This window comes from Capricornis sumatraensis, chromosome 11, assembly GCF_032405125.1.
Source record: "Capricornis sumatraensis isolate serow.1 chromosome 11, serow.2, whole genome shotgun sequence".
Taxonomy (NCBI): domain Eukaryota; kingdom Metazoa; phylum Chordata; class Mammalia; order Artiodactyla; family Bovidae; genus Capricornis; species Capricornis sumatraensis.
In genome coordinates, this window is record NC_091079.1 from 49,813,868 (window position 1) to 49,876,031 (window position 62,164).

Consider the following 62,164-nt stretch of genomic DNA (forward strand, 5'->3'; position numbering starts at 1 on the left):
AATTCTAGCCCGTGAGAAGTACTGTGTTATTCTCTAGAAGATTCCTCAGGCAGAAGACACACACTTTTGCCCTTCCCTTTGCCTCCTTCCTGGAAGTGACTTTGAGGATAGAAGGCATGTGCTGAGGATGGAGACAAGATGTGGGGTCATTGACAGGATCCTGAAGCTCCCATACAATCTGGCTCCCTCCTGCTCTTTTATGTGGAGGAAGAAACCACTGTGTGGTCAGCCATCGTTGTCTGGAGACTCTGTTACATGCTGTTTACATAAGCATTTTCTGTCTATTCCTCCCCCCATCTGCTGCATCTTCGTTCTTCCTCATGCTGCTTTCTGGAAACTTCAGCTGTCCTGCCCACTACACCTTTCAGATCCCTTCAGTCTGTTGCTCAGAGTCACTACTAAGTGTTCTTCTCTGTCTCTGACTGCTGTAGCTGTTTTATCAGCCCCTTCCCGCTGTCCTCCGCACAAAATGTTCTGCTATCTTATAGCTGGTTTCCTCTGAGAATGTCAGCTCCAAGAGGTCAGAGTTGTCCTATGGATTCACATCTATGTTCCTAGAACTTAGGACAGTGCTTGACTTTAAGTAACTACTCCATAACTATCCCATTGAGTTCACTCAGCAAATACTGAGCACCTCATATGTGCCAAGCACCTTTCTAAGCACCCAGGACATCTCAGTAAATAAAACGGATAAAAATCACTTCCCTGGGGCATTTACATTCTAGTGTGGGAGAAAGAAAAGTAAACAACTAACATTAAGTCAATCAAACAACCAATACTAAAAAAAGAAAAAGAAAAAAAAAATTAATCCAGTATGTTATGAGGGAAGAGGTGCTGTGGAAAACCAGTGCAGAGCAAAGGAGGGTGGGGTCCCATGGTGACAAGATTGGCTGTAGGGAAATGGTGCAAAAGTTTTAAATAAAGAAAGGGGTAAGAGCTGGCCTTTTGAGAAGGTACCATTTGAGCAAAGACTTAAAGGTTGTGAGGAAGAAAGCCATTCAGATATACCAGGGAAGAGCAGTTCAGGCAACTAGTACAATAAGGAAACAACTAGTGTGAAGGTCAAGTGGCTTCAAAAAATAGCATGAGTATGGTGAATGAGCCCAGAAGAGTGTGAGCAGGTAGGAGAGGGGAGTGAGAAGAAGTCAAAGAGATCTCAAATCCTGCAGGTCAATCTCAGTCTTCTGACTGCCATTTTGAGTGACATGGGGCAGGACAGAAAAAGGACAAGATATGGTTTTCATTTTAGGAGAACACTCTGACTGTTGAGAACAGATTATAAGGGACTAAGAATGAAAACAAGGAGACCAGAAAGGAGAACTGCAATAATTAGGGAAGAAATAGTTAAAACCTTGGACCAGGATATAGCAAGGGATGGGGAAAATGACCGTATACATTTTATACATTCTGTATACATTTGGTGGGGGGTAGGGGTGAGCCAATTGGATATGGGATATGGAAAATAGAAAATGACTTCTGGGATGACTCCAAGTTTTTAGTCTGGGCCGCTGGAAGAATGGTGTTGCCACTAACTGAAATAGGGAAAGCTGTGTGTGGACCAGGCTGGGAAGGAGGATTTTAGGGGCTATAAGAGATGAACACTAGACATTCAAGTGGAGGTGTCCACCAGACAGCTGTGTGTACACATTTGAAGTGTGAAAAAGTTCTGGGTTAGGAGTATAAACTATGGAGTCATCATGAATATATGAAAAAAGAGCTCTGGACAATGATGAAACATTTTTTCTTTCTGTAAGGAATTCTTACATTTTGTAACTGCAGAAATGGCTTCCAAAGAATGTGAATAAGACCACTTATCAAGGAAACAAGTCAAAACCTCTGTAATTATTTCCATTCCTTCATTTTAAAGCATTGTATCTCAAAATGTGGTCTGCAGACAGTGAAGGACAGGGAAGCCTGGCGTGCTGCAGTTCTTTGGGTCCCTAAGAGTTGGACATGACTTAGCTACTGAACAACAACAATACGCCTTGAATCAAAATAAAACTGACTTTTGTATTCAGCACACTTAATGATTCACACGCATACTCAAATCCGAAAACCACCCACTCTGTGTGTGCAACTCTGCGGCATGGAGTGTCATTTGGAAATTTCCACTTTCGTAAGTGGGCTGCACGTGATGGGCACAGCCTAGGGAGAGTCACTAGGAACCCCTGATATACAATGCATGGTATAACAGGCTGACACATGTTGTATGGGATTTATCAATCCTCAGTCAAATAAATGTCTGGGCAATATTCTGAATCATTTTCTACATCATCTCCATAGCAACCTTCAGCCTAGGCCTTAGTGATGGGTCTCTCTTGCTACCAGTTATAACAACTTTGGTTCCAATAAGCATGAGGCTTCATGACAGAAGCTGCTATTTCTCAGCCACATCTGATCCTCTGGTGTCAACAGTTAGAATCCTGTATTCCTATGATAGTTTTTAAGTTCTTTGTAATCTCAATTTTTTTCCTTTATTATTTTTCACTTGCTGATGAAGTTTAAGAACATTACATGACTATATACTATAGTCTAATATAGACTATATACTACAGTCTAATATAGGCTATATACTATAATCTAATGAACTGAAAAGTCCTTACGAAGTAATTGGTTACTCACAGAAACAAACATAGCAGATACTTGAAAGGATTAGCCATGTACCTTTGCAGAAATGCAAGTTCCAGGAGATTGTGCAAATCAATTTAACCGGTTTCTTGATTAATCATTTTTAGGCCTAGATTAAGGCCTAAATTCCTAAACTAAGGAATATATCTGAAATGTCTGGACCAGGGATGCCATAAACCCAAAGATCTCTTCAAGCAGTTTGTCACAATGTCTGGCAGCTGTGGGCTTCGCTCATGCACATTTTCTGCCTGATCGTTTTGGAGACTGAAGTTACCTTTCCTACCCTAGATCCATTTTTCTCATAGGTTCGAGATCCTGAAGCTACTCTTTCAATCTCCTATGTCAAAAAGAAAAAGAAAAAAGCCACCTGACTCATGCTATGGAGAATCTGGTATTAGAGAATCTTTAGAAAGTTTTGTGTGTGTGTGTGCTAAGTCACTTCAGGCGTGTCCAACTCTTTGTGACACTATGGACTGTAGCCCACCAGGTTCCTCTGTCCATGAGATTTCCCAGGCAAGAATACTGGAGTGGGTTGCCATGCTCTCCTCCAGGGGATCTTCCTGACCCAGCTATCAAACCTGTGTCTCTTATGTTTCCTGCGTTGGCAGGCAGATTCTTAACCCGCTAGCGCCGCCTGGGAAGCCCAGAAAGTACTTAGACCACGTTTTAAATGATAAAACCCAAATGTGTGGCGTCTGGATGGGCTTCCTTGGTGGCTCAGATGGTAAAGAATCTGCCTGCAGTGCAGAAGACCAGGGATCAATCCCTGGGTTGGGAATCCTCTGAAGAAGGAAATGGCAACCCACTTCAGTATTCTTGCCTGGAGAATCCCATGGACAGAGGAGCCTGGTGGGCTACTCCATAGGGTTGCAAAGAGCCAGATACCTCCAGTGGTATCTGGAGGGCTTAGTTTATAAAACCCTATGCATTTCTGACTCTAGTTCTGCTTCACAAAATGTTTGTGTTTTAAATTATAGTTGTCACTTTCATTTGTCTTGATTCTAGACTAATATCATACTATGTTTTTATGATTTTTTTGTACAAAACACTATTAAGTTTGATTGATAGGTACACTTAAATTCAGCACTTAAATCTAGTGTAGAGAGACTGAAAATCCAGAACTGAAATTGGAAACCATAAGGAATTACAATTATGTGCTTATGGGAGAGCCCAAGTCTAAGGTCACTGGCCTGTGAAAGAAAGTGAAAGTGGAAGTCGCTCAGTCGTGTCTGACTCTTTGCGACCCCATGGACTGTAGCCTACCATGCTCCTCTGTCCCTGGGATTCTCCAGGCAAGAATACTGGAGTGGGTTGCCATTTCCTTTTCCAGGAGATCTTCCCAACACAGGGATCAAACCCGGGTCTCCTGCATTGTACGCAGATGCTTTACCATCTGTAACATCTCCCAAATGGGCTCAGACCAGACATTTGTCACCCAAAGAGGACAGGACCCAGGAGATGCAGAGTCAGAAAATGCCGACTCTGATGACCCACTGCCACCGTCCACTGTCCTAAGTACCTAGACCCTGGTCCTGGTGGAGGAAAGCACATGGAGGCCCCAGTCAGACATTAGCTGGAGGACGGGGTTCCTTGGGGAAGTCACTCCTCTTCTCTGAATGTAAACCAGAAGGAGCAGTAGCATCAAATAAGGAAACATTCACTTTCCCTAATTAAACTCATGAGCTTATGACTCTGACAGGCAGCAAGTTTGTAAGTTATGTCATTAAAAAATTTTTTTTCCACTGCTTACTATTAAACAGGTCAACAAGGACTGCATATATATTAGGCTACCCCTTAAACTTTTATCCTCCACTATATTTAAATGGGGGCTTCCCTGGGTGCATAAAAGAATCTGCCTGCAATGTTGGAGACCTGGGTTCGATCCCTGGGTTGGGAAGATCCCCTGGAGAAGGAAATGGCAGCCCAGCCCAGTGTTCTTGCCTGAAGAATCCCTTGGGCAGAGATGCCTGGTGGGCTGCAGTTCACGGGGTCACACAGAGTCGGACGTGACTGAGCGACTAACACTTTTTAATTTAGATGGTACTGCATTCAGATCTTGTTTCCTCCTGGGAGGTGTTGGATCTTATTTCCAAAATTGTGAGGTAGAGTGTTTCCATTCTTTTTCTACACGAGATAAGCAGGAAGCACTTGGTCATGAACAATACTGAGACCAGTATGGAGCGTGTTGGGAGTGAATGCATGTGCCAGGGTACATCACAATTTCTGGGAAACCCTTTTTATACCCCATTGGTAGGGTGCCATTTTGTCTTTTCAGTTAAAGTAACAGTTCCTATGGGGCCTTCCCAATGGCTCAGTGGTAATGAATCTGCCTGCCAATGCAGGAGATGAAGGAGATACAGATTCAATCCCTGGATTGGGAAGATCCCCTGGAGTAGGAAATAGCAACCTGCTCCAGTATTCTTGCCTGGAAGAATCCCATGGACAGAGGAGCCTGGAGGGCTACCGTCCAAAGGGTCGCAAAGAGTCAGACACAACTGAGCATGCACACAGTGCCAATGCCTACAGTCCCTACACTGCAGGCCACCTGTTGCCTTTTGTCCCGTTACATTAGGCAGTCACTAAGTATCTGCTGATCATAATCAATGCAAACCAGAAAGGAAAAATAAAGCTATCCTATCACGTGTCCATTTCCAAGCCTGCAAACAGCAGGAGAAGCTGTCCTGGAAGTTTTGTAGAAGAGCTGCAGTGTGTGGTTTACCTATAAGGCTAACCTGGGAGCTGTAAACAGGGAGAAAAATATAATGCAACAAAATGTTCTCAACACTTATTTACTTAGAAGAAATTGCGATGTACAAGTTATCCATAGTGTCTGCTAAATTATCTGTTATTAAATATGTTGCCAAGGAAATAAATCCTTTTGTTGCATACTCTGAGAAAACAATTTTAAACAAGATGCCAAGAGGAAGTAAAGAAAAGGGAAAGAATATTTGGCAAAACATCCTTGTTAAAATGGCAACTGCCATGTCCCCTTTACTTTATAGCTGTTTAAAGATGATGGCGACAACAAAACTAATAGTCCCTAAATATTTCAAACTATATATTTATATGTAGAATTATGCAATATTGCCTTATTCAGCAATACTCTTTACAATAGCTATGTATGGCAATTCACAGAAATTCCTCAAAGGGATGTCTAACTGCTCTAGCTAACACTAAGAAAATAACTGACTTCCTCCATAGGAATATTTTTAATAAATCAATTAGGATGAACTAGTTGACTGTGAACCTGGCTAACAATATTCTGTGTTTACTGGAAATACAGATGCAATGCTTCAAGCCATGGGGAGAAAGATGGGCAATTAGACTCTTTCTCTGAGAACCCATAAGAAGCAGAAACAAAAGCTCACATACAGCAACATCATTACCATCTTCAGGCCAGACAAGGATGCATGCAGTCAGAGGCTGTTGGCAGGCTTCCTTCTCTGGGTCCTGCCTCCTTGATCTTCTCCCTGGCCCATGATGCCCTTCCTTTACCATCAACCATCACTCTCCAAAGTCCAGGCTTGCATCATTTCTCCCTCGAATTCAGGCAGCTATTTCCTACCTGTCTGGACTCCCTGCCTCCAGTCCCCTTCTGCTCGGCTGCCATGAGACTGAACTTTCTATCAGTCTTCAGCCTTAACTCACACCACTCCTCCATGCCTGTAGCTCCTGGAGAGCAGGAACACTGTCTTTCTCACTCTTCTGTCTCCAGTCCTGGCATAGCTCCTGGCAAACAGTAGGTCTTCAGTAATTGTTGGTCAAATAGAGAACAAAGTGTGATAAGCAAACCCCTCCACAAGCTGGCCCCCCTGATCATCACAGTCTCATTTCCCGCTAGCCCTGCAAATGTCTCAGCCATTCTGAACTGCTCTGTCTTCCCAAATGCATCATGCATGTTCACATTTCCAACCTTCGATGAAGCTGCTCTCTATTTAATATTCCTCACCCGTTTCTGTTCTGTCACCACCTAACTCACCTGGTGACATTCAGACTGATACACACTAAATGAACGAATGAACTCATGACTCTCAGAAGCACCTGGCCTCTCCTCCTGCATCTCACTGGCAGGGCTTCCCTGTCAACGCTGTTCTCTGTGTCTCACTCCTTCCTGTCAAAAGTCATATCCCACCACATCCTCACATTAACTAAAACAAGCTCTGCGAGCCTGAACCAGACTCAGTTTCCTTATTCGTTTAAAAATGTGGTCAGGAGACAGATTCTAGAGCGATATCAGCTTGCGTCCAATGTTTCTAACACTTTCATTCTTATTTCTCCCACTTTATGATGGAAGATCTGGAAATGAGAAAGTATATCATATGTTCAGGAAACAGAAGAATAATTCAACACTTAGGAAACACTGTGTGTATGGAGCAGCAGCAGGAAAGGCAACCATAAAAGGGACGTTGGGGCTGGATTATGAATATGTCCATTAGTCATACCTCATTCCATATCATTTAACAAGAAAAAATAGCTAATAGGGAAAGAGATGTGTATGTGTGAGTGCGCACACACATGCGCATGCATGTGCTTGCACACGTGTGTGAAAGACACAGACAATCCCATCTGAGACATTTAGCTCCCAAGGAAACTGAGCTGAGCAGCCAGTGGAGGGTGTGTACCTCTGGAATCTTGTTTACAACTCCAGCAGGACTCAGTCACTGCAGAGAAAACGGGCTTCTTCAGGCAAGGCTGGTGCAATGCAGAGATTGCCTGAAGAAGAACCAGAGCTAGAGACCTAAACCTCCCAAGAACTGAGAATCACGCTGCTCAAAGAGCCCCCAAATCCTGCTTCATCTTGATCCAATCCCAGCAGCTGACACGAGCAAGTAAAGACCATATCTGAATAGGTGGCTCCTACTAACGCAGATTTAATGGGGGAGAAATGACAATGCTTGGGTAGATCCATTTAAAGGGAAGAAATACACTTCAACGTCAGTTACTATTTAGTTACTATTGAAGGAAAAGAACTATGCTCCAAGAACTCTATGCCTGGCCAGAATATCATTTAATGGAAGCTGGTTAGTCCTCTCATTGGTGAGTCCCCTCCCCCGAGACTCTCCTCACTTTGCCTACACCTGAGTTGAGTAATAAACCTGTAAATTACCTGCTATCATGGCTCTGGCATAAATATCTTTAAAGGAGGAAAGAGCAAGCCCAGCAGTGAGAAGTGTCAAACCACAAAACAGGTCAAAGAAGAGCATTTTCAAACATAAAAAGATTCAGAATTTATACCACCTTTCCACATTTTCTGAGGAAATCGTGCTAAAGCATAAGAAACAATGGTGATCCATGAATCTAGTAAAATCCATAGTTATATCAAAATACATGGTGGTGTTATGTTTACATCATAAGAGACAGCCCACTTCTCAAGAGGCAGAATGGAAACCAAAAGGGTGAATAATATCTTCAAAGTCCTGAGAGAAGGTAACTATTGATTTATACTTGCATATCCAACTAAACTGTTTTTCTTTAAGTAGGACATTTTCAGATAAACAAAAACTGCAAGAGTTTGCCATCAGGAAAACTTATTGAAGGAATCTTATAAGAATATACTTCAGGAAGAGAGAAAATGATCCTAAAAGAATTTTAAGAGACAAGAAGGAAAAATGAGCAAAGATATTTGTAAATATCTAAACAAATTGTTAAATCTAGATATATTATCTGTAACTATAATAATGTTTAATCTAAGAGTTTAAAAAAGATGCAACTAAAATATTAACCAAGAAGAGTAAATAATTTGATGGGAGATGATCAAAGTTCACAACCTCCTATTATTCAGCATGGAGTGTTAAGACTGATTAACCTTAGACTTCTTGAAGTGAAATATAAATGGAAAAAAATCCAGATGCAACCTTGAAATAAAAAAAACATGTCTAACTTCTAAACAATTAGAAAAAAGGAATGAAAGAAAAAATAACTATTCAAAATAAGAAAGAGAAAATGACAAATAAAAAGCAAGGAGACCATTAAAACAAATCCAAATATACTCTAAATTCCATTGAATGTTTTTCAATATTTATTTATTTGACTGCTCCAGGTCTTATGGCATGTGGGATCTTCAGATGCAGTGAGCAAATTCCTAGTTGTGGTATGTGGGTTTACTAATTCTCCTGATCAGTAATCAAACACCAGCCCCCTGCATGTGGAGCAGGGAGTCTTAGCCCCTGGATCACCAAGGAAATCCCGCACTGAATGTTAATGAATAAAGCTTCCCAGTTAAAAGAGATTGTCAGGTGGATTTTTTCCACCTATCTACTACTCACAAGAAGCATACCTAAATAATGAAGACACAGGAAAGTTAAATTTAAAAGGAAAAAATATTTATTTCAGGAAAATACAGAGAACTGAATGAAAATCAAAATACCATAAATTTTGTGAGACATGATAAAAGTATTACTTGAAGGGAAAGGTACAGCTTTAAATACTTACCTATCTTTTAAAAAAAATCTGAAAATTAGGAACTTCCCTCGTGGCTCAGCTGGTAGAGAATCCGCCTGCAATGAAGGAAACCTGGGTTTGATCCCTGGGTTGGGAAGATCCCTTGGAGAAGGGAAAGGCTACCCACTCCAGTATTCTCTACACATGGACATCACTGGATGGTCAATACTGAAGTCAGATTGATGATATTCTTTGCAGCCAAAGATGGAGAAACTTTATACACTCACCAAAAACAAGACTGGAAGCTGACTGTGGCTCAGATTATGAACTCCTTGTTGCCAAATTAAGACTTAAATTGAAGAAAGTAGGGAAAACCACTAGACCATTCAGGTATGACCTAAATCAAATCCCTTACAACTATACAGTGGAAGTGACAAATAGATTCAAGGGATTAGATCTGATAGACAGAGGGCCTGAAGAACTATGGACTGAGCTTCATGACATTGTACAAGAGGCAGTGATCAAGACCATCCCCAAGAAAAAGAAATGCAAAAAGGCAAAATGGTTGTCTGAGGAGGACTTACAAACAGCTATGAAAAGAAGAGAAACAAAAGGCAAAGGACAAAAGGAAAGATATATACCCATTTGAATGCAGAGTTCCAAAGAATAGCAAGATGAGATAAGAAAGCCTTCCTCAGGGATCAATGCAAAGAAATAGAGGAAAACAATAGAATGGTAAAGACTAGAGATCTCTTCAAGAAAATTAGAGATACGAAGGGAATATTTCATGCAAAAATGGGCACGATAAAGGACAGAAATGGTATGGACCTAACAGAAGCAGAAGATATTAAGAAGAGGTGGCAAGAATACACAGAAGAACTGTACAAAAAAGATCTTCATGACCTGGATAATCACAATGGTGTGATCACTCACTTAGAGCCAGACACCGTGGAATGCAAAGTCAAGTGGGCATTAGGAAGCATCAGTACGAACAAAGCTAATGGAGGTGATGGAATTCCAGTTGAGCTGTCTCAAATCCTAAAAGACGATACTGTGAAAGTGCTGCACCCAATATGTCGGCAAATTTGGAAAACTCAGCAGTGGCCACAGGACTGGAAAAGGTCAGTTTTCATTCCAATCCCAAAGAAAGGCAATGCCAAAGAATGCTCAAACTACTGCACATTTGCACTCATCTCACACACTAGTAAAGTAATGCTCAAAATTCTCCAAGCCAGGCTTCAACAGTACATGAACTGTAAACTTTCAGATGTTCAAGCTGGATTTAGAAAAGGCAGAGGAACCAGAGATCAAATTGCCAACATCCACTGGATCATCAAAAAAGCAAGAGGGTTACAGAAAAATTCTACTTCTGCTTTATTGATTATGCAAAAGCCTTTGACTGTGTGGATCACAACAAACTGTGGAAAATTCTTAGAAAGAGGAGAATACCAGGCCACCTGACCTGCCTCCTGAGAAATCTGTATGCAGGTCAGGAAGCAACAGTTAGAAGTGGACATGGAACAACAGACTGGTTCCAAATAGGGAAGGGAGTACGTCAAGGCTGTATACTGTCACCCTGCTTATTTAACTTCTATGCAGAGTACATCATGAGAAATGCTGGGCTGGATGAAGCACAAGCTGGAATCAAGACTGCTGGGAGAAATATCAATAACCTCAGATATGCAGATGACACCACCCTTATGGCAGAAAGCAAAGAACTATAGAGCCTCTTGAGGAAAGTGAAACAGGAAAGTGAAAAAGTTGACTTAAAACTCAACATCCAGAAAACTAAGATCATGGCATCCAGTCCCATCACTTCATGGCAAATTGATGGGGAAACAGTGGAAAGAATGACAGATTTTATTTTTCTGGGCTCCAAAATCACTGCAGATGGTGACTGCAGACATGAAATTAAAAGACACTTGCCCCTTGGAAGAAAAGCTACGTCCAACCTAGACAGCTTATTAAAAAGCAGAGACATTATTTTGCCAACAAATGTCCATCTAGTCAAAGCTATGGTTTTTCCAGTGGTCATGTATGGAAGTGAGAGTTGAATTACACAGAAAGCTGAATGCTGAAAAATTGATGTTTTTGATCTGTGGGATTGGAGAAGACTCTTGAGAGTCCCTTGGACTGCAAGGAGATTCAACCAGTCCATCCTAAAGGAAATCAGTCCTTCATATTCATTGGAAGGACTGATGCTGAAGCTGAAACTCCAATACTTTGGCCACCTGATGCGAAGAACTGACTCATCGGAAAAGACCCTGATGCTGGGAAAAATTGAAGGCAGGAGAAGGGGACAACAGAGGATGAGATGGTTGGATGGCATCACTGACTCAATGGACATGAGTTTGAGTAGGCTCTGGGAGTTGGTGATGGACAAGGAGGCCTGTCCTGGTGTGCTGCAATCCATGTGGTCACAAAGAGTCGGACATGACTGAACGACTGAACTGAACTGAACTGAAGTTGAACTAGAGATGTTTTCTTAAAAACAGAACAACACCATCTAAGTTGAAGAAAGATGAATAAAAGAGCAAAAATTAATAGAATGAAAATAAAGATAAACTGGAGAGCATCAATCAAGTCAAAAACTAGATGTGTGCAAAAACTAAATAGAAAATCCTCTGGTAAGACTGATCAAGAGTTAAGAGAGAATATGACAAAAAATATTAGGAGTGAGGCAACAGACATAACTTTAGATAAAGAGGAGAATATTTGAGAGGCTCTTATGAAAAATTTATGCCAACAAATTGGAAACATTAAAAGAAATAGACAAATTTCTAGAAATATGTATCTTACCAAAACTGTTTTGGGGAGAAGAAAAAAGACTCCACTCATAAAAAAGAATCAGAACTTTAAAATCTCCTCACAGAGAAAACACTAAGCCTACATAATTTTATATGTGAATCCTACCAAGCTTTCAAGTAATCAGATATACCAACCTTATACAAACTCTACTAGCGATGAGAAAAAGAGGAATTCTCCCCAATGTAGCCAATAATGCCAATGAAACTGAAAATAGAAGTATCATATGACCCAGCCATTCCACTTCTGAGTATCCAAAGGAAACAAAGCCCTAACTTAAAAAGATTCTCTGTACCCCCATGCTCATTGCATCATTATTTACATTAAGCCACAATAAGGAAACAATCTAAGTGTCCATCAATGTATAAATGAATTTTTTAAATGTGCTATATATAGATATAATAGAATATTATTCAGTAAAAAAAAAGAATGAAATTTCGCCATTTGCAACTACAACAGATGGAGCTTTAAGGCATCATGCTAAGTAAAATAAGTCAGACATAGGAAGACAAATACCACATGACCCACATATTTTAAATCTTAAAAAAAAAAAAATTACCAAAAAATCCAAAACTCATAGACTCAGAGAGCATAGTAGTGAGGTGGTGGGGCAGGGGGCAGCATAAAGTGAGTGTACTAGTAATATCTACCTCCTAGGCCCACTGTGAAGATTTATAATCATTGCTTGAAACATTGTACTTGCTCCGTAAAACACTGGCTACATGTCTTTACTCATATCATTACCATCTACTGGATGGTACTATCTTTCTCCTCCCATCACTACCATCTTCCTCCTCCCATCTACTTAAACTCTACACTGGCTCAAAGGCCAACTCAAGTTATTCTTACATAAAAATTTTCACCAATTACTCCCTTCGTTATCTCCCTCCTCTACAATACATAGTTCTCAACCATGTAGGTGAGGAGTAGAGAGTCACAGAGGTTTTAGAGAATCTGATGGGGATAAAAAAAAAGTTTCTATTCATTAAGGAGCAGACATATATTCACACGTGTTTGCACCAAACACCAAGGGATTCATGTCCCCCTGAAGCTCATCCAATTAAGAATCTCTGTCTTCAAGTCTGTTTTTCCGTCACCCACACTTCTCTCTTGAGGCTGTATTAACAAAAGCACAATGCTACACGAAGCTAGAAGGGACATGGAGAGAAGCTAGTGAAGCTCGAGTCATAGACAGAGAAACTGACAGAGAAGTGAAGTGACTTACCAAGCCACCCACAACTATGAAGTAGGGTAATGGAGTCAGAACCTGTCTCCTGACACCTCACAAGGGTCCTTTGCAAAAGTGTCTTTGAATAACTTGTCTTCAACTCACAAAACTCTAAAACTGCAAAAAAATGTTAGCCCATTTTTCAGATGGGATGATGAACCCATGGGGAATTTGTCCCCAGGTAACCAGGCCAGAAATCACCAAGACACATTCTTTGAATAATGACTAAACATACCAGAAATATTATTATATTTTATTCTACAGGAATATTTTATTGTGTTTTGCAGATAACAGTGTTTGTTTTGTTTTGTTTTGTTTTTACCACTTGAAAGGTTTGTGGCAATACTGAATTACCAGATGATGGTTAGCATTTTTTAGCAATAAATTATTTTTAATTTAAGTATGCACATTGATTTTTTTTTTTTTTTTTTTTTTAGCTCAGGGGTTAGGAATCTGCCTGCCAATGCAAGAGAGGCAGGAGACATGGGTTCTATCCCAGATTCAGGAAGATCCCCTGGAGGAGGAAATGGCAACCCACTCCAGTATTCTTGCCTGGAAAATCCCACAGATAGAGGAGCCTGGCAGGCTACAGTCCATGAGGTTTCAAAGAGTTGGACAAAACTTTGAGACTGAACTCACACACATACACTGATTTTTTTAAAACATAATGCTATTGCACACTTAACACTAGAGTATTATGTAAACATCTTTTATATGCACTGGGAAACAAAAAACATCAGATGACTTGCGTTATTGCAATATTCACCTTCTTTGCACTGGGTTAGAAAGAAAACTATAGTCTCTCCGCATGGGATATGCCCCTGCTTTCCCTTCCTTGTGCTGAAATTCTCTGACTAGCTTTCTCTGAAGCAACACAAAACACAAAACTGCCCTGATTTTATTATTTGAGGGAGTTAACTTTGAAGCTTTCTCTAAAACTTTTCTATAATTGTAATAATCAAAGAATAGCATCACTTCTAGATCTTAGGCCAGAAAAGATACAAATAAAGCCAATCTACCATAGTCTTTCATTCCCAGACCTGACCTCATAATATAAATATCTTTAAAATATTTTAAAATGTATCTTCTGTCTTCTTCCCTATAAGACATTTTTCTAGAACAGATAACAAATAGTAAAACAGTGTATACTCTGGGCTCATTCTCTATCCTGCCTTAGAGTTCTCAAAATTTAATGGTAAGCAGAAGAAGAAGAAAAAAAAAAAGGAAAAGCATCATGAAAAGCCTACAAAACACAATAATCAACCTCCACATTATTAAAAACTGATTAGCACTTGTATAGTCACAGTCTCCTTGTGCGCACAGGAAGCTGTTTCACTATGTGGAGTCATACAACCAGCCTAGGAAATGAAATAAATGACTCAGGAAGAGGGGGAGGTTGGTAAACGGATACATCTGTCAAAAAATTCAATCAATAACCAAAAGAGAAAGCGCTTTATAAGAAAGTAATATTGGAGCATCAGAAGAGTATAGCTTTTCTTTTATATATATATTTTTAACTTCTCATTTTATTTTTCTTTAAAAATGGCTTTCTTTCTTTTGTTCTTATTATTTTTTTGGCCTAGCTACATAGCATGTGGGATCTTAGTTTCCTGAGCAGGGACTGAATTCAGGCTCCCTGCATTGACAGCGTGGAGTTTTAACCACTGGACCACCAAGGAGGTCCCCCAAAACATAGCTTTTTAACAAAAGAAAAGGATCATAGAGATGAATTGTAAAGGCCACCTAGTCAAAACCCTTCATTTTCCAGATGAATAAACTGAAGTCTGAGACTTAAAGCCTAATCCACAGGCTTTCTAGAGAAGGAAACCCAGGACCCACCATAGGAACGGAGATTCCACAGCTGAAATCCACACTGTCTTGGATAATGAGGCAGTTGAAATGCCTGGAAAATGTCAGGAACATTATCTATACATTCACAATAATGACTCCTAATTGGGCCTTCGGAAGAGTCCACAGACCTCAAGCAACTGGATCTTCTGTGTCACCAGGCACCCCAGGAGCTGGCCGAGACCACCACACACTCTTGGGATGCTGACAAGGACACAATCACACACCTATTTGCCACTAAGAGATCCTTTGCTTTGCTGTCTTCCTCTGGGAAGTAAAAACACTTAGAGAAAGAAAAGTGCGGGCTACAGAGCTTACCATACGTGGGGTCATAGTTTTAGTTTTCTGTTTGTTCCTTTCATTTTTCACAGACATGTTGTACAAATAGAGAAACAATTTGTTTCTGTACAAATTGTTTAGAAACAATTTTTGGCTAAGAGGGCCAAGAATTAATGTTTGTTTGGTATAGGACTAATTTCCCTGTGCATTCTTGATATTGCTCATATGGGAAATTTAGAAGAAAATTTTGATGGGCAGATCAATATATGTTCACACATGGTCTATGACTGCAAAGACAAGTTGAAGACTGGGTGGCAATGCAGTTGCTTTTATTAGGGGAAAGAAATTCAGGACTTAGTTACCTGATGTGGAGTAAATCCACTCTCAAGTTATTTACAAAAATTATTCAGATTTCATTAACTGAAAAAAAAATATTTCTTACTCATTGCAATTTTACTTTGTAAATTAAAGTATAACAGAGAGTGATAGTTTAATCAATGGATCTAAATTTTCTGTTATTGAATATAAAGTGCAAATATCTATAAAATTCTGGAATTTCAGTTTTCCTTTTTATCTCACTCTTTCATTCTATATCGAACTCTAAATCTCAAACCAATTTTATTCCCTTGGATTTAATGATGCAGTCATGAATGAAAACTATCGGCCAGCGGTGCTTACTTATCTTACAGGTGATAATAAGATTTTGGCAAATGCAATTTTACAGAGAACAAAACAACTTAAGTTAGTTCTAAAACGCTACCGTCATTTTTACTATCCTGAAATCCACAGTTCCTTCTAGGCAATAGCATAATGTTCAGTCTGCTTCTACGCTAACCACACAAAACCTTAATTATATATCTTCTTCCCTTTTAAACAAAATGATAGATTTTTTGTGTGGGTTTCTGATTAAACCGAACTACATGAATACACAGATTTTTATCTATGATTAAGAAAATTTCAAAATTAAATTTTCCCCTCAAGTACTTCTAAATTAAATTATAAATCCATTTAAAAAAAAGAAAAGAAAATGAACCTTGTGGATATAATGTGTTTTAAGAGTCTTTTCCTGCTATTGTATCAAATTACTGGAACACTGAATTTCCTCGGCAAAAATACTCAAAATAACTCTGCTCACAGCAGGACTAGAGAATGGTTGGATCATTCCCCATGATTTCTGCTACCAAAAGGGGCAACCGAGAAATGTTTAGAAAGGAAATCTGAGTTAATCAAAAGAATGAAGAAATTGCTTACAAAAATGTTTTACTGACCATCTAGTTATGTTTTAAGTGAACAAGAAAGGTACTACCTTCCCATCTTTAACCCTCCTGCCCATGGCTGCCGGGAGGGGAATCTCCCTAATAGGTTCACTTTTCTTATTGTTTCTCAACGTTGCTACAAAAATAAAACCATTGCTTTTTCTGTCCTGTCCCTCATCTTTGCCTTTCTTGAGAGAAGTAAGTAAGGCTCTGCTGCTGCTGCTGCTAAGTCGCTTCAGTTGTGTCTGACTCTGTGCGACCCCATAGACCGCAGCCCACCAGGCTCCCCCATCCCTGGGATTTTCCAAGCAAGAACACTGGAGTGGGTTGCCATTTCCTTCTCCAATGCATGAAAGTGGAAAGTGAAGTCGCTCAGTCGGGTCCGACTCTTAGCGACCCCATGGACTGCAGCCCCCCAGGCTCCTCCGTCCATGGGATTTTCCAGGCAAGAATATTGGAGTGGGGTGCCATTGCCTTCTAGAAAACAGCTAAGATGGAAACTAGGATAGGGAAGAAGTATCTGGAAAGCAAGTAAAAGGAGCAGTATCATGCCATGTGAGTAAAAAGAGTAGTTTGGGGTCAGATCATTGACATCCAAGACCAAGAACAAGATAGAGGAGTTTTTGAGGAGAAGAGTGATTTGGCTAAATCTGTGAAAGATAAATCCTCCAGATGAGCTCTAAGAGAGCACAGAGGCAGGAAACTGCTAGGATGCTCCTCCTGCTGGTCTCTGGGTACTAGTCAAGTCCTGGCAGGAAACAGGTCGCAGTTGGGCCGGGAAATTTCAGATTAACAAAGGGAATATTACAACAATGTGGACATGGCTTAAGGAAATTCACAAAGAATAGGACCACAATGGTAAAAGCCTTAACCACTCCTAAGCCTGCAAAGCAATTAGAGGAGCTGGGAGAGGTGCCTGCATGTGGACAGATGCCTGATTGGAGCTATGGCCTTTCAGTTAGTAATCAGCCGACCCACACCAGTCTGCAGAGGGCTAGGGACAAGCAGGGTAGCGTGGCTGAGCAGTCTAAGGTACTGGGTTAAGGCTCCAGTCTCTTTGGGGGCGTGGGTTCAAATTCCATTGCTGCCAGCTTGTCTGGGAAATTCCATGGACAGAGGAGCCTGTCAGGCTACATAGTCCACGGGCTCTCAAAGATTCGGACAGGACTGAGCATGCAAGGGAGAAACACACCTTCATCCTTCTCTCTTCACTTCTGATCTGTCACTGCCTCCTGCTGGTTATGTGCAAAAGCCGGAGCAGAGAGCAAAGTGGAGAAAGTATCTGGAGAAATAGAAGAGCTCCAGTCTAGGGTAAGGTCGTGAGGATGAGAAAGGAATAACACAGAGACAAAGTTTAATAGGCTGACTGGATTCATTCATTCATCTGCTTCTACTTTTTGGCCGTGGTGGGTCCTCATCGCTGTGCTTGGGCTTCTCCCACTGCAGAGAGTGAGGGCAGCTCTTCTTGCCAGTCCTCGAGCTTCTCACTAGAGTGGCTTCTCTCGTTGCAGAGCACGGGCTCCAGTTGCAGCTCACAGGCTCTGGAGCTTGGGCTCAGTAGCTGCGGCACACGGGCTTAGTTCCTCTACCGCACGTGGGATCTTCCCTGACCGAGGATCAAATCTGTGTCCCTTGCATTGCAAGACAGATTCTTGACCACTGGACCACCAGGGAAGCCCAACAGACTGGCTGAATTTAGAGATGGGAAGAGAAAGGCCAAGGATGATATCATAGTTTCAAGCCTTACTAGACTAGAATAGATGATTACATTACTGAGCCTGGTTTTACTCATTGTTGCATTTGCAAAGCCCAGAAGAGTGTTTTGGCCATAAAAAAACCTTCTATAAACATTTGTTGGAGGGGGAAAAAAAGGTAGTTGGATGGATGATGGAAGCACATTTTCAGGAAGATGATGGGTTATGTAGTCTTAGACATACTGAATTTAGAGTATGGTGGAAGGGCCCAGCAGGTGATCAGAGATTAGAGTCTAGAGCTCTGAGAAGGAAAGAGGAAAAGATGTGCCTCTAAGAATCATCTGCACAGATTTGGGAGAATGGCATTGAAACATGTATACTATCATGTAAGAAAAAAAAAAAAAGAATCATCTGCACAGCAGTAGCGGCTGACACAATGAGAGTGGATGAAATGGCACTGAGAGTAGGTATACAGAGAAAAGAAGAGGGGTCTGATGACCGAACTTGGGATCTAGCTGCATTATGGGACAAAGAAGCAAAGACAAAGTGGAAAACCAGTAAGAGGAAAAGACAGTATGTACAACCCTTCGCCATACTATTATAGCATAGTCACGTGTATCTGCTCATCCCTGGCAGGTGCTCTCTTTCTCAACACTGCATAGTCTTGCCCAGCGCAAACATGATCCAAATGCAAGCTGCCTCAATAAGATTAATATTTCTTAAAGCTCCAAATCCTGGTCTTACTAGTTTTGCTTACCTTGACTAGAACAGCCAACATTAATCCTTTTTTAATTTAGAAACTAGGCTTATTCTTTCACCTGTTATGTATCCAGTGCTAGGCTCAGCAAAGTGAAAGTAAAAATCAGTTTCCATTCATCAAGGAAATTAAAATTTACTTGGATTATAAAGAAACATAAAACAATTCAAGTTCAATGAAGAGTTGACCTATATGATTCAAACCAAATAGCATTTCATTCAGTGAGAATTCATACCATTCAACGTCTATCTACACCTGCTCTTTTTTTCCCTAACTCAAAAGATTGACAAAAGAGCTCAATTCTACATAGCTGTACTTCTTGTTAAAGGCTTAATCATGCCATATTGTAAATTTCTCTTAACCTTTCTTTCTTCTCCACTGTTCCATAGAGTCTCAGTAATCTTTGCATCTAGTGCCTCAAACATGGTAGTCATTCAAATGTTTGTTAAATGAATGAATCTAAGCCAAACCCAGAATAGTTATATCAGTGTCCTCAACACTCTCCTATGGCAAACCCCAAGAGCTTTAAGGTCCAAGGAGGTTGCCTAATAAGACCTATGACCTGGCCTCAGCCCCATGGGATGATTGGTATTAAGGTGTTGAGTGTCAAGGCAAACACTCAGAAAATCCCCAGCAAATCCTAAAATGCTTTTTAAAAAGAGGAAGAAAGAATATTAGAGTCAAATTCCTGAGGCATAAATTGCAGTCAAGAAATGTTTGCTGAGTGAATGAACAGAGCAGAGCTGAGAAAAGTCAATCAGCTCAAGAAGAGCTCAAACTTAGGGAGCAAGTGTGACAGGTGTGTGTCTAAAGCCCTCTTTAGCAGACACTCAAGTGAATCTATTTCCTAATTGCTATAATGTCCATTTCTATGGGTTAATTCTACAGCTAACCCCTTCTTCACTACTCCCAGTGAAGTGAAAGTCACTCAGTCATGTCCAACTCTTTGCAACTCCATGGACTATACAGTCTGTGGAATTCTTTAGGCAAGAATACTGGAGTGGGTTGCTGTTCCCCTCTCCAGGGGATCTTGCCAACCCAGGGATTGAACTAGGGTCTGGGTTCACACAACAGGCAGCTTCTTTACCATCTGAGCCTCCGGGGAAGCCATGAAAGTCAAAATGTTAGCTGCTCAGTTGAATCCAATTCTTTGAGACCCCATGGACTGTAGCCTGCTGGGCTTCTCTGTTCATAGAATTCTGGAGATCACTGAGCAACTAACCCCTTTCATTTCCATTAATCACTAAGATATTTTGTTAAAATAAAAGTTCTGAGTCATAACATCTGGGCTAAGGCCAGAGATTCTGCATTTCTAATAAGCTCCCAGATGCTGCTGTACTGCTGGTCAACAGACCACACTTTTTTGAGTATCAAGAGTCTGGAAGACATTGCAGAGAATATGTATGTAGTTTTAGAGCCAGAGTTTCGATTTCTCCTGCTCCCATACTTCCTGGCTGTATAACCTTAGACAAGTGATTTTACTTCTCTGAGCCTGCTTCTGTCACCAGTGGAATATAGTGAATAACAATAGCCAACACTTACTGAATGCTTACAATGTACCAGGAACTAATGATTCATATTCATCAACTTATGAATAGGACTTAAGTTAAACAACCTGACCAATGTGGGTACAAGAAACCCAGATCTTATTCTAGGTAGCTTGATTCAAGAACCTGGTGTTTAATCACTGTATAAGACTGCCTTTTCAGCAGAGTTCCCAGAGCCATGATGAGAATTTAACAATAACTGGTATTTAGCTCATATTTATTGAGCACTCATATCCTCAAGACTCCAGTGTAAGCTCCCTTGGGAGCATATTAACTCATTTATCTTCACGGCAGACCTGGGAGGTAATATTTGCAATCCCATCTTACAGGTTTAAGAATAGGCACAAACAAGTTACACAGCCGAAGGTCAAACACCAGAGCGGTCAAGGTCGGAATCCAGGCGGTCTAACAGCTGAGCCCCGCGCTCTTCTGCCATCAGCCAGGAGAGGAGGTGGCCCCGGGCTCCGGAGACCAGACTTGAAGTCGCCAGGATGGGGGCACAGCCGCGCCCCTTCAGGGCGGTCTAACCGCCAGACCCGCTCGCTCCCAAAGAAAACAAAGTCTCCGTCTCCACTTAGCTTTCTGTACATCCCCGGGTGAAGTGCCCACACCCGGGGGCACACCATGAACAGGTGTCAGGGCTCTGGTGAAAATGACTGGCTAAACATCTTGAGAACTGACTTTTACACACACTAAAACTAACAGTCGCTCCGCGGCCCCCAAACTTGCCCAGCTCGCACAGGACCACTCCCTCCCGCAGCTGCATCCTGGGAGCCAAGGTCCCAATCAGGCCTCGGAATTCGTAGATTCGGCTCCGCCTACCTCCGGGCTCCACCCCAAAGGCCGCCTCTAATCTCATCTGCTCTCTAACACTGCCCTCTGGCGGCCGTTCCTCGGGTAGCCCGCTCCTTGAGCCCCTTCCGGGGCGGAACTTTCTCTTCCGGGTCGAGCGTCCGGGAAGTCGCACGTGTCTGTGGTGCCGCGGCTTTAACCCTTGTAGGAGGAGACGTTACTGGAACTGTCTCCCAGAGGTAGCGAGCCGAACCGGAGCCATGGAGGGCCAGAGCGTGGAGGAGCTGCTGGCAAAGGCGGAGCGGGACGAGGCAGAGAAGCTACAGCGCATCACGGTGCAGAAGGAATTGGAGCTGGAGTTCGACCTGGGTAATTTGCTGGCCTCTGACCGGAACCCCCCGACCGGGCTGCGGCACGCGGGACCCACACAGGAGGCCGAGCTGAGGGCCCTGGCGCGGGACAACACGCAGCTGCTCATCAACCAGCTGTGGCAGCTGCCTACCGAGCGCGTGGAGGAGGCGCTGGTGGCACGGCTGCCGGAACCCAGCACTCGTCTGCCGCGCGAGAAGCCGGTGCCCAGGCCGCGGCCGCTTACTCGCTGGCAGCAGTTTGCGCGCCTCAAGGGTATCCGTCCCAAGAAGAAAACCAATCTGGTGTGGGACGAGGTGAGCGGCCAGTGGCGCCGCCGCTGGGGCTACCAGCGCGCCCGCGACGACACCAAGGAGTGGCTGATCGAGGTGCCGGGCAATGCCGACCCCATGGAGGACCAGTTCGCCAAGCGGATTCAGGCTAAGAAGGAACGGGTGGCCAAGAACGAACTGAACCGGCTGCGTAACCTGGCCCGCGCGCACAAGATGCAGCTGCCCAGCGCGGCCGGCATGCACCCTACTGGACACCAGAGTAAGGAGGAGCTGGGCCGCGCCATGCAGGTGGCCAAGGTCTCCACTGCCTCTGTGGGGCGCTTCCAGGAGCGCCTGCCCAAGGAGAAGGCTCCCAGGGGCTCTGGCAAGAAGAGGAAGTTTCAGCCTCTTTTCGGGGACTTTGCGGCCGAGAGAAAGAGCCAGTTGGAGATGCTGCGAGTGATGAACAGCAAAAAGCCTCAGTTGGACATTACGAGGGCCACCAATAAGCAGATGAGAGAGGAGGACCAGGAGGAGGCGGCTAAGCGGAGGAAAATGAGTCAGAAGGGCAAGAGAAAGGGGGGCCGACAGGGTCCCGGGGGTAAGAGGAAAGGGGGCCCGCCCACCCAAGGAGGAAAGAGGAAAGGGGGTTTGGGAGGCAAGATGAATTCCGGACCTCCCGGCCTGAGTGGCAAGAGAAAAGGGGGGCAACACCAAGGAGGAAAGAGGAGGAAGTAAATTTCATCCTTGGACCTTCTCCTAAAACAAGAACTGTACTTAATGCTAAGTTCTAGATACAGTACCCAGATGCACAAGATTTGGCCACTGCCTTCATTGAGCTTGAGGTTAAAGGGCCAGGTTTACCCTCCTCTGAAGATGATATGTAAATGTTGGACTGGACAAATTAATGTATTTCCCATAACCAAAACTCTGGCTGGAGATTAAAGGTTGTATTTAAGAACATCTGAATTAAGGAAAGAATCTGTGAAAACTAGGAATGAGTTTTACTTTTAAACAGCCTTTTTTTTTTCTTTCTTTAAACTTTGGATGGGGTTTAAGGGAGAGACTTAACAGCTGGTTTCTGCATTATTTTGATGACAAGTTTGTGTATTTATCAAAGCATGTGGGAACAGAAAGGTTACATTTTAAGTAAAACCAATGACCTGGATACCTGGTACAGATTATTTTCATTTACTTTCTAGAAAATATAGCAGTTAAATTATGATTTCAGCAAGACCACTTTTATTAGAAAAACTCATCCTGCTTTCGGTGTCAGATATAATACTGAAAGTGTGTCTCTTTCAAAAACAAAATTTGATGCTTTTCAACACTGAAAACATTAATTTACTGTAAATGATAAATTTGGGCTTCACTAAATAATGGTAATAATCCTCAATCTCAGTTTTTTTTTTTTAGTGTTTATTTATTTGGCTGTGCTGGGTCTTAGTTGCAGTATGTGGGATCTAGTTCCCAGACTAGGGATTGAACCCAGGTCCCCTGTATTGGGAGTGTGGAATCCTGGCCACTGGACCACCAGGGAAGTCCTAATCCTAATTTTATACTTAAATCTTTATCAGTATTTATATCCCAGATTTTTTTTTTTTAAGCTTCAAGTGGGATCTGTTTGGGGAAGAGAGAAAGAAACCTACAAAATCCTTACTTGCAATATTACTACTATCTTTTGATTCATTTGTCAAATTGACCTGCTGCTGCTGCTAAGTCACTTCAGTCGTGTCCGACTCTGTGCGACCCCATAGACCGCAGCCCACTAGGCTTCCTGGTCCCTGGGATTCTCCAGGCAAGAACACTGGAGTGGGTTGCCATTTCCTTCTCCAATGCGTGAAAGTGAAAGTGAAGTCGCTCAGTCGTGTCCGACTGTTAGCAACCCCATGGACTGCAGCCCACCAGGCTCCTCCCTCCATGGGATTTTCCAGGCAAGAGTACTGGAGTAGGGTGCCATTGCCTTGAGCTGATCTAATTAGCAGGTGAAACATTTACAGTTATCCTGGACGTCTCCCTAACAGATTTCAGTAACTAATCTTTGTAAAACTAAATACCTCCTGAAAAGGATTCACAGTATACAGATCTAGAATGGGGGGCTTTTCTGCTGTTGTTATTGCTCTGGGGAGCCACCCTACTCTTGCTTTTTGGTCGGACACCTGATAGGAAATTGAGAGTTTGTCTCATTTTTCCATTGTTGTCCAATTTTTATATGTTACTTCTAGGAATTGCTATGAAGACGAGATTAATTTCGATTTCATAATAGGTTACTAAAAACACAGATGTTCAACTTACTGCCTCATACCTTCTGACAAAGTTGAGCTGTGCCATCACTGATCATCGTTTCACTGGGGCCTGGAGCACTTGGTGCTGTAAACCCTCCCTTCTCATGTAACCATGGCAAGTTTTAACCGTTGATTAAAAAAAGAAAACATGGTATCCTGAACAGCTTCTTCCAAACCAAACCGTTTATAGAGCATTTAACACCTTTTAAATTCTTCTCAACTGTGGGATTTTCTGTTGTTTGCTTTGTTTGGGAATTTTTCTGGCTTTTGTTTTGTGACTTGATCTAGCAGTTACACACAAAACTAGTCTTGTTAAAAAAAGGGGGGGGTGCAAAGTTCTTATTTACCGTCAAAACAAATTTAAATGCAGTTGTGTTCGTTTATTCTGAAAATAGACTTAAAGCAAAAGAGCATTTTAAAGGAGCGGGGGTGGGGTGGGGGTCGCTGCCCTTGTTTCTCCCTCCCCCACGTCCTTGCCTTGTGAAATAGAGCGTTTTATGTAGACAGGAGAGCAGACCAAAACCCTACGGAGCAGTTCCCTGTATGGCAATTTCGAACGTGGACGATGAGACTTTGAGGCTGCGGCAGCCGTGGCTTCAACTAGTGGGAAAATGTTCCGCCGCCGAGCGCTGTGGCTGGGGTGGGCGGAGGAGAAGCGGAGGCCGGGATTGGCCGGCGGCGGAGGGGGCGTCGCCGCGGGAGGAAGACTCGGCTCAGCCATGGCCGCCGCTCGCGCCCGGGTAGTGCACTTGCTGAGGCTTCTGCAACGCGCAGCGTGAGTGCGGGGCCGGCCGGACGGGCGGGCAGGCAGGGGACCCTAGGGTGCGGCGGAGCCCCCGGGGAACGACCCGCCCGGGCCCGCGCGTTCTTCCTCGGATCATTTTCCGGGACGCGGTACCGCAGAGCGCGGCGGCCTGGACTCCGCTGTCAGTGTGCCAAGTAGCCAAGCAGCCAGACGCAGCCGCTTGTACTTCGCCTGATCTACCGTTGAAACTAAGGTCGAGAGAGGAGAGCTCCAGGTCCCAGTCGAGGCAGACAGCGGACAGCTTGGCCCAAGCTGTCCAAGACAAATGCATGTATCCAATCAGCACATACTGGGTGTATGGTAATGCACCAGAAACTATTCTAGGTGCTGGGGATACAAGGACAAGAGGCTTTAGATCAGTTTAAAGTTAGCAGAGAATTGCATGAGGGGGTAGCAGTAAAGTTAGGCATTGGTTCATTGGTAGCATTCTTGCCTTCCACGTGGGAGGCCTGGGTTCTGATTCCTGGCCAATGCAATGTCCTTATGTTGGGGCTTCCGAGGTGGCACAGTGGTAAAGAAATCTCTGCCAGTGCTGACACAAGAGAGGTGGGTTTGATCCCTGGGTGGGGAAGATCCCCTGAAGAAGGAAATGGCAACCTGCTGCAGTATTTTTGCTTGGGAAAATCCCAGGGACCAGTCCATGGAGTCACGAAGAGTCGGACATGACTTAGCCACTGAGCACGTGCACAGGGATGAAAGGGGTCTGTGCAGAATGCAGAGGACAGAGGATGCAGGAGAGGGAGGGATGTGAAGACTGAGGTGAACCGCAAAGGGACTCAGCCACACACATACATGTATACATTCTCCCCCAAACTCCCCTTCCATCCAGGTTGCCACATAACATTGAGCAGAGTTCTATGTACTTGTTATATGTTAGATCCTTGTTGGTTATCCTTTTTAAATACAGCAGTGTGTACATGTCAATCCCAAACTGGGTTGTGGTGGGGGAAGGGGGTGGTGGGATCGGGGGTGAGGGGGTTGATGATGCAGGAGAGCAAAGGAAGAACTGTTCGTAGTGATGTTTTGAGAAGCTGAGCAGAGCTGAGATTTAGTATGCAGGGAAGAGGTTGGCCTTTGCTAAGATATGGCCAGTTTATCAGTGATACCAGGAAGGAAGTCAAAATAATTATGCCAGACCCAGAAGGTGTGTAGATGAGAGCCTGGCTATAACTTTGCAGAGTTCAGGAGGCCAAGGAAATGAAGTCAGCAGGATGTGAGTGAGGAAGAGAGAAACCAGAGGGTGAGCAAGCCAGAGGGGAGAGGAGGGTGAGAATTTTAAGCATGAAACTCTTAACTATGATGACAAGGATCAAATAAGGGGAAGGCTGGGACATACGGGACAGATGGAGGTCCAAAGAAGGCAATAGGGGGTGGGATTCAGACCACAATTGAGGAGTAGAAATGATGAATTGAGGTAGCCTGAGAGCTTGGAAATTATATAACAAAAAGAGAAGCAGAGTATCCTCCCACAGTGTCGAATTTTCCTTCTCTTTGAGCCCCTCTTCTTTTCCTGGAGGGGCATAAAGCAGCGAAGGACCTAGAAGGTAATGCCAAGTGAAGGACAACCCTGGGACCCTGCATTATTCGGTTTTCTCCGAGGGAGCCTGCAGATGGCTCAGGCTCTCCGGGATACTCCAGGAGAAACCCTTACACGTGGCGCTTTCCGCCGCGCCCACCAGATGGCAATCTCTACTCACTCTGGCGACTCACACCCGACCACGCCCGTGTTCACTTAATTCAGTTTTTGAGATCTTGACCATCATTGAGTTTAACGCTTTTCCTTCCTTCCCCTTTCCCTTCTGCCCTCTCCCCTCTCAGATGTTTTCAGTCCAAGTCTGCAGTCGGCGGGGGGCGGAGCGGGGTATGCACGTGCTTACCTGCGGGACCCACCAGGAAAGGGTCCCGTGGGCAATAGAAACACAAACCCTTTTGCGAAGCTCAATCGATGGCGGTCGACAGAACAGGAAGCCAGAGAAGGGTCTGACCAAGGGCTAGGAGGCGACCAGGATGTGAAAGTCAAGAGAGGGAACCTCTAGAAAGAGTAGCACATGGGATATCTGCAGAGGAGCGGACTGAGGTGAGAGATTGGGGAGAAGAAGGTGACAGGTGTGATCTCGGTTTAGGGGGACACGGAGGGAGGGTCCGGGGAGGGGACGAAATCCTGGAGCCGAGAAAGGCCGGAGGCGCCACGTGGTGACCAGAGGGGGCCTGCCGGCCACTGAGGGCTTCCAGAGGAAGCAGCCCAGAGCCTGTTTGAACACCCTGAAGACAACGGGAAAATGCAAGGAAAGTTCGGGAGGAGAGAGGTAGGATCTGAGGTGCGAGTCGTTAACACTAGGTCAATTTGGCCAAATCTCCTAACCTAGTAAGAAGTGAGACCTCATCTTAAACTTTATTGTAGCCCAGGAGCACTCATCTCAGTTCCCCACAGCATTAACTGCTGCTTGAATAATTTGCAGAAGAATGATCCTACAATGCTGGAAAGACTGAGTTGGCTTTTTGTCCATGGTGATTTCTGGCTTTTTCTATTGTGCAGGTGTCAATAGCTGCTACTTAGAAAGCATCTTAAAACTAGAATGCAATGTGTGTTACTTTAAAACTTCCTAGCTTCAGATTTTCTGGTTGTCACTCTATTTTTTCTTTTTCTGATTCCCTAGATGCCAGTGCCCGAGTCATTCTCATACTTATTCCCAAGGTAATAATTAATACATTTTGTGTTTAGCCACAATTTCAGTGTCCACATTTGGCAATGCATTTGGACAAAGTCAAAGCATGTGAGAGGAAGATTGATGCAGATGATTGCTTTGCACTTGAAACTGGTAACATGTGGTTCTAATTATCTGGAGAAGGATCGGCAACCCACTCCAATATTCTTGCCTGAAGAATCCCATGGACAGAGGAGCCTGGTGGGCAACAGTCCATGGGGTTGCAAAAGAGCTGGACATGACTGAGCAACTGAACAACAACAATTCTAATTATGTCAGCTGAATGTATGCTACTGATTATGTGTTTGGCTCGAATATATATTTAATGCTATTTATAATGTCTTTCTTTTTGAAATAGAATTATTTGCCAAAGCTAAAAATGGTAATGTAAATAGGATATTAGGATGGTCTGAGTTCAACAAACAGAATTAATCAAGATGAAATCTTTGAAAGGTTCTAATACATTGCAAAAAAGAGTCTAAAGAACAGTGTGGTTCCCAGAAGTAAAAAAAAACCAAAAGTATTGATGTTTAAAATAACACTATTTCTTAATAATTAAAAATGACAAAAGTTTTCAGTTCCTACAGACATCTTAATCCTTACCAAGTCCATTGTCCACAGTGAACAGCAGGAGCTCACTGTAAGTTCAACATGTCCCCAGAATGTCACATGAATTATACTGACACAAAAACTGATTTTGCCTCTTAGGAGAAAAGGTCACATCCTAACAGCGGTAAGGGATGACAAAGGAGCCTAAGCAGAAACTCACCAAGAAGCTGATTGGGAGTAAAACAGATAGAATAACTAACCAAGGACTATTTCCTGCCATGAGAGTGACTCATTCTTTAGGACCAGCCAAGGGACCACCCCAGTCTTTAATAGCCATCCACCAAGCAGAAGCATGCCATGCCTTTTTAGCCCTCATGGACACATGCAGAATTTTGTCTTTAGCTGCTTTTCTGCAATTCTTAACTTAGTTTCAACAACAAATCAGTAATGTTTCCTATTTGGGGCAATAAAATTAGTAATTTAGAGAAAGATAATCTCAGTGTTTTCTAAGATCCAGTTTATGTCTTTTCCTAAATTTTAGTTACCAGAGTAATAGACAATTTCTTTAAACCCTATCAGTATCAAAGAAATTTGAAATATGATTAAAGATACCCTTGCCGTCTACCAAAGGTAGATTGTTATCCAGTTGTGGTCTCTTTTCTTCGTCTCATAAAAAAAAAATGGTAGTGAAAATTGTTCCGTAGACTTTTTTTCAATCTTATGACTGGTCAAGACTGATAACAATAAGTAGATGAAAACAAAGATAAAATCCATGAAGTAGAGACTTCTTGTTGTTCCAATAAGACAAAAAAAAATTTTTTTTGCCACAACTAAACCTGGCACCTTGCAAAGAAATATCCATTTATAAAAATTTTTATTAAATTTCCCAGAGAAAACTTAATAGTTCATAGGCATAAGCTTGAAAAATATCTTAGTGTAATAAGCACCCTCCATAGAGAGTTTTATTTAAATAATCACAGTTATTAAAGAAGTATAAGCAGGACTGTAATGAATGAATTTACTAATAGTTGTTCTCTAATAATAATCAACTCCATAGCGTCTAGAGGATTTTTTTATAGCAGATTGTTACTCATTATGTTTTCAAAAGTATATTTTAATTTCAATGGAGAAAATATTTTAAATAACTTTATTTTCACAGTCTGCATCAAGTTAGCATTACATTCTCTTAAAATGCAGAGTTTAATTTGAATTGAATAGGCAACAATGAAACTGAGAAGTGTATTTTAAGTAAGGCTTCAAAGGAAATATTTACATTCACTGCTGAAATCCCAGTTTACTATCAAATAACAATATCTTTGCTCTGTTTCTAAGGCCTACTCTGATGCTAACTTTTGCACTTCTAGCTCCTGGACTTTCACCTTCTGGGAAAACAACAGATTATGCCTTTGAGGTAGATCTAATTATTCATTCTTTTTTTCAAATATTTATTTCTGTATGTATAATATTTGGCTGCCAGATCTTCGTTGCACATGGAGGATCTTTATTGCAGCAAGTGGGATCTTTTTTTAGTCATAGCATGCAAACTCTTAGTTTTGACATGTGGGACTGAAGCCAGGCCCACTGCATTGGGAGAGCACTCTTAGACACTGGACCACCAGGGAAGTCCCTATTCATTCATTCTTTTAGGAATGACCTGGAAAAATACAACCAGAGTATTTCCCTAATGCATTACTATCTCATTTGAACTCTGTTATTAATTGATGTTCCCTAACTTTATTGTTTGATCAGCACCTATTTAGCAAAGTATTTTGTCAGGATAATGGAGTATAAATATTCTGGTAACACGAGTGATGCCTAGAATACTGTCTTCTCTACACCCATTAAAACAGGACAGATTCCCAGTTCTACAGACTCCATCTTATATGTTGTATGATGAATCTTCTTTAGTTTTGTAGCTATAACAACCCCCAAAGAGGTTCAAGTAATCTTTGAAGCAGGAATAAAGGAACAATTAATTCTGATGATTTTTTTAAATCACACTGTGATTACATAATTATATGTTAAATCTCTGTCTCCTCCTAGTTCAAGGATCATAAATTAAAATGTGATCAGAGGCCTGACAGTTAATCATTCCAGGCACAGACTGGGAGGATGGGGCTGAGTTGGCTGAGAGCACAGGCTCATCTGAAGGGTGCAATCTGCCCATAGCCCCACTTGGTTGCTGCCACACTGGATTGTAGCCAGTACTGCCTGACTGAGGTCTTCCCAGGTGGTGCTAGTGGTAAAGAATCCACTTGACAACGCAGGTGACATAAAAGACGTAGGTTCGATCCCTGGGTAGGGAAGATCCCCTGGAGGCAGGCATGTCAACCCACTCCAGTATTCTTGCCTAGAGAATCCCATGGTCAGAGAAGCCTGGTGCACAGTCTATGGGGTTGCAAAGAGTCGAACATGACTGAAGCACCTTAGCATGCATACATGCTGCCTGATTATTCAAGAGAGACAGAAATCCAGATGGTCACATTGTTTTGTTTTTTTCCTTTAATTGGATAATAAGAGTTACTATCCAAACCAAAAAAAGAAAAGAAATCTAAACATAATATGGATCAAACAAAGCATATCTTCAGGCCAAAAGTAACCTATCATCCATCAGTATAAAAGCTCTTCTCTCGGCTGTAAACTATGAAGCCATGTTTGTCTTCTTCATAGCTGTACTACCAGAGCCTAGGACATGCCTGGAACATAGCAGACACTTAGCAGTGTTGGTTGGATGAAAGGATGAATAGACAGAGGGATAGATAAATGCATGCAATGGGGGTTGGAGAGATGAATGATTGGATGAGTGGATGAAGGCATGAAAAATACACAAAGACAACATTAACATTGGAAAATAAGATACTGAAGAATCATTTAGGTGTGGAGGCAAGAAGGGGCAGGCATGTTAAGCTGAGAAAACAAATAAAGGTTATGAAATGTTTGGGAAAAAATACATAATTCTAGTGTATCTGGAAGGAATGTTTGCTTAAAACAGTGTGATGTGTGTGAGGCCAGTTGGGGTGACTTAGAAGGCCATGCTGGGGCATATATTCTTTATTATCTAGACAATGAGGAAGTGTTCCAGGGCTTTAGAAATGAAATAACCAACTTTCCAAACACCTGTCACCTAAACTTTGTATTTTTCCTTAGATGGCTGTTTCAACTATTAGATATGGAGCAGGAGTTACCAAGGAAGTGGGCATGGCAAGTATTTAGGATTTCTACAGTCTTCTACCAGAAATGTTATATATATTTTATAACAAGCACATATTAACAACTGTTGATCCTTTGTTTTAATCTCAAAGCCTGGGTCAGGCCTGGTTAGTCCTTGGATGGGAGTCCTTTATTTTGGACTTAATGTTAATTTTGTGAGACATGTCTATTACATTTCTTGTGCAATCAAACTTAACTTATAAGTTATTTTTGTTATTGTAGGACCTACAAAACATGGGTGCTAAAAATGTTTGTTTGATGACAGACAAGAACCTCTCCCACCTCCCTCCTGTACAGACAGTGATGGATTCACTAGTGAAGAATGGCATAAACTTTAAGGTTTATGATCATGTGAGAGTGGAACCAACTGATACAAGGTATTCTTTTATTGTTGTTAAATTTACTTTAAGCGGAAGCCAATACATATCAGTGCTGATTAAAATTTGCCCCAGACCTGACTGTATAGCCCTCCAGGCTCCTCTGTCCATGGGATTCTCCAGGCAAGAGTACTGGAGTGGGTTGCCATTTCCTTCTCCAGGGGATCTTCCCGACCCAGGGATCAGATCCATATCTCCTGCATTGCAGGTGCATTCTCTTCTGTCTGAGCCATCAGAGAAGCCCTATTTAATGGCATGGAAATTTATTTCTGGAAGTCCTGACATAATGGCATTCATTTTCCCTTCTCCAAGCTTCATGGAAGCCATTGAATTTGCCAAAAAGGGAGCTTTCGATGCCTTCCTGGCCGTGGGTGGCGGTTCCACCATAGACACCTGTAAAGCCGCTAATCTGTATTCATCCAGCCCTGACTCTGACTTCCTAGACTACGTCAATGTCCCCATTGGGAAGGGAAAGCCTGTGACTGTGCCTCTGAAACCTCTGATCGCAGGTAAACACTGTCTGTTTTATTTTGCAATTGACAAAAGGCTTTAGGAAAGACGTTGGTCATGGTGTTTAGGTGCTAAATTGTGTCTGACTCTTTTGTGACCCCTGTACCATACTCTTCCAGACACCTCTGTCCATGGCATTCTCCCAGGCAAGAACACTGAAGTGGGTCATCATTTCCTTCTCCAGGGGATCTTCCCAATCCAGGGATCGAACTCACATCTCCTGCATTGGCAGGCAGATTTCTTTACCATTGAGCCACCTGGGAAGCCCCGTTAGGAAAGATACAAGTCAGTAATTTTGGGGTGTATGTTTCCAAAGTTTTCTGATTTCTTCATTTTAATACAATACCTTGTTTGGAGATCAAAATAGATTCAAAATTCATTCATGTTTAAAATTCTGATCTTCATTACTGCACAGACAGAGGCAGTTTGGGTCAATGGTAGGGGTCTGCAGAGCTCAGCTATGAAGTCACTTTTTGGAGAAGGAAGGTCAGTGTTTATAGATGCTCAGACCCCTCTCTGGTCTGAGCCCTTCTCTGTTTTGTCCCACTTTGGCATCTGGGAGTTTAAGGGGAATGTTTCCTGTCATTTCTCTGGTGTTGACTCAACCCTTTCTTCCACATGATGGCTCCTCAGCTGACCTGGGGCTTTGTCTGCCCCGGGACATGTGGCCAGTATGGCCTTGTCATGCTGGACGACATCTGCTCGGTGGCAACACAGGACACAGACACGCAAACCCAAATCAGGCTCCCTTGTCTGGTCCACACAGACCTGGGGATCTTTTGGTCTTTTCTTTCCTCCATTTTATCGCTGTTAACACATCACTGTTTAAAGCCTTACAGCTCAAATGCCCTAACTGGAAAATATCAGCTTAATGTCTTGTCCTCTATCTTCCCCACTCCTCCCCCATCCCCATTGTGCTGGGACGGGAGTGAGTTGATGGCAGATGAACGGCTTTGACATGAACTAGGGATCAGTGGGGCGCAGCATAATTGATGTCTGGAGATTGGAACCCTGTGGTGAAACTGTGTCAGCATCACACAGAGGGGTGATTAGTAAAGTTTAGAAACTTGACTGAACTGCAAAACCGCAGAGCCCAGCAAAGGCAGGGTGTCACTGTGCTTGCTGCCAAGGCGGAATAAAGATGTCTTTTAGAGATGGCAAATATGAGCTTTCTTCCCAGAGATGGCAAGAGGCCTGCTTTTGAATTCCAAGCTGCAGCTGCTTAAACTCTGGCCCTGGGGGAGCCCAGGGCTCCCAGAGTGCCTCCCTGTTAATACAGAAACAGATACCACATGAACACATTAAACACACATGTGCATAATACAAATGTGGATGTGGTACATACATGTGGGGCATACATACATGTTAGCACCATATGGACATCAGACATACATGCTGACACAGATACAAGCATCATGCATACATATCAAGTACACATGCATTAGGTTTACATGCATGTTAATGTAGCCGTGTACCTCATATATACTGAGTATTCATGCATGAGTAATTAATGCCAGCACACACACATTAAAGACAGGTGCCAGAAAGCTAATGCCAGCACAGGGATCAGACCTGTTCCTCACATGTTAATGCAGACACAGTCATACACATCAAGCATGTGTGTGCTAAGTTGCTTCAGTGGTGTCTGACTCTGTGACCCTATAGACCATAGCCCACCAGGCTCCTCTGTCCATGGGATTCGCCAGGCAAGAATACTTGGGTTGCCATGGGTTGGGAGTGGGTTGCCGTGTCTTCCTCCAGGGGATCTTCCCAACCCAGGGATCAAACCCACGTCTCCTGCATTGGCAGGTGGATTCTTTACCACTACCACCACCTGGGAAGCCATCCACATTAAGCATACACACATGTTAACACAGATACATGCATCAAGCGAGTAGACAAGAGCAACAAAGCTTTCTTCTCTAACTTTGCTCCTTATCTCCTGAGGCTGAATTAAGTATCTCCACTGACCTTTATTTAGATCCTCTATTAAAATTAATTTTTTTGTTGTTCAAGTTCCAACTACCTCAGGCACAGGGAGCGAAACTACTGGAGTTGCCATTTTTGACTACGAACACTTGAAAGTAAAAACTGGTAAGAACTTCCTCTATAAATGTTTTTTAATTCTCTTAGCTTTCAATTCCACTCCTTTTTCTTTAATCCTAATATTTAAAATTCAAAGAGTTACAGAATTAAAGAAAGAGTATGCACATAGACACATGTTCTTTCTTTTCCCATATACATATAAGAGTATGAAGCAGTCTAATAATCTTGTTTTTGAGAATTACCTACGAAAGCAGATTGAAATGCCATGAACCAGGGCCATTTTTCTGCCCAAGTTAGTGACTGTATATCAATGACAAATGGTTATTTCCTTTCCCAGCTTTTTTACATTCTAACTCATTTTCTTTGAGATGTGATTTTTTAATAATAAAATGTAAAATTTTAAGAATCTGGTTTGATGAGTTTTGACAAATATATACACACATGTACCCACCACCCTAATCAAAATATAGATATTCCCACTGCTCCAGAAAGTTCCCTCGTGCTTCTTCCCAGTTAATGTCTCCAGCCCCATTCCTAAGTACCCACTCTTCTGCCATCTACCTTCTTTGTCATCTGTATCCCATCATCTTCTCCAACTCTCAGCTAATCTGGGAGAAATGTCCCTCTCCTTGAGATGGTTCAGCGTCCTTCTTCCAGGGCTTTGTAGCAGAAAAAATTAGCAATGAACCGCACATTTATGGTAACTTCTCTTTTTAAATTATAGTAAGCAACACTTAAATTCTCCCTTACTTTTTTTTAAAGACTTCCCCATCATGTTATCTAATGTGGTCCTTACAACATCTCTGGGAGGGATGGAGGCCCTGTGTCACCAGAGTCTGAGCTTACAGAGAACTCTCAGAGAGAGAACTCAGAGAGGTACAGACATGTACCAGTGACACGCAGTAAGTCACAGAGCCAGGACCCAAACAAGCAGTGTGGTGGTAAGCCAGTTCTTTGGAGTTTTATGAATAAATAAGCCCTGAGTTGTAGTGTTTGAGTGGTATAAATACTCCACTATAGCTACAACCTGGAGCTGGGACCAGATGGCCTAGTGGCTTTTGTAACCTGCAGGGAGCTTCAGCTGCCCTGAAATTCCCAGGTTTCTGACTCCAGATCTTTTTCCGCTGCTCCTTGCTGCCTCCCTAAATGAGAATGAATCTTATCTCATATTTTGATTTTTTTTTTTAGGATAATTTCTTACCCTAAAGTTATCTGATTTTTTAAAAAATCATGTCCATACCTATGGCCTGTGTTGCAAATCCCTGTCTTAGGCATTGCTTCGCGAGCCATCAAACCCACACTGGGCCTGATTGATCCTCTGCACACCCTTCACATGCCTGGGCGGGTGGTCGCCAACAGTGGCTTCGATGTGCTCTGGTAGGTACCCAGGGCCCCTGAAGGGGCTCTTTCGGGGACTTGGGTCAATGCACAGCACTTGACTGCTGAAAGCACTTGCTAAGCTCTCACTGATTGTGCTCCACAACCACCCTGGCTTTGGCTGTCATCATCCCCTTGCCTGGATGACAAGGCTGAAGCTGTAAAGAGGAGGTGAGGTCCTGGGTGAGTCACAAAGCTGCTGGACCGGACCAGCCACAGCTGCAACCACGGGATCAGAGAGACAAGTACGCAGCATCTCAGGCCCACAGCACCGCCTCTGCTGCACCAACCCAGGGTGCCCGGGCTGCAGCCAGAGGAAAAGAGCAGGGACAGGAGTGTCCACTTCCTGAGCTGGACAGGCTCACTGTCAGCACTTACATGTCATCACTTCCCCACAGCTCTGTGCCAGGCGGAAAAGAAAACTGAACTGGAGACATTTAGCAACTTGCCCAGAGCCACAGCCCGTGTTCTCCTGGCTTTAGCTGCCATGTGCCAATGGCTCCCACATCCATGTTTCTGCTCAAGTTCTGGGCACTCTGTTCCAGTGGCATCACAGGGACCCACGGGCACTTCACATTCAGCTGGCCCCAAAAGACTACCATCCATTTACACATGTACATTTTTTTCCCCATTTTAACATCTGTGAAATCAGGGCATATCTGTATATCTGTGGCATGCAGTATGGTTTTCTTCTTCAGTGGTACTTTTTAAAAATGGTGCATCTTATAATGCATGGCATCTGGGAGCTGATGAAATCTGACCATTCTCTCACCACCACCCCCTTACCCTTCACAGCGCCTCCTCCTGGGTTCCTTACCCTAGTGAGCAGCAGGACATAGTATGAGCTTATCCCTTGTCTCATGCCTACACCTAGCCACAGAGCTCACTCTCATCTGCTTGAATCTCTCCCATCTGCTCCCTGCTCTCAAGCCTCATGGTCCCACCTCAGTTCAAGCCTGGACCCAGGGCAGCAGCATCATCATCAGTTTTCCTGCTCACATCCCATACTCCTTCCATCTGTCCTCCATACTGGCCTCAAGAAGCTTCCAGAATGCAATATGACCACTGCACACATACACACACACGCCCCTCTACCTTATCAGTCTCTCATTGCATTTCCACACCTCCTGTCTAAAGCCAAGTTTCTTTGGCCCTGGACTGTCCTCAGTGCTCAGCTCTTTATCTGCTTGGAGAAGTCTTTCTTCATTTCCACTGGGGCATCCTGCCCTTGATGGAGCCTTTGCTGCCTGCCCCGCCTCCTCAAGAACCACTCTGTGCTTTGCTCCTCCCCCCTGGGGGGCTGTGCGTTGCTTTGGAGATGCCCCTCTCTGCGTGCTGTCTCTCACTGCACTGTGAGCCTGGTGAGGACAGGACCATCTTACGGACTTCTGCATCCCTGTCCCTTAGCAAAGGGGCTGTCACGTCATAGGTACTCAGTTAACACCTGCTGAGTAAAATTCACATGAGCAGGGGGCAGCAGAGTTAGGGTTCATGTCCAGGTCTATCCCAGTCCATGGACTGCTTTCTCACTGCATTACACTGCCTGCCAAGAAATGGGAGAAAACTTGTGTCCAACTCCATCCTGGTCGATGTTGTCAGTGTTTTGGAGAGTTGTCCTCTAATAACTTGGAAATAAGGAAAATGAGATTACCCTCCCTAGCTGGGAACTGCATAGTAAATATATTAATATAACAGACCAAAGCAGTCACGTGTATGTGAATGACCCACAGACCCAGAGACTTTGCTGTCAATCAGAGGGGAGGGGAGTGAACTCAGAACAAAAGACAGTGATGGCAGCGGCCCTTCCAAGGACTGACCACCGGAGAGCACATGTGGTCGAAGGAGAAGTCTGCCCCTGAGGCCCAGTGGCCTGTGCTGAAGATGGACACACCCATATATTCAACCTTAGAAGCAGTGACCCTGGTTAGGGCTCCATGGGCCTTGTGATCATAAGTTATCATCCACAGCTTTGACAACAGGGAGAATAGATGCCATCTAGAAGACTCAGATGTCTGCCCTCCTCAGAGGTTCTATTTTCTCTTTTCTTTTTCTTTCAAAATACATTTTATTAGTGGCATATGGAATTTAAAGTGAAGCAGTTTCTTTCCAGAGATAAAGTAAGCCCTGACAGGTTATTTAAAAAAATGAGCAGATATGTCATAGCAAAAATACCGTCTCCAGTGTAAAGAGGTTAATAGGAATACTCTGCACCAAGGAAATGACTTTCTTTACCATGCTGACCACAGTGGACACCCAGTTCAGCTGGGGGAACCCACAGCACTGGACAGTCATGGACAGAGGTTCTATTTCTTGTTGGAAATCAGTAATCAGACTTCTAAGTTTTACACAGTTTCCCTGGTAGCTCAGGTGGTGAAGAGTCTGCCTGCAGGCAGGAGACCTGGGTTTGATCCCTGGGTCGGGAAGATCCCCTGGAGAAGGAAATGGCAACCCACTCCAGTATTCATGTCTGGAAAATCCCATGGATGGAGGAGCCTGGCACACTACAGTCCATGGGGTCGCAAAGAGCTGGACATGACTGAGCGACTAACACTTCTGTGAGCTCAGTTCAGTGAATCTACCTCAGAAAGACAGATCCAGTCTTGGGCCCAGAATCCAGATACACAATGGGCAGAGGTTCAACTCTCCACCTTGGCAGGCTTGTTACCACCCCTCTGCCCCATGGATACCTCCTTACTGCTTTGCCCACATTTCCTATTTAGAACCACAAACCCATAGCTTTTGTCTACCAACTAATTCTTTTTGAAGTTCTAATACTTTGTTTCAAAAGATGTTATCTGCCTGTCACATGTAGAGGAGAGTAAAGTCTCCATTCTAAGACTGAGAAGTGTAACTCACACACATAGGAGTTCCTGTTATACTGTGTTCCCAATGAGTCACTCATCTGGATGATTATGTTTATTCCCATCTTTTGCACTTGATTAGCTAGAATTCATGGTGGGCCAGTAGGTAAAGAAAACTGATACTTTGTTCTTAAAATAGCCAACCCTGAATTTAGGGCCTATAGGAAAAAAAAGTAGATTTTTTTTTTCAGGCCAAGCATTAACAATAACGGTGAATGATAAACTTTACAAAGTGCTGGTACGATATGCTAAGTAATTTACATGCGTCAATTTTCACATCAGCACCATGAGGAAAGACATACTATGAGCTATCCTCATCTTAGAATCACAAGGAGGATGGTGACTCTCCTGGCCCCAGGCCCGCACTGGGAAAGCCTGGCGCCAGAATTCGCACCTGGGAGCTGACCCACTGCTCTACAGTCTTATAGGAGGCTAGTATAACTATTATGACGCTCTTTGGATGGATAATACAGTATCTGATCAAGGCAGGATATAAAATGGTAAATATACTTTAGAAGGAAGTCATTTTTCAGATTTAATGGTTTTCTTAACACAAATGTTTAAAAATTCAACATTATAAAGATGTATTGGTACTAGAAAGGAACCATATGTAATCCTAACACATTCTGGTCAAAAACACAGTAGTGCTGTTAATGTCAACTTCACTGCATTGTTGTGCAGCCACCCAGTCATGTCTAAGTCTTTGTTACCACCATGGACTGCAGCATGCCAGACTTCCTGTCTTTCACCGTCTCCTGGAGTTTGCTCAGACCCATGTCCATTGAGCTGATGATGTCATCCAACCGTCTCATCCTCTGTCACTGTGTTAATTTCTAAAATAAGTGATGACTGTCATGGACAAGAGACAGATTTGTGAGAGGCCTTGTGATTATCAGCACTACAAAGGCATATCCACGGGGGAGTGAGAACCAAGCATTCTGAGGCAGTTTGTGATCTGAATGGAGGGAAGGAAAAAGAGGATGCTTTCAACTGTGTATTTTGACTATTCCTTGCTAGCCACGCCCTGGAGTCCTACACTGCCCTCCCGTATCACATGCGAAGCCCCTGCCCTTCAAGCCCCATCACTCGGCCAGCCTACCAGGGCAGCAACCCCATCAGCGACATCTGGGCAGTCCATGCACTGCGGATTGTTGCCAAGTATCTGAAGAGGTATGTTGTCCAGAGGGGACAGAAACAGGGAAAAAAAAACCAGTTTCCACCTTCATGAAATGTGGCTTGGTAGATCCTGAAATGTCCTGAACAAGCCTGTTCACCCAAAAAAAGCAGTCACTGTGCATACAGAAGCACCAGAGACCAGCAACCTCTGGAGGGAGCCCCAAGGGGACAGATGAAAACCAGATCCCTCGATCTAGAAAGGCAAAGCCCAGGACTGGGGACAACATGGGAGCCTAATTTATAAAGGACACAGCTAGAAGGTTTTTTAGGGGCTTCCCAGGTGGCACTAGTGGTAAAGAACTCGCCTGCCAATGCAGGAGACATAAGACATGCTGGTTTGATCCCTGGGTTGGGAAGTTCCCCTGAAGGAGGGCATGGCAACCCACTCCATTATTCTTGCCTAGAGAATCCCATGGACAAAGGAGCCTGGCGGGCTACAGTCTATGGGGTCAGAGTCGGACACGACCGAAGGAACTTAGCACAGCACATGCAGTAGGTTTGTTCAGCAAAACCTCAAAACCAAAGCTGGGGGAGGTTCTTTGAGATTTGGTCATCAAGGGCAGAAATGAAAACCATGAGACAGATGTTGGTCCTGCCCCGTCAGGCCTTGTCCAGAGGCACACAAGGTCTACCCATAAGCAAATGCACATGAACCTCAATTTAAGAAATAAATGTCAGGTCTTCCCTGGTGGTCCAATGGTTAAGACTCGGCCCTTCCTCTGCAGGGGGTGCAGGTTTGATCCCTAGCCAGGGGACTAAGATTCCACAGGTCGTGTGGCACACCAAAAAGAAAAGAGAAAGAAATGTGTACAGTTGTCTGTCCTGGGAGACAGAAAACTCTTCCTGAAAAGATTCCCACAAGATTTTGAAAGACTTATGCATGAAACTGGAGAAGGCAATGGCACCCCACTCCAGTACTCTTGCCTGGAAAATCCCATGGACAGGGGAGCCTGGTGGGCGGCGGTCCATGGGGTTGCTAAGAGTCGGACACGACTGAGCAAATTCACTTTCACTTTTCACTTTCATGCATTGGAGAAGGAAATGGCAACCCACTCCAGTGTTCTTGCCTGGAGAATCCCAGGGACGGGGAAGCCTGGTGGGCTGCCATCTATGGGGTCTCACAGAGTCGGACACGACTGAAGCGACTTAGGAGCAGCAGCAGCAGCATGCATGAAACAGCCCTAATAGGCTCATGAGAGAGCAAAGATACATTTAGAGATGAAAAGTGATCCCTAAGACATTGAGACTTATGCAAAGTCAAACTCATCTTTGTATTTATACACAACGGAGGGAAAGAATAGGGCAGGTTTGGTCTAGATGTGACTACAGGGCCTCCTCTGGCTGGAGGGGTGGGGTCTAGGACCACATTTTGCAACAGAGCTGGGGGAGGATCACGAACTATCTTGGACTCTCGGGGGCATCAGGGAGCATCTGTCTGCATAGAAGCGGATACAGATGATGGCCGGCCAGCGTGTGTGGCAGGCACATGGGCTCAGCAGAGCAGCAGTGGAAGGTGAGGGTGCACAATGGAGAGAGGAGAGGCCACAAGGAGTGGACTCCACCATCCACTACTTCATCTTGCTATTTGGGAATAAGGAACTGACCCTGGATTTTGGAAAGAGACAGTTGCCTGACTATTCCAGATAAAAGAAGGAGAAAGGCTGTGGCATTTTTATTTCAGAGCAGGAACCCTTATTCCAGGCAGAATCACAGAAAAGCAAGTGGGAAGTGGTTCCTTTGGCTGTCCCAGGCATTCCGCCCTGAGGCAGGGCTTCCGAGTCCTGGAGCAGGAAGGCTCAACTACATCTGAAAGCGGCCTTTGAGAATTTGCCTTTCTCATATGGCACTGGGGAGGGATGGAGTGAGCGAAGGCTCGCCCTACAATAACATGCCACTTCCACAGTAAAAAGTGTAAAAATAACATGCGGTTTGCAGATACCAGAAGAGGTCTCCAGTGGGTCCAATTTGGGTGGAGCCACAGAAAGCACGATGTCTGGGCAGCTTGTCTGGCCTGTAGGTACCCCCAGGCAACAGGGACTCACTTCATCTAACCAGCCTCGACCCATGCATCCTGAGCATGTGTTTACCTAGGTCCACTCGCAACCACGGTCAAGGTCATTGACAAGTGAAGAAGAATGAGTCTCGGGGCACTTTTCTAGAGCAGCTTATGCAGTTTAAAGGTCAGTGCCTTCTTCCCCTGGTACTTTTATCACATGAGCAGCCTGACGGCATAATATATGCCTTTGCTCCAGTCACTGATGAGAAAATACATTTCCCTTCGGTTTTCATCTAGAAGACAAGGTGTCATTTGAATAACTTGCCTAATTTTTCTTCCTATTGAGTAGTGTTTTTTTTTTCCTCCCCCAGATCTTTCCCTAAGGCAGCTCTTTATTTCAGTAGGAAATGCCAATGTTGATATGTTATTGTTGTGTATTTATATCATCCACAGGGCTGTCAGAAATCCTGATGATCTTGAAGCAAGGTCTAATATGCACTTGGCAAGTGCTTTTGCTGGCATTGGCTTTGGAAATGCTGGTGTTCATCTATGGTGAGCAAATCTGAAATTTTATTTCTTCACCTAAGCTATTGCCCTTAAATTTTATTTCAATGTCTATCAATCATTTAGGATGTGTTGTAAGATTTTAAACATGCTATAGAAAAAAGAAATTTAACTTAGGGTCCTGTAATATTTTCTTAGCTCAAATGCAGTTTATTGAGTCATAGATTTTTTTTTTCCTTTTGGTAACAGCCTTATTGACATATTATTCATACCCTATAAAATTTGCCCTTTAAAAATGTATAATTCCGTGGGCTTTAGTATATTCACAAGTCGTGCTACCATTACAATAATCAATTTAGAACATTTTATCACCTTTGAAAGAAATCTCATATATCTTAACTGTCACCCACCAATTCTCCTATACCCTCAGTCTTAAACAACTACTAATCTACTTTGTCTCTATAGACTTGCCTTTTCCAGCTATTTCATAGAATGGAAGCAAATGATATGTGGTCTTTTCTGTCTTGCTTCTTAAATTCAGCATCATGTTTCCATGGTTCATCCCATACACGTTATCAGTACTTCTTTCCTTTTTCTCGCCAAGTAAGGTTCCATTGCATGGATATACCGCATTTTATTTACTCATCAGATGATGGATATTTGGGTTGTTTCCACTTTTTTGGTTATTATGAATAGTGCTGTTATGAAAAATCATGTATAAGTGTTCCTGTGGACATACGTTTTCACGTCTATGGAGTATATATCTAGGAGTGAAATTGCTGGGTCACATGGTAACTCTGTGTTTAAATTCTGAGGTATTGCCAGGCTGTCTTCCAAAAAGGCTGTACTATTTTGCATTCCTACCAGCAGTGGATGGAGTTTCTGATTTCTCTACATCCTTGGCACCTGTCATGGATTTTTCAAACACCAAATGCAGGATTTTCTTCTCCTGATCTCTCTCAAAAAGAAAGGGATTAGAATATTTGTTGATAGCCCAGAATTAATCTGTTTGATCAGAAATGTATTGGTATGTTGCTTTAAAACTGAAAATCGGTGAACATGGAAAATTAAGAGCTGGCCCTTGCCCTGTATGGGAGGGGAGTTTGGAAGAGAATGGATACATGTATATGTATTGCTGCATCCCTTTGCTGTTCACCTGAAACGATCACAACATTGTTCATTGGCAATATCCCAATACAAAATTAAAAGTTTTTTTAAAAGAATTGGCCTTTGCTAGGGAAGTGCAATGAAATGGTCACCCTCAAACTCTGCTGCTGAGAGGAGCACAGATTGGCACCAACTTTCTAAGAAGCAAATGAGCAAAATCTACCCAGAGCTTGGAAAATGTCTCTACCCTTTGCCCCATGAATTCTACTTTTAGGAATGTAGCTGAAAGAAATACTCATGATATGATCAGAGACTTTCCTTATGAGGATATTCATCTAAAAAGTTATTTATAATTGAATATTTTAAGAGTAACCTAAATTCCCAACAGTTTGAGAATGGTTAACTAAATTTCAGTATTCAAAGAATAAACCATCAAAAGTAATGTTTTAAAAGAGTAAAAATTATATGGGAAAGTATTTTTAAAGAATAATAAGTAACTATGTGCATGCATGCTAAGTTGCTTCAGTCATGTTTGACTCTTTGTGACCCCATGGACTATAGCCCGCCAGGCTCCTCTATCCATGGGGATTCTCCAGGCAAGAATACTGGAGTGGGTTGCCATGCCCTCCTCCAGGGGATCTTCTCAACCCAGAGATCGAACCTGTGTCTCTTACATCTCCTACATTGGCAGGCAGGTTCTTTACCTCCAGCACCACCTGGGAAGCCCTAAGTCAACAGCAGTGTTTAAAACTGAATGCACAATACAATCATAAATTAAAGATACATGTAAGAAGACTAGAAGGGGATATCCTATAATGGTTATCTTGAAGAAATAGGATTATGGATCATTTTTATTTTTTACAACAAATATATATAATGGTTAAGAGAAATCAAACTAAAGTATTGGATACTGTTAGAAAGGTACTTTGAAAACTACATGAATCCTTTCATATAGTGGAAGAACACCAAGCCATAATTTCCTGAATACTATGGAGCCTGAAAACGGTAAAGCACGTTCCTCTCCAACAACTCAGAGAGCTTATACCTTCTGATCTGCTTTATGAGTGATGACAGGCATGGGGCACCTTTTTTTTTGGATAACCATACAATTCACCAAAACACTTCATCTTTCTATGAAATATAAATTTTTTACTGACTTAAAACAAAGTCATCCAATAAAACCCACATTAACAGACTTACAGACCCTTTTACTATAAAGATATTAACTTCTCACAGTGTTTATCTTCTGGGTTATCTTATAAACTATTGTATTGTCCTATTTGTTCACTAAGAATTTGAGAGAGTATAGAGATTTCCCATTAAAACAAACAGAAAAAATCCCCACAAATGAAAACCATGGTGCCTTTTCTCGAGAGCCTTACAGACTGAAATAATCATGTATGACTCAGTTCCCATTAGTACATAGCATTTAAAAGAACGTATTAATCACTGGCAAGACGGATCACTGGCGGAACAAGTTTGCACGTCTAGCACAGTACATCTTGGTTCATAAAACTCCCACCAATATATTCAGTTTGTGAAGGAGCACATTGCCAAGGCTGTGCCGAGCAAGATAGAAAATGCATACCCTGAAGACTGTTAAAAAGAAACTTCAAAGTGAATTCTTGATTTCTTCACGATCATAAGGTTAACCAATGTGCTCAAGGAGCAACTTCGACGTCAGTACTTTTTAATGGCATGTAGTGCTACCAGCATTTGATTTTGAACATTTCAGCAGTTTTGTCAGTGAATATGCCAATTATCAATTGCATAATAATATATCCTCATAGGAATCAAAGAAAACAAAACGTCTAACCTTGTGGGTTAATAATACTGTCAAGAGACTGTGAGGGGCTCTCCCATAAGAGTATCTTTGTATTGTTAACTTGAATTTCTGTTAGATGTATGTCAATATAAGGACTTTATTTTTTTTCTAGCCATGGAATGTCTTACCCAATTTCGGGCTTAGTGAAGACTTATAAAGCAAAGGATTACGATGTGGATCATCCCCTGGTGGTAAAATCATAATAAATGCCTTAATTTAATCTTAGATTCCTGTCAATTGCCATCAGTGTTTTTTAATTCTTGATTGTTTGGAATACAGGATAAAGTAATTCAGTATCTAGAATATTCAAGCTGAAGACCAGCCTTGCCCCAGCAGTCACCATGTTTCCTTTCTCCCCAGCCTCACGGCCTTTCTGTGGTACTCACCTCCCCAGCAGTGTTCACGTTTACATCACAGATGTTTCCTGAGCGGCACTTGGAAGTGGCAGAAATATTGGGTATGAACCGTTCCTCATAACTCTGTGACCCACATCTATGGAGCATTTCCTAAGATTGCTTCTGAAGATAAGCCATAAAGATTAATACCAAAAATACTGATTTGAGATAATCTCATAATAAAGTGTCAGTGACCTTCCCAGATTCCTATCTAGCACTACAATTCTGTAATTTTGTGTTTCTAAGAGTCTATTAGCAATGAAATGGAACCAAGTATTGCTTACTTTAAGTTTATAGTAATAATATTTCCACTGTTTTTATCTCCAAGGAAAGTTAAATTCTGTATACTATTCATGTTACTAATGATTCTTGTTTTAATGGGAAATAAAATGAGTCTAAATCAGGAAGAGTAAATTCCCAACTATAGAGAACCTAAACAACTAGAAACTTTACAAAAAGTTCCCCAAAGAAGAATCTGTTTGCTCTTCTGTTGATAAATCATGTCTATAATAAGATACCCACCGTGCCTTTTGAATCTTACAAGAAATACATGTATGATCACTTTGTGTGTGTGCTTAGTTGCTCAGTCATGTCTGACTCTTTGTGACCCTATGGACTGTAGCCCACCAGGTTCCTCTGTCCTTGGAATTTCCCAGGTAAGAATACTGGAGTGGGTTGCCATTTCCTCCTCCAGGGGATCTTCCCGACCCAGAGATCAAACCATCCTCTCTTGCATTGGCAGGTGGATTCTTTATCACTGAGCCACCTGGGAAATTGGCCATTATATATTTTGATTCCGTGTAATCAAAATCAATAATGTATCTTAGATCATTTTAACTTTATACCTGTCTGTTCTCTTTCCTACCTTCTCTTTTTTTCTAAAACACTTCTTATGAAAACCTGGATGTTTGGATGATGTGTTTTATGGCAGCAACCTTGAGAACATAAAAACCTCATAAACCCCATTTCGTGTGTCACCCTCCACTTAATCCACATTTGAGCTACCGCTATGTAATACAGACTGGTCTTGTCAGGCAAGCTTTACTTTCTGTCCAGCTGCTCTCCCAACTAGCTCTGTATCTCGTTCTATTTATACCTTTGCCTGGATTTCTTAAACAGTTCTCTCTGTCAGAGAACAGAGAGGCTAAACCTAATCTGTGTGGAGGCAAACCGTACATACGAGGCTCTTTTTGACCAATACAGAGAAAGTGGACTTGGACTATAGCATGGGGCATTTTGGATAACAAATAATGCTACAATCTGTTCACAGACTGCTTCACTTCCTGGCAGTGAATGTGTCTAGCTAGAATAGATGGGGGACAAGGGTGCTAAGGGTTTGGGATTGGTTCTCTTCCTCTGAGAACTGTCACTGCCACCCTGCCTGAGGGCAGAACCCCCTGGCCCTTCCAGACTGACATCTCTATGATTTTGTGCATTAATTAGTAATCATGTCCAGATTGTTGTTCAGTCGCTCAGTCGTATCTAACTCTTTGCGACCCCATGAAATGCAGCATGCCAGGTTTCCCTGTCCATCACCATCTCCCAGAGTTTGCTCAGACTCATGTCCATTGAGTCAATGATACCATCCAGCCATCTTCTGCCCTTGCAAATCTCTAGCCCTTGGCAGCCTTCTTCCTTATTCACTGATATGATTGAAGTTCACTGCTCACTCATGCCCGACTCTTGGTGACCCCATGGACTGTTGCCCACCTGGCTCCTCTGTCCTGGGATTTCCCCGGCAAGAACACTGGAGTGGGTTGCCATTTCCTACATATTAAATACTGCTTTCTAAAAGACGCCTTGTTCTTAAATTTGCCCGAAAGGTTCTGTAAAAGATATTTAAAGGAACCTGCCCTTTGGCAACAGAGCCCCCCAAAATTCTCTAGCTGTAGACAGGAGATATATTCCTTCTCTGGCCATACTGAATCCATTTGTCATCTCATTTTCCTCCTTTTTGGCAGTCAGTGGCAGAGTATTTTGAACTTCTGTCTTGTCTCACAAGGTGTGTTTGCACAGGGCTTGTCTTCTTTTCTTCAGCTGTGACTCTGAGAAGGGACACTGAAAGCATAGACCTCTAGATGTCAGCAGATTCCAAGCCCTGAAAGTTACATAAACTTTTCTCCTACAGATTTTCTCAGTCCTCCTCAGTCAAACGCCAGCCTTCTTTCTTGGTCTCCTTCCTGTGCCTCTTTTCTTGGCTCTGTTCCTCTTCCCACCACACAGCGGGCCAGGTGCCCATTGGAGATGTGAGAGCCAAGTGAGCCCCCAGCCCGCACCCCGGCTTCTCTCTGGAGGGGCTCCCAGTCTGGCCCATTGCTGGCGGGGCTGGCCACTGGGCTGGTCCTCCAAAGGAAGGCACAGCGGTGCCCTTGTCCTGGGGTGAGGGAGCCGGCAGCAGGTTATGTATTCAGCTAGCCTGGGGCTGAATCACACCCAGGCCTGGCTTCCCCCTCTCGCTACAGTCAGCGCTTTGTGTCTTCCAGGAGCTGACACCCGCACTGCCAGGAGGCCAGATGCTGGGCCTGTCTTGGCAGACACGCTGCGGAAATTCTTATTCGATCTGGATGTGGATGACGGCCTGGCTGCCATTGGCTACTCCAAGGCCGACATCCCTGACCTGGTGAAAGGAACGCTGCCCCAGGTAAGAGACACAGCCACCCTCACTCCCGTCTGAGAAGCACCGAGCTGCAGGAGAGATGGTGTCCATCTGGGGCATCTTAGAGGGGGAGATGGAAACCCAGATCTACCCACACCAGGCAACAGCTCCCCGTTTCCCCATTGAAAGGGGTCAAGGCTCCCTTACCCTGTCTTCTTCCATAAACTGTGGCTTGTGTGCAGCTTTGATGATGTAACGAAGGGATTCTTTATAAAAACTTAAGACAAAAACAACCAAGCTTATTTTGAGTATAGCAGAATTTCCCTTTTCTCCATTTCTGCTCTTTCAAGAGTCCCCTGTGAAACTATGTGAAGTTAAAAGGACCACTAATGTTCTTTGCCAGTATAAAGAGTTACAAATTCTACTACTTTGTGAAGAACAGACATGGCCTTTAAATGAAGATGATGATGAAATCACTTTTTAACTTATTTTAGATCTTGTAGATTCTATACATATACATATGTATACATATCTGTGTCACTTTGTCTTATTTTTATGTTCCTGAGCAGCTGTCCTTTACGTGGTAGAACCATAACAGATGTAAAGTTTCCCCTCTCAAGGCTCTTATGAAAAGAGTTTATTCCCCTTTGGACATTTCCATTTAAGATCAGATACCCCAGGTGGTATAGCACCAGAACCTGATAGCCCAAGACACTGTTCATTGTAATTTACCGTAAAACAGAGAGCTCAGAGCCATGAGATGGCACCATGCTTACCAGGTCCAGAGCACTCACTAAGTCCTCCTATCCAAGACGGGGAAGGCAAGGATCACCTAAACACTGTACGGATACACAGAAAAGGTAAAAACTCTAATTCAAAAAGATAAATGCACCCCAATGTTCATAGCAGCACCATTCACAATAGCCAAGACACGGAAAAAACCTAAGTGCCCATCAACAGATGTATTGGCTTAAGAAGACGTGGTACCTATATAAAATGGAATATTACTGAGTTGTAAAAGAATGAAATATTGTCGTTTACAGCAACATGGATGACCTAGAGAATATCATACTAAGTGAAGTAAGTCAGACAGAGAAAGACAAATATATGATACCATTTATGTGTGGAATATAAAAAAACAATACAAATGAATCTATATACAAAACAGAAATAGACTCACAGACATAGAAAACAAAGTTATAGTTACCGAAGGGGAAAGGGAAAGAGGAAGGGATAAATTAGATGCATGGGATTAACAGATACAAACTACTATATATAAAATAGATAAGCAATAAGGATTTATTGTATAGCATAGGAAACTATATTTATTATCTGATAATAGTCTACAATGGAAAATTATCTGTGTTTATATATGTGCATGCATGCTATGTTGCTTCAGTCTTGTCTGACTCTTGGTGACCCCATGGACCGGGCTCCTCTGTCCATGGAATTCTCTAGGCAAGAATACTGGAGTGGGTTGCCATGCTCTCTTCCAGGGGATCTTTCCAACCCAGGGATTAAATCATGTCTCCTGCATTGGCAGGCAGATTCTTTACCTCTGAGCCACCTGGGAAGCCCCATGTGTGTACGTATATATATTCAGTTATACATATATGTATATATACACATATATATATATACTTTGCTATACCCCTGAGACTAACACAATATTATAAATCAAATATACTCCTATTTAAAAAAACACTGTGAGGATAAGGCAGTTCTCCCCAGAGTCATGACATTCATGTATCTATCCCTGACATTGTTGTTTAGTCACTAAGTCATGTCCTACTCTTGCGACTCCATGGACTGTATAGCCTTCCAGGCTCCTCTGTCCATAGGATTTTCCAGGCAAGAATACTGAAGTGGGTTGCCATTTCCTTCTCCATCACTGACATTGGAACAGAGTGAACAGCTAGACTCTCCACTCACACAGCATCCTGCTGACCACAGTGGCAATGCTTTTCCCTCAGCCCATTTCAGTTAAGCAAAAGTCTCAGACTTGCTTCTTCTCCACTTAGCAAGTACTAAGAATGTTGAAGACCTTGCATAATATCATAATATCATATTTGTATGGATTGGTTTCACAGACTTACCTGTCCATAGGAGCCAGGTATATAATAGCAATGAACAAAGTAATTTTTGTTCACTAGGACTTTAGTGAACTGGAAAGCACACAACCCATTTCATTGGGTGAGCAGCTTTTCAGCTACAATTTATTATCACCAAACATAAATTCAGGTCCCAGTGATGGTAGAAATTTCCATTTTTAAGAGAAGTCAGCAGTTGGGATGTTTGTATTGAATTCCCTGATTTCCCAATGCACAAACAAAACATAGCCCATGGGCACCAGTTTTCCTGATTGAGGGTCAGGTCCAGAGTAGGCTCAGTTGCATCCAAAAATGTAAATGAATCAGAAAAAGAGGAATCTCTAAGAGACCCTGGTTCTAAACCATTGTCCTAACCTGTAAGTCCAAGGGACTAAATTAAAAAAAAAAAAAACCATCACAATTATTTTATCCAAACCTACTAAAGTTCCATGAAGTTAGGACCCTGTTTTGTTCATTCATCTTCTACAGCACCTGACGTGAGCTCACAAACATCTTAAAGGGGCAGCCCTCTCCTCCTAAATCTTCTGTCCATATGAGCTTAATGACTGAATGGTGGACACTTTTTGAGCAATTTCCTTAGATTTAATAGGACTCAGCCAATGACAAAGATCCATGAAAACCCATTCAGTGACATCAGAGATCAAGTGATCACTATAATTTTGATGACTGGCTCTTATAGTTCTTAGAGCATGGTCATAACAGTATCCACTCTTCAGGAGGTCCTCTGAAAAGCTATGCCTATTTATCCCAGGAAAGTGTCCAGAAATATGTGTTGTTCATTAGCCTCCAAGAATAGTATCCATCATTTTCAGATGAAACTGGACGATGTGCTGTACTGTGCTTAGTCACTCCGTCATGTCTGACTCTTTGCAACCCCATGGACTGTATACTGCCAGGCTCCTCTGTCCATGGGGATTCTCCAGGCAAGAATACTGGAATGGGTAGCCTAGCCCTTCTCCAGGGGATCTCCCCTACCCAGGAATAGAACCAGGATCTCCTGCATTGCAGGTGGATTCTTTACCAGCTGAGCTACAGGGAAGCCCGAAACTGGGTGATAGCCTCAGCCATTTAATTGCTAGTGACAGTGCATCTCTAGCCATCAGCACACAGCAGCAGGTGTGGACAGTTTTAATTCTACTCTACCCAGGCTTCTACTTTCAAAAGCTGTTCCAAATGGCAACAGGTCCAGACTAACACTTGAGACCATCCACTAAAATAGCAAGTTAATTAGGTATCATTCTGAATGACTCAGTGCACATGCCATACTGGGAAATGACAGATAACAGACTAATTTCTTAGTTTCACAAAGGATGCGAGGTAAATTGAACCTTTTGAATACAAGTCATGTCTGTAAAGTAGGGAACCAGGATTTCCTTCAGCTGTGTTCATAAAGCAGCCCGCAACCGGATGCTGCCTTTTTTCCCTTTGATCATGTTTTCACGATTAGGAGAAACACAGTTCATTTGAATTCACTGGCGCTAGTTCAATTTTGAAGTCAACATGAGAGATTTATATGTGTATATAAGGGGAAGGGGGGAATAGTCATAGGACTTTAAAAGGAATTTTAGGAATAAGCTTATCTATTTTTCTGTTGAATTACTAAAGGATTTTGGTTTAGTTTTTGGATTTTGTGGGGGGGACGTTTGCAGTAAACATTTTGCAGGAGTGCTATGGCAGTTTCAGAATGGCGCACACGCAGCAGACTCATCTTCACTTGTTAGGTGGACTGTAGCCAGCCAGGCTTCACTGGTTGCTGCAGAGAACATCACCAGAAAGGATGCTTTGTGTAGTCGACACTCGATAAGGCTTCTTTTATGTTTAGCAAAGGGGAATCGGTTTTCGCTGGAAGGAACAACCAGGCCAGTCATTCCTGACCAAACAGCACAGCCCCTACTGGTGGCAGCGCACAGGAGCCCAGAGGACAGAGGTGTCCAATCGCCATAGCCTGGCTGCTTGGGGGCAGGCAAAAATACATGAATCTTCCAGGCTAGATTTCTGAAACCTCTGGAAAGAAACATTTACATCTCAAATCAAAACATCTCATTACTGAGAAGAGCTGTGGACCAAAGTGAGCACTTCCACCCCCTGGCAGACAGGACCATTGAAATGCTGCTTTATGAGTGAGCTAAAAGTGGTAGTCTGAATTTATTTCGGTGTCTGCGTTACTCACGTCCTTCAGTCTTGTGTGTCTATAAATAATAGCATGGTGCAGAGCATGTCTGATTCCTCAGATATTAGCTTTTACCGGGCACGGGTGATCCGTGCAAGGAAATATCACAGACTTTAAGGAAATTTGACTTCCCTGGTAGCTCAGACGGTAAAGCATCTATCTACAATGTGAGAGACCTGGGTTCGATCCCTGGGTTGGGAAGATTCCCTAGAGAAGGAAATGGCAACCCACTCCAGTACTCTTGCCTTGAAAATATCATAGACAGAGGAGCTTGATGCAGGCTACTATTCATGGGGTCGCAAAGAGTCGGGCACAACTGAGCGACTTCACTTTAAGGAAATATCACAGATCTTACCCCCGTGGAACCCGTTGTTTGTTGTTGTTGTCGTTGTTGTTTAGCAATGAAGTCATGTTTGTTTTGTGACCCCTTGGACTGTAGCCTGCCTGGCTTCTCTTTCCATGGGATTTCTCAGGCAAGAACAGTGGAGTGGGCTGCCATTTCCTTCTGCAGAGGTTCTTCCCAACCCAGGGATTGAACCTGTGTCTCTTAGGTCTCCTGCATTGGCAGGCAGGTTCTTTACCACTGAGCCACCAGGGAAGCCTGGAACCAATTGTTGGGAGTCAGAAATGTGAAAAAGAAACTGAGCTCAGCTTGGCCTGAGCTGAGAGTCCTGAACTACGTCACCCAAGATGAACAGGGTTGTTTTAAGAGCCCTTGAATCTTCCCCTGTGGCTCAGCCTGCAATGCAGGAGATTCAGGTTTGTCCCTGGGTCAAGAAGATTCCCTGGAGGAGGGCATAGCAACCCACTCCAGTGTTCTTGCCTGGAGAATCCCATGGATGGAGGAGCCTGGCAGGCTACAGTCCCTACGATTCCAAAGGGCTGGACACGGCTGAGCGACTGAGCACGCGTGCACAAGTGTCCTTGAGCTCATCAGATAAGACTCTGCTGTTATGAACAGAATGTGGCCATCTCCAGCCACAGCAAATACCCAACTGCAGTCCTGGACCCGCCACAAACAAGCGTGTACATAAGTCACCGTGAACAAGTCTCTGCCATGCTGTGGATTTTCAAAATTCTTTAGCATCTGTACAAGATGTGTTGGGATAAGAGCTTTACCTTGGCTTCACCCTTGCTCTTCAGCAGTGTCCCTGAGCCTTCTTCTATCTGTCCATCCATTCCTGTTTTTTCAATTGTGGTTAAACATACCTGACATAAAATTTACTATTTTAATCATTTTTAAGTGTACAACTCAATGCCATTAAGTACACATAAGTGGTATGCAACCATCAACACTATCCATTTCCAGGATTTGATTTTTTCATTTCCAGAACTTCTTTTTTGGCTGCGTTGGATTGTCCTTGCTGCATGCAGGTTTTCTCTGGTTGCAGCAAGCAGGGGTCACTCTCTGACTGCGGTGCTCGGGCTTCTCATTTCAGTGGCTCCTCTCGCTGTGGAGCTCCAGCTCTAGGGTGCACTGGCTTCAGCGGCTGTAGCACATGACTCAGTCACTGCACGCTCGTGGGCATGCCCCAGATCAGGGATCACACCGGTGTCCGCTGCACTGCAAGGCAGATTCTTAACCACCAGGGAAGCCTCCAGAATTTTTAAATCACCCCAGATAGCAGCTCTTCTCTATCGCTGAATGGTAAACAGTAACTCCCCACACTCAGAGGAAGAGTCCCAGCCTGGGGCAGCCTCTATTCTTTCTGTCACTCTGAATTTGCCTATCCTAGGTACTTCATGTAAGTGGAATCATACAGTATTTGTCCTTTTGTGTCTGCATAATGTCTTCACTTAGCATAATGCCTTCAGTGTGTCAGAATGCCATTCCTTCTTATGGCTGAATAACATTTCGTCATGCGGATAGGCCGCATTTTGTTTATCTGTTCAACTGCAGCTGGGCACTTGGGTTGTTCCCACTGGTCGGCTACTGTGAATAGTGTAACTGTGAACATCAGTGTACAAGTATCTGTTTTAGTCCTCGCTTTCAGTTCACCTGGGGATATATCCAAGGAACAGGCGTGTTGGATCACAGGGTAATACTGTGTTTACCTGACAAGCTGCCATAGTGGCTGTACCATTTACAGTCTCACCAACAATGCACGAGGGATCCAGTTTCTCTGCAGTTTCACCATTATTTTCCATTCTTTGGATAGCCATCCCAATAGGTATGAATGGCAACTCACGGTTTTCACTTGTATTTTCCTAATGACATTGAGCATCATTTCATGTGCTTGTTAGCCACATATCTTCTTTGAAGAAACATCTGTTCAACTCCTTTGTCTATTTTTGAGTTGAGTTGTTTGGAGTTTTTAGCTATTTAGTTGTAGCAATTATGTATCTATTTTGGATACTAACCCCTTATCAGATATATATATGATTTGAAAATATTCTCTCCCATCCTGTAAGGTTGTCTTTTCACTCTTGATATAGTATCCCTTGAGGCATAAAAGTTTTAAATTTTGATGTAGTCCAGTTTATCTCTTTTTTCTTTTGTTGCTTGTTTGCTGATGTCATATCCAAGAAATCACTGCTAAACCCAGTCATTAACATTTTCCCGTTTTCTTCTAAGAGTTTTAAGGTTTTAGCTCTTACATTTAGGTCTTTATATTTAGATGCATTTAAAGTTAATTTTTTTTAATGCGTCCTTCCTTCTTTTCATTCTTACTTTTACCTCACAAATACTTACTGGCGTCTTAATATATATCATGAATTGTATGGGATACAGCTAAGAAAATAAAGTCCCTTCCATCCCTCATGGATCTTACATTCTAGTGAGGAAGACAGACAATGGACATCTGATCAAATCTATAAATAAGATATGAATGAAATCACTTCACATAATGATAAGCAGTCTGAAGGAATCCTGGGTGATGAGATAGTGATTTCACATGGGACAGTGTGGCAGGAACTCCAGCGGATGTGGTCAGAGAAGGCCTCTGGAGGCTGAGGCAGATGGGTGAAGAGCTGAGAGAAGCATTTCAGGCAGAGGGGAAAGACCCTGAGATAGGGTGAAGGCAGCATTTTCATGGGACTGAAAAGGGATGGTGGGTCCACGTGAGTTGAGTGAGTGTGAGAAGAATCAGAGCTAGGGGGAGAAGCAGGGCCAGGTCTGGCTGGGGTTAGGGGATATGGTTTTGTTCTTCTAATTGCATTGGAGGGTGTTAAGCAAGGAAATGGTGTGATCAAACTTGTAATGCGGGACCATCACTCTGGCTGCCGTGGGGGAGAATGGCCTGAAGAGGCTGAGAGTGGAGCAAAAGTGGAAGTAGCTCTTAGAGGACTTTCAAGTGGGACAGGAGCATGCAGTGAGTAAGACAGGCTGTGATGGATGGAGAGGTGAGAAGCGGTCTGACTGGGGATTTATTTGGCAGGTAAATCTGACAGACTTGCTGATGGACTGAACTTGCAGAGAACAGAAAGAGCAATCAAAGATGACTCCTAGGGACTTCGCTGGTGGTCCAGTGGCTAAGACTTCATGTTCCCAATGCAGGGGACCTGGGTTTGATCCCTGGTCAGCGAACTAGATCCCACATGTTGCAACTAAATATCCTTCGTGCTACAACCAAGCCCTGGAGCAGCCAAATAATTTTTTTTCTTTTAAGGGATGACTCTAGGTTTTTGCCTAAGGAAAAGTGGAAGGTGGAGTCAGGTCCTGTCTTATATACGTGAACCTTGAGATGCCAGTGTCCCCTCCCACCATCTTTATTCATCCAGTAACTGTTGAGCACCTGTTTGCTGTGTGGGGTGCTGGCCACAGCCCTGCCCCATGGACCTTCCCCCTTCTACCAGGTGTGCCCTCACACCAGTGCTCATCACAGAAAACAGATCCAGAGACCCACAAAAACCCAAGCAAACACTGGCATGTTTCTTAATTTCCTTTAGGCCTGGAAACCTGGGGGTTAGGAGCCACTGACAGGAGTGACCATAGCAGCAGGAGGTGCTGGTGTCTTTGCTGACTCGGCTCAGTGATCACTGGAGAAATGAAGGGAATCATGGAATTTGTTTGAGGAGGTAGAGATAAAATCTTAGTTAATATATATTTTTTTAAGTTACTTGTTGCCTGCAGCCTGAAAGTTAATGTCCTGGTGAAGTCCTTCCTAATATACCTTAAGTCCAAGTTGCAAAGTCTTTGAAGTCAAGGATGACCCTGTTCTATTTTCCTTGGCAGCACATGCAGGGCTTGGGGCCGTGCCCTCTGCACAAGGAGAGCCTGGCAGGGGTGCCTGATCCACATAGCTTGGTCACTGTTCAGTTCAGTTCAGTTCAGTTCAGTCGCTCAGTCATGTCCGACTCTTTGCGACACCATGAATCGCAGCACGCCAGGCCTCCCTGACCATCACCAACTCCCAGAGTTCACTCAGACTCACGTCCATTGAGTCAGTGATGCCATCCAGCCATCTCATCCTCTGTCGTCCCCTTCTCCTCCTGCCCCCAATCCCTCCCAGCATCAGAGTCTTTTCCAATGAGTCAACTCTTCGCATGAGGTGGCCAAAGTACTGGAGTTTCAGCTTTAGCATCATTCCTTCCAAAGAACACCCAGGACTGATCTCCTTCAGAATGGACTGGTTGGATCTCCTTGCAGTCCAAGGGACTCTCAAGAGTCTTCTCCAACAGCACAATTCAAAAGCATGTAGGTGGTGTTTTTCCCAAAGCTGGTGAGCTTCTGAACATTTGGGTAGAAGGCCCTCAGGCAACAGTAATGGCTTTTGAAAGCTTTGTGGGAAAGAGGTATCACTTGATAAATTCTGAGTTGGGAATCAGCGAGTACGAAGCCAACAAGAAATATGACTTTTAAAACTATGACTACTATCAAGTTTCTCATGACTGAGTTAATTTACATACGAGTAGCTTTTACAAACGTCTTTGCAAAGCCCTGGGTAACTATTTTGTTTACTGTTTCAGGAAAGAGTCACCAAGCTTGCACCACGCCCTCAGTCAGAAGAGGATCTATCTGCTCTGTTTGAAGCATCAATGAAACTGTATTAATTTTCATTTTCACTGAAAGACCTACCCTTGGCCATCGTAGTTCTGATAACAGAAGATGATCTAGCAAGAATTTTGTCTTTTCGCCTCCACATATAACTCCCTCATTACCAGCTTGAATGTGAGATAAATTTATCCTGTAGAAGATTCCCTGATGCTCCAAGTCCAGCTACTTCCATAGGGCAGGCTGGACAAATGCCCACCATGCTGGACCCTCAGACAGACTTCAGAGATCCATGTTCCTACCCCAAACCCTGCAGACTGCCCCTGCTCCATGAATCAAAAGGGCAAATACTCAATATCTACCAAAAATGTTAATGCATGTACTCTTTGCCCAGTAATCAACCCCACATCTAGAAATGTATTCTATAAAATTCTAGCACAAGTGTGTAAAGAAATATGGCAAGAGTGTTTCTGGCAGTACATTTTCTAATAATAAAAAATTTGAAAGAACTTAAGTATTTATTAATAGTGTATAGATAAATAAATCGTGTGTGCTCAGTTGTTCAGTCGTGTCCAACTCTTTTCCACCCCATAGACTGTAGCCCACCCCTCTGTCCATGGGATTTCCTGGGCAAGAATACTGGAGCTGGTTGCCATTTCCTCCTCCAGGAAATCTTACCAACCCCAGGGATCAAACCCAATTCTCTTGCATCTCCTGCATTGGCAGGCAGGTTCTTTACCACTAGCGCCACCTGGAAAGTTCTAGGTTTCAGTGTACTTGCAGATTTATCTGTATTTTAAATTGGATTAAAGTTTTAATCAAATAAAGTGCATAATTACATCAAGATTTTTAAAAAAACAGATGAGAAGGGCATTACTGTGCCAGTCAACCTGCCTGGGGCAGGTTTATCTCTTTAAACATCTTTGTTTACTTGGGATTTTAAAAATAACATTTAAATATTGTTTATTGGGCAGGCGGTCTTCTCTAATTACACATATAAAACATGTTCAGTACCAAAACCTGGTAATACAAAGAAACACAGAAGAAAACATTTGTTCACAATGCACCATCCAGAAGATAATCACCACTAAAAAATAACAAAAATTTAAAATATATGTTCTCCCCATAATTTTGTGCACATATATAGTTATAGATAATTATATGTATACATATGTATTTATATATTGTTTTACTTAGAATCACTGAGGTGTAATTTTAGTTCCTATAAAATGAACGTTCAAATTCTTTATGCCAAATGCCCAAAAGGCAAGCACAAGACAGTTTCAGTAGAATTTCAGCTCTACCTTGCAGACTATATCTAGCTAAAATTCCCACCAGCCTTTTAGAAGAATCGTGGATTCTGAGAGCAGAAGCTTTGTGAATAAGGTAGAGAACAGTGAAACTCTCTGTCAATCTGAGATCCTTTAGGAAACTTTAATAAACAAATAAATGTTTAATAAATATTTCAAAATACATTTGTCAGGGAGGAAGGTGGGAGGGTGGTTCAAGAGGGAGGGGACATAGGTATACCTATGGCTGATTCATGTGGATATAGGGCAGAAACCAACAAAATTCTGTAAAGCAATTATCCTTCAATTAAAAAAAAAATTTTTAATTAAAAGAAAGAAAAAAAGTATATTTGGCATAGCAAAAATATATATGGCCCCCACCAAGAAAGTCCAGGTAAATTTGGGACCTCTTGTAATGTATGTTGTAAGATAATTTGGCATCATTAGAACCCTGGATTCCATTTCCAGCCCCTCTCTCTGTCTGAGTCTTACTTTATTCAACCAAGTCCTCTGCAAGCTTGAAAATACCCTGACTAGATGTCAGGTACTACCCTGTCCTTAATGTGAGATTTTGAGTTTGGAAAATTTAAAATCATTTGAGATATGAAAATGCATTCGTTATATCTCTGAAATGTTCCATGCCATTTCCACCAGTAAACAGATGTCTCACTGTGACTCACCAGGAGGGGTGCTTGGTATTCATGCTGAGATGACTCTTAGAGGAAGGATTTAAAGGTCAAGCATGAAGAAACAGATTTAGGAAGCCTCGTGTTTTTAATCCTAATACCCATCATTTCAGTCCTCACAATTTGAGAATACAAAAGAGATGTATTTCTTGACTTCAGAGTATGACACGAGATCATGTCGATTTCTGTAAACCAAACATTTTTGTGTATCTGAAACAACAATTACATACATTTTTTCAAGTTGGATCCTACTTATCGATTGATTCCTTAAATGATCAAACTCTTCCTAGGGGTCCATTTACATGGGGTTAATCTAGTTGTTAAGGAAAGGAAAATTAAAGGAATCATATTCAAAAGTTTACATAATATTATCACATATGGTGGCATTTTCACTTAAAATACATCATCCCTAATTTATTTCTTGATACAAAATCACCAATTTGTTTCACGCAGGTCCTGTTTCTTTGATTTTTTTTCCACAAGCCACAATAAGTTGCTGGTGTGTTGCACTTCTGTCCCTTTCCCATGCCCAGAGGAGGGCTGTGCTGGGATTGTCCTTGTGAGTGTGTCTGTAGACATAGCTGGGGGGTGTTTTCCAGTGGTCAATGAGGTAAGTCTGCTCTTGTAAAACAGAGACAAGTACAGTATCAAAATAGAGAGCAAAAACTGCTTTTCTGGCCTTTTAACCTTGAGAAAGATTAATGGTTGTTTAGATTAGAAACTGTATTCTAATGAGGGACTGTTGCCTCCGGGGAGTGGGTATGAGAAAAGGGGTGGTTCACCTCCAGGTCAACATTGCACAGGCTGCAGGGCCTCTGATGACCAGCAACCCCTCACAGAGACAGCTGCCCAGGCTCCTCCATTGAACGCTGGGTCCTCTGGGAGTTGGTGAGGCCAGGCCACAGCCTGCTCCATCACCATCACAATGGCCTACAGGAGGTGGTCCCCAGGGACAAACCACACTTTGAATGGGAATAAATTGGTTCTTAAAGCCCTAGGTTGAATTACCGGCAGCTGGGGGTGGGAGGGTCTAGTTTTCTCATGCTATTATTCTTTCCAGCCACCCCAACAACTCTCTGAATTAATGCATATCCCCCCCCCTCCACAAACTGCTCTAACTGTAATTTTGTCCCATGTGAAATCCCTCATGAAACTACTTGTAGGACAGTCAACTTCAAAGTAACTCCATCTCATTCCTTCTGGCTTTAAAACTGACTTTTTTCTTTGAGTGCTTTTAATTGCTATAAGTGCTGTTAATTGCTTATAAGTGCTAACTTATAAAATTGGAAACTGATTAAAATAGTCATGAGCGGAAAGAAAAAAAGAAAAACTACCATCATATCATTACCCAAACACAGCTGTGATCATTGGCTATATTTCCTTTCCATCTTTTTAATTTGATGGTGTCATTTCTAGCTCTTTTCCCTTAAGCCATGACATTTTAAGTATTTTCTGTGTTGCCATATAATCTTCAGGACCATTATTTTAGAAGGTACATAACAGTTTATTGAATAGGAATTTAATCATTTATTCATATTACAGGGCACCAAAAGTGCTTCCAAATTTTTACTCCTGCCACTACTATTACAATGAATAAATGAGAAGGTACATGTGCCTTGTCTCATACTGTAAATTAACTTCTTAGATTAATGAATCCCAAACGGAATTTTTACGTTAACGTATGGCCATTCTGAACTTCCCTGGTGGCTCAGTGGTAAAGAACCTGCCTGCCAATGCAGGACATGCAGGAGATGCAGGTTCCATCCCTAGGTCAGGAAGATCCCCTGGAGAAGAAGTGTCAACCCACTCCAGTATTCTTGCGTGGGAAACCCATGGACAGAGGAGCCTGGTGGGTTACAGTCCATGAGATCGAAAAGAGTTGGACATGACTGAGCAACTGAAGAAACTTCACTTTACAGGGTTGTTATAAATGTCTGCAGGAAGTGCCTGACCTACAGTCTATATTCAGCACTTGTGAGTTCTCGTCCTTTCCTGAACACCCCTACATGATGTCAGCTGGGTACCAAGGGCCTCTAAACTTCCCCCAGGACAAGGATGACCTGGGGCGCTAGTTTAGAAAGATAGAGATCACCAGGCCTTTCCTCCATCCCCCAGAAATTCAGATCTTGTCAGCCTAGGTTCGAACTCAGGGCTCTATTGTTGGGTAAGTTTCGTTTAGGAAAATAAGACTGCTCTTGGACCTGTTTGACAGCTTCTCTGCATAGGTGGTGAGAAAAACAAAGTGGCAGTCTCAACCTTCAGCGTGCACAGAAACTTCTGGAGAGTTTGGAAAAACATGGGTTTCTGGGTCCCACCCCGAGGGTTTCTAAATCAGTAGGTGCATTCTGAACTAGTTCCCAGGTGATGCTGCTAGTCTGAGACCACATGTTAAGAACCACTGAACCCATGGATTGCAATTTTCTCATATTTCAAATTCAGGAGATTCCAGCTGGAATTAGCCCCACCCAGCACAGAGCAGGACCATGAGTCCACGATGAGGGTCAGGACAGGACCAGGACACTGACCATAAGACATCCTTTCCCCCAGAGTGGGAGACCCCAGCCCCAGGCACCATCCTGCCTCTTTCCCACTGTGGCGGCCTCACCATGAAGCCCCTGCCTCCCTCGTTTCCACCTGCTTCTCAGGCTGAAGCCTTTTCAGGATATGGAGAGGTTCTTCCGTCAAAGCCCAGACAGAAAGGAGGCACTCACTAGTGACTGCAGCACTGAGGAAGACCACGGTATTGGCTGCAGTCAGGATGTGATTATTTAAAACTGCAGTAAGTACCAGGGCAATGAGTTCTATTTCGGTAAAAT

General features: G+C 43.0%; 2 protein-coding genes across 2 annotated transcripts; both read left to right on the forward strand.

The window, feature by feature from the left end:
• The first annotated feature begins 21,438 nt into the window (after positions 1-21,438).
• Positions 21,439-23,164, forward strand: RRS1 (ribosome biogenesis regulator 1 homolog). The gene has a single exon (XM_068983917.1). The coding sequence runs from the start codon at positions 21,476-21,478 to the stop codon at positions 22,571-22,573; it is 1,098 nt and encodes a 365-aa protein (XP_068840018.1). The 5' UTR covers positions 21,439-21,475; the 3' UTR covers positions 22,574-23,164.
• A 1,675-nt stretch (positions 23,165-24,839) lies between these two features.
• On the forward strand, positions 24,840-57,761 carry ADHFE1 (alcohol dehydrogenase iron containing 1). Its single transcript, XM_068983961.1, has 14 exons — positions 24,840-24,895; positions 27,583-27,620; positions 29,544-29,590; positions 31,327-31,380; positions 31,612-31,766; positions 32,079-32,275; positions 34,293-34,370; positions 35,594-35,699; positions 39,578-39,730; positions 42,186-42,284; positions 45,281-45,359; positions 45,529-45,625; positions 48,047-48,204; positions 57,349-57,761. Exons 1-14 carry the CDS (start codon positions 24,840-24,842, stop codon positions 57,430-57,432), a joined length of 1,401 nt encoding a protein of 466 aa, XP_068840062.1. The 3' UTR covers positions 57,433-57,761.
• The last annotated feature ends 4,403 nt before the right edge of the window (positions 57,762-62,164 follow it).

Bases quoted from the DNA above. Each gene is read 5' to 3' on its own strand.
- RRS1 (XM_068983917.1), top strand. From the start codon at position 21,476: ATGGAGGGCCAGAGCGTGGAGGAGCTGCTGGCAAAGGCGGAGCGGGAC.
- ADHFE1 (XM_068983961.1), top strand. From the start codon at position 24,840: ATGGCCGCCGCTCGCGCCCGGGTAGTGCACTTGCTGAGGCTTCTGCAA. The intron at 32,276-34,292 runs GTAAACACTGTC...TTGTTGTTCAAG, and splicing joins TCTGAAACCTCTGATCGCAG to TTCCAACTACCTCAGGCACA. The intron at 39,731-42,185 runs GTATGTTGTCCA...TATCATCCACAG, and splicing joins GTTGCCAAGTATCTGAAGAG to GGCTGTCAGAAATCCTGATG.